Here is a 72089-nt window from a genome sequence, read left to right on the forward strand (position 1 = left end):
TGTGTGTGTGTGTGTGTGTGGAGCGGTGCAGAGCAGAGTTTGACCTTAGCTGACAACTGCAAGCTAGAGGCCCTTGCTCTGTTAAAGGTAGAAACTAGTCTACTCCAAGAGATCTTCCAACATTGATAGATGTTGTAGATAGAAAAAAGACAATTAAAATAATCTAGCACCTTCAGGTTGAAATGCAAGGATAACATGAGACCAGGGTTACTTACTTATACTTATTATTAAATACTTCAAGATAGTACTACTTACTTTTAACGTTGGTGTTTTTACAAAAAAAAAAAAAAAGGACAGGGTGCAAAGTTGAATCTCATCTTACATTTTTATACATATTGTGTAATGCGTCAAGGAGAATACAATATCATTTTAAAAGCCTGCATTAATACAAAATGCTCACAAGCACTTTGTTTTTTAACACTGGTAATGTTTGTAAATAATAAGTAAAAATCCATAGTAGAAGCTCTGAGCTCAGGTTGAAATGCAGATAACATAAGACCAGAGTAAAATGCAAAAGTAGTACTACTTACTTTTTAACGTTGACGTTTTTACAAAGAAAGAATTTTGGGGCAACGTTGAATCTCATCTTACATTTGTTTTTAACACTGATCACATAAGGTTTTAAAATGTTTAATGTTTGTATATTTATTATAATTAGCTAAACTACTACTACTACTACTACTACTCTTTTAAAGCGACATCTTTCCACCACATTAAACACATCCAATCTTTAGCGAAAGTTAGTTATATTAAAATTATACAAAATCATTTTTGTATTCATGAATTCATATTCATGTTGATCATACCATATCTTGTCTGTGAGACTTACATTTTGGCGATGTGTTATTACCTGTATTAGGAAATTACTGACTATCGCTAAAACATAAATGCATCTGGTGAAGTTTTGATTGAATTTTCAGTACATTTAAACAACTGAACAGTCGCCTCAATTTGTAGAGTGATATATGGAAAAACAACACCATAAACATAACATAAAATAAAATAAATCGTAAAAAGGGGAGAAACAAGAGGAAAGCGCGATATAAAAATAGAAATAAAATGTATACATTTCAAGTCACTGCTTTATCCACTAATGAGTCCAAGCTGCAATGTCCTTATGCTTTATTCGTAAAATGTCCACTTCTGCAATCTTTTGGCACCTTTTCTCAGACCTAGTTCAACCTTTCCATTTCCCTTATTTCATGTATGACCTCAAACTATTGTTGCTGTTTAGGACAATCGGGTTTATACCAGTTTCTGTCCCTCTGTACTGTTACAAGTGAAATATGGCCCAATTACAAGACAGTACATAAGAAAGGAATCTTATAGCCAAGTACATTACTCAAAACTAAATGTACATCCTCCCAAAATGACCTTTATTTTCAGAACTCCAAAAAACGTGTGTGTGATGATGTTTTACTGCTAATCTTAGGTGTAATAAAGAAACGCACCAAATTCTTCCAGTTAAACACACTCAATTGTTGTGAACTTGCGGAAGTATGTTGGGTTTAACACATATTGTACCATACATCTGATGGATTTTCCATTATTAGTTCCTTTTATCACGTTGATTTCAAATATAATGTTGAGTTGCTCCTACATTCGATAATTCTTTCATACAACATAGAAATGATTTTAACGCAGTTACTATTTGGTCTATAAGCATTTATCATTTATCTTATAACTGGATTACATTCTTGTGAGTTCTCCATTTTCAATTCTTTGTTGTAGTAATCTCTAAATTGTATATACCTAAATAAATCCGATTGTGAAGGGGAACATTTTTCTTTAATGTTTGGAAAGTCTGTCATTCATTGTTGTCTATTATCGCATTACACACTGCCTTAATACCTTTTACTGACCAATCCTTGAATAACTCCTGGCTTAAACAGGGTGTCAAAGGCTATCATCTAAGCACTCGCTGGTCTTTCCTTAGTTTTAGCTGCCTCGCAAAGTTAAACCAGAACTTCTTTTTCTCCTAACACTGACTGTATTGGATAACCTTCAACGTACGTCTCGATTTCCTTCCATCTAGCAAAATAGTTGTCATTACACCAAAGAAATAGGGGGCGGAACTGAGCTGCTTTAAGATTGGGGAGCGCCATTCCTACTTTATTGTTTGGCCGACTGAAGTGTTGCATATTTTATTCTAGGCTTCTTTCCATCCCAGGCTAAGAACTGATGACCACTACTGGCAAGGCCTGAATAGATATAGCAATCTAGGCAAAATGTTCCTTAATTACGCTAATCTTACTACTAAAATCCAATGGGTGTGTAGACCATCTTTCAATATCTTTTTTAATATTTTGGTTAATTAAATTATAGTTTACCTTATATAATTTTGTTTTAACTATGTGCACATGCGTAAGTACTTTATTGATTCCATATCCCATTTTACATCATATCTACATCTTATTTCCTTTGAAGGAGTATAGTTGAATGACCAAAGTTGTGTCTTTGTAATATTTATTTTATAACCAGCATAATAACTAAACTCCTCTAGGATTTCCATCAGTATAGATAAGGAGGTCCAGGGTTCAATATTAAACGAAATAGTGTGGGACTGAGACAACAACCTTGTCTAGTGCCCTCTCCATCGTGAAAAATGGATACAATGATCCATTGACTTTGTTGTTGATAAAGTGTTCTAATTATAGTTACTCCAATATTCCCTCCTTTGGGAGTACTTGTAATAAGTGCCTCTTTTCCATGATGGAGGGAGTTTACCTTCTCCTTTAATCCCATTAAATGCTTTCAGCAGGACGGGAACTAGCTCTTCTTTAAAGGTTCTATACCACTGGAAAACCATCACTACCTGGAGTTTTACTTGATTTTAAGTTGGCTATTGCATTATTTATCTCTTCCAGTGAAAAAAATCTGCTAATGATACAATCATTTTGTTTTTTGCCAATACGAGGTAGATCCAGATCGTTAAGAAAATGTTCCATTGCTTCTACTTTAGTACTGGAGGTTTTGGTATATGTTTTTTGTAGTAGTATAGGAAAATTGTCTTCTATTTCTACAGCATGATATTTTAGTTGATTTGTTTCTGGGTCCCGCATCTTATGTATGGTACTATCCGCTTCTTGTTTACGTAAGCAAGTAATTTAGCGGCCTGATTTTGTTTGCATGTGTTGTAAAAAAGCTTTCTTTCCTCAACATCTTGTTCTAATAGATCATTAATCTGATTCTTTAATTGTTGTATTTGCACTAAAAGTTGTGGATCACTGTTATTTTTATGTTGCTGCTCCACATTAGATACCTAATACAAGGTTATTATATTCCAAGACCCTCCTTTTTATTTGACGTTGTTAAGGCAATCAATTGTCGCAAGTCACTGCCTTCAGTGAGTCCCAGATGGATCCACCTCTCCGTTTGTCATTAATCTTCAAATATTCTCTTATATCTGATTTAATTTATTATACAGCTGATTTGTTATTTAATAAGCCTATATTTAACCCCGTTATTCCGCATCCTACCTTCTAGTTGAACTGTTAGATATAGTGCACTATGGTCAGAGACATCAGCTACCTCAATTCTATTTTTCTTTAGACTAGTTGTATCCAGGTAGCTATTCAATACTATGTTAAAATCACCTACACATAAACAGACACCCTTCCAGTGCAGTTACATCCATTAGTTATTTGAAAAATAGTTTTTTACTATTAGGAGTTGCACTCAACAAAAAAAAAAATATATATGCACGTTCTCTTTTTTAATTTGGCCTTTACCTTAGACCTTTTAAATTGGGTTTCCAACCCAATCACATTTAAGGACAGTAACTTCACTTCATTAGACTGCATCACAGCAGGGCTGAAAATATCTCACACCATTCTGTTCCCACAGGCTAAACATTGAAACCATAAGTAAAGATAACTGGAGCACAATAATGTGCTTAGAACAAGCATTATAACAAACACAAAATAAAACTATAAAAAGTTTTAAGTAAGGGTAATGATACTTTGACTAACAGTCCCGTAGACAGAGCTGACCTCTCACTGCTCCCGTGAGTCAGCACATAAAATACAATATAGTAGCCTAGATATCTAGACGCACTCTAGCGGCAGCCAGGGTCAGTTTTTCAAAGTCAATTTTTACACTAATCTTGATCGCTATACCAATGTGAGTACTGATGATAGCAAAAAATAAATACGAGCCAATTCAGTGGTAGCAACACGGAGCTGCTGCAGCTAATGCCCAGAGCTTCCACTTAGCTGAAACAGCAGTTTTGGGGGCATAAGATACCTTTGTGCCTCTTAACAGACAAAAATGCAATTAAAATGTCTGTGCAACATGAACAGGGACCTTAAATGACAACAAGATGCGTTTAGCAACTTAGCCAAAAGTTTTTAAATCACCTACCCATTAGCTGCTACCTGTTAACTTGGAGTTAAGCACTGAAGTCATTCTTAAAAAATGAAGATGTGTTCAGAGTTTTGCCGACCACATACGGCAAAAGTTTAATCTATCACCTAAGCGTTGCTCTGCCTGGTTGTAGCGCTATCCTATTGGTGCACAGGAAATTTGAAAGACTTCCGTTTATCCCGCCCATGGGATTGAGCCCTGACCGATGGTGAGTTCCCAGACCCAGGATCTTGATGTGGGTCTGGCTAACAATAGAGTATATTATGGGACAAGTATTTACCGTCTGTATTGAAACACTACTGCTCCTCCCGGTTTCTGGCGCTTGAAATTTCTGGAGGGCGTACTCTAGCTCGCCTGGCACTGTTCTCAAGGTCTCCACCTGTGTACAACCCACGTTCTGCCATGGTGAAGACGGCTCCATCAGATGTTTCCTACCAAGCGCTTTCTCTGGACCCCTCCACATCCTATTGTGATTTTCTGTCGCCATGCTTTCAGGATAATCATCTCCTTAGTACTGTATTGCTGGAAATTAATTTTACAAAAACCCAGGTATCGGTGCCAGGGCTTTGTGCGGGCGCGCGTATCTGCAAATCCACCTCATCACTCAGTTTGGTTCGTAACAGTTTTTAACAAACGCTATCACTGACCCATCTTTGCCCTGCTCTCGACCAAGTCATTCAATTTGTCCTCCAGCTTCTGTTGGTCCTTCATCATTTGTTGGAGAGTGGTGTTAGCTTCAGTACTCCACGTATCCGTGTCATCGATCTGGGTCTCCATCTTGCTGATTTTCTCGTTTTTGCTCCTTTATAGCATGCATGTATGTCGCTAGCTGTTGGTTGACGTCTTGCTTGAACTCGTGGAATTCTTCTCTCGTGTCATGTTCAATTTCTTCTTTAAACATTTTTAGATCTTGCTTTAGTTACGATTTAAAGTCGCCAATCTGCTTACTTATAGCTTCGAAACCCATGCACCCCGTTCCTGTTGTTGAGTCACCGCCATGTTGACCTTCTTCCCGCATGTTGTCCTTAACATGTTCTACCCGTCTTAAATCTTTACCCCGGGGGTTTATCTTACTCCCTCTAACTTTGCCTTTGTATGCCCCTTCATAATCTTAACAGATTCAACTTTTTTTTTTTTTTTTTCTTTGAATTCAGTTTTATGAGGGTCGTAAATACTTAAGGAAGTACTGATCTTTTTTAAATTGACATCTTTCACCACATTAAACACATTTTTTTTTTGTCAAATGTGCTAGTTACATTAAAATTATACAAAATAAGTTTTGTATTCACAAATTCATGTTGAACATACCATATCTTGCCTGTAAGACTTACATTTTGGCGACATTGTTTTAATTCTGAATTACAACGCAACGTCTCTAAAACATAAATGCATCCGGTGAAGTCATATAACTTCAAGTTAGAACTATTTACTTTTAACGCTGGCGTTTTACAAAGAAACATATTTGGTTCAGGTTGCATTTTGTATAAATACAAAAGCATACTTTTTGTTTTTTAATTTTTGTTTGCATCTTTCACCACATTAAACACAAACAATCTTTTAAGTCAATGTGGTTACATTTAAATGATACAAATGTATTCACAAATTAAAATTCATATGCATATGTGTGCGAACATTAGTGGCTCACATGCAGCGGCAACATGACAACATGTACTGACAACATGAACTGTGTCTGTTTGTGTGCGTGTGTTTCATGTGTATAATGGCACACAAGCACAGGAAAGTTGTAGGAGTGTGTGTATGGATGAATATTATACTTTTTTTTTCTATGGCGGTCATTTTGACCGTAAACAAAAAATAAGTGTGACTAAGTTGAATAAATCACTCAAAATTCAAAGAAAGTAGTCACAATGAATGTTATGTGTTCAAATGCCATTTGTGGTTTTGTGTGATCTGTTGAAAATGTTTTTTTTTTTACTACTTCTCACTGGTTCGCTTATTTGAATTGAAAACGCAATTTCTGGTAGAGTGTTGCTGTGGGCATGGGAAAAAAGAGGCGTGGGAAAAAGGGGTATGTTGGGAAAAGGGAGTGAACACCGATCCCCGGGCCAGAACGAAGAAGGCACAGCCAGATGAGTACGGAGCAGCGGAGGACGCAGGACAGCCAGACATATGGACTAGAGCTAAGCATGCACAGACATACGATCAACATGTACTGACAACATGAACTGTGGCTGTTTGTGTGTGTGTGTGTGTGTGTGCGTGAGTGTGTGTGAGTGTGAGTGTGTGTGTGTGTGTGTGTGTGTGCGTGAGTGTGGGTAGAAATGCATTGACCTTTGGGCTTAGGCCCATTCACGCTTATTACAATCACTTACTTGGCCTGTTGTAAGAGGAGCCTTACACATTCCTATTTTACAACCCTGCCTTACACACGTTCTGCTCTCTGCTCCAAAGAGTGTAAAGATACTTGATTTAATTCTTGGTCATTGGCTCATTTCAAACGCATCAGTGTTACTCAAACTTACATTCATGCTGTGTGTAGAATGAAAAACCTATCTTTCTCTGTTTCAAACGGGGAAGAAACCCTTTTTATGCTCAAAATTTAACGCTACACCCCTCTTCTCTCACTGGATCATTTCAAACACATCCGGATATTTCATCTCTAACGCTCATTGGATCATTTAAATGAAACATTTTTCTACTTCCTGTGACGCTCATTGCATCACTTAACACACGTCATTTCGGGGACACGCCTTCCTTCTAGAAGCTTCCAGAACAGACCAGTCACACACACCTGGAAGGCATCAATCACTTTCTGACAGGTCGTGACCTCTTGACCCCCAGGTCAAAAGGTCATCCATCAAAATCCCACATACCAAAGTGACAGAAACCTCCTCCTTATATCTCTTATATATATATATATATATATATATGGATAGGAGCAATTTTGCTGGTGGGAGTAACCCTTTGTTTGTATTTGTTTCCTACTACTACTAAAACAATCAAACTCAGAACTCTTAATTTTAAGGAGCATTGTTAAGAATTATGGGTTACATATCCCTAATTGGCAAGACTACTACTGCACCAGGAGCTCTTTAAAGAATTATGGACCCTTTATCCTCAATTGTGTTTAGTAAACATGTTTATTGACTACTTTGGGAGGGACAGATGTGAGGGCACATGGCCACCCACATTAGAAACAGATATAATACAGAATAATGGGAGCATTAATGGCTTAAAAAAGGAGGGCATCACCTTTTCACTCAGGAGACAGGAACAGGTGAAAGCTGACCCAGCATTAGCGGAAAGGGAAAACAGAAAATGAAAATATTTTTTTATTCATTTTTTTCAAAATGTGTCTAAATTTGATAACTCTTTTTTTAAACCAATTTCCTTGTTTATTTATTAATATTTTTATTATGTAGACATTGACAGATGTATCTGTTTTTTTATTTTCACAGTTGTAGCTGATCATATTTTTATTACTGATTTGTCAGATGATTATTTGTTCAACTTATCATTAAGTGGCACAAATAGCCATTCATGCTACTAAATAAGTGTCTTATGTACATTTCCCCAATTTGCTTACACTCATTTGTCTTGAAGGTGTCACTTTTAAAAGGGGAATCACTTTCAGTAATTTTGGCGCACCTCTTAGCCTACAAATGAAATCAAAACACGTGTATAGTAGGCAGACTTCCCATGATCTAAATCATGTGGAATCAACCACATGGATCAGGTTTGAGCAGCCGCTACCGTTTAAGCGGCCGGGCCTGGTGTTGTATTTTGTTGCTGTTTTTACAGATATTGTCTGGCAGAACCTGACATTAACATGACCCCCGCCCCCCACCCCATTTCGCCTGCATGCCAAATGGTTGAGCCCATATTCTTCAATATGACCTGCGAAAATAAACACTGTACATTCATGCACACACACTGAACACACCCACATACTCTCTCTACTCCTGTGTTTTGAGACCACTCTTAAATCCAAACATTGTAGATGACATGTGATTTCTGGAATGATGTTGTAGACTAAAGTCTACTGGGGCAGTCGGGGTGGATCAGGGTTTCCATAAAAGAGGATGGACACCCTTGATCTTTTCAGATATTCACAAAGGAGAGGAACAGGGCAGAATTGGGGAACTGAGAGGACACAACGAGAGGAAGAATCCAGACACATAAAGATCATCTCATTTGAAAAAGAGAGCACAGATTTATTGGATTATTAGATTGGATTGGAACTGAAATAACTTAATCTGCAATCAAATCTTTCACACTTAAATGCATATTGTCGTCATTGGGCATCTCTGTAGGCCTAATTGCATGAACGACATAATGTCAAGGTGTGTTTTCTTTCTTCAATTTAGGTTTGCGTGAATTTTAAAAATATATTATTGTTGCAATGGTATTCTCCTGAGTGCATCTATTGTTTTCTGTAGTTATCATTTTCAGCGTGACTGTCTCACTGTCTACACTTTCAGCATGGGTTTGTTAGTGGTGAAATGCATGCTGCTGTGTGCATTGATGCATGGAGCGGTGTGTGCCTGTATGCTGAAGAATCACACCATATGGATTGAGAGGCACGACTGTGGCCAGTGTGTGGCCATCAACACTACCATCTGCAGCGGCTACTGTTACACACAGGTAAATACACACTCTCACACTGTTCGTGGTAGCTCGTCATCTGAACATTTTGTTAAAGATGCAAAATAGTGAGGTTGATGTGATGCACATGATACGTACTAAATGATTTTGATATGCTGTAGGCAATATGTGGATCAAAATGAAAATCATTTTGTTGGGTCTAGATACGTTGTGCAAGTAATATGGGTAGAAGTGTGATAATATATTACTTAATTGTAACGCATTTATTGACACACACCCCAACTTGTGTAAACACTCCTTGTTTCCCCTTTTTTAGGACACCAATTTGAGGGGACGGCTTGGGAGGAGTTTCCTGATCCAGCGCAGCTGTGTGCCTCTGTCCTTGGTGTACCGAGCTGCCCATGTGCCAGGCTGCCCTCAGGATGTCAGCCCTCAGCTGTTTTATCCTGCGGCCAACCGCTGCAGCTGCAGGCGCTGCAACACGCGCACACATCACTGGTGCTCGCAACAGCCGGATCCCTAATGACCGGTGCACCGTGACCCTTGGCGCAGACGCCGCCCCTGTGGGAACCTGCTAACCAAATGCACATGCATGGCAATGCGACAGCTGATGGACTCTCTGCTTGTTGATGTCAGTGTTGTGCATCTCAGCTCCTCATATTGTTTTCTCTAGTTTGTTTGGCAATGTAGGCTATTGCTATAAAACACTATGTTGAACATGTATTTAACTTTATTGGGAAAATTGTGTAAATTAATCAATGACAATGAATATACAAGCAACAGATGAGTGCATAATACGTGTATTTCCATATTAAAGAAAGTCTAATATGATGTTCAGTTTGGGAGGAGAATGGTCTTGTTCATTTAAGTAAATTTACCAGGGTTTCACTCTACTGGGAATACTTGTACTTGTTTGCACACAGTTGCCTAACCGCTATAGACCTTTTTTTCACGGCAGACATGTTGACGTGTCATAGTAGGAAAAGCACACGTCTATTAAACACCATTAATGATGGCTGCATTCTACCCCTGAATTGTGCATGCTGACTCACTGAAACAGCTTACTGGGACACGTAATTGAGCCATCGTTAAGGTCAAAAGTCTGCTGTGAAAAAGCCCTATGCAAATTTCTCACAAAAAAGCCACAGGTGTAACTCTACTCTAATTATGACCGTGATGGGTGCCAGATCCCTGGCGTCATTAATTAATGTGGCCTAATCAGTTACACCTGTGTCTGCCAACCCTGTGAGAAACTTTCAGGAGAAGTTGCATCATGATGTGATATGAAGGTTCCTGAGACGAGTTGGCCCATCCCACTTTACAAATACCACACTCTTTTCATTGGCTAAGACGTCAGGTCTGAAACGCCCCTGGCTGCTTCACGTGCTTCCTTGCTTTTTCCATCCATTCATTCAGTCAGCCCTTCAGCGGTGCGGAGGGACATACAAGAACTTCTAAAGCAGCACCTAATTTTCCATTTTAAGGTGGGTCATGCGTGCTCTTACCGAGACATAACGTAGTTATGTTTCATTCGAATACAGTGACATCTTTAAGCTTTCCAGTTATCCTAATCAGTAGGCCTATAGGCTACTGTAGCCCAGAAGTAACGTTGGCCAATTAAAGTAGCAGGGCAGGTGTGCAAAATGCGCAACGTTTGGTTTAGTGTAGACCTATCCGTGTGAAATGTTGGGACATATTCTGTGTCCCGTGGAATCCTGTGTTCTGAATAGAAGTTCCAGCTAGGCTTTGCTACTAGCTGTTACCATATAGGTGTTACCAGAGCCTGTCTATGGAGAGCCTGTTCACTCCCTATCTCACTCCATATTAGCCCCATTGTACCAACCCGGAATTTTCCCGAGAGTGGAAGTTCTCCCCTTATTAGACATTCTCTGGTGTTACCTTGTTATAGGTACATCAATTTTCAATTGGCGAAATTGATTGTAGCACTCAATACCTCCCCCCCCCAAATCACTGATTACAGAATCGCTTTGTTAAACAAAAGGACCACTTGGGGCGCTTTCGAGCTCAACCTGGCACCCATTTAGGCAGTTTCAGTAAGCAAAAAGGTAAAATTTAACTCGCAACATTCTCACTTCAGGTTTGGAGCATTCGAGTTTCTTCTTGAATGACTTTATTTTATTGTACAATTGTCGCATTGATTAAAGCGAAATGTTTACCGTTTTATCTATACTTTTATGTAGGCAATACTTCAGTGCAATAATTACATCCATACCAGTGAAGTGTTTTATTTATTCTGGTGCAACGCAAACTTGTATTCTAGTGCAAACTTAGATTGGATTTTTATGTCATATGTATGTTGTTAGCTGTGGATGTTGGCTTACTTAAGTTGTTTTTGTCTTAGTAATATTTTCCTGTCTTTTATTGCACTGATCAGGAGTAGTGCTCTAAATTTAATTGTATTCCTTCAAAGGACAAATGCTTCCTATTCTACATTTCTATTATTTCTAGTCTAGTTTTTAGTTATGAATCTGTACGAAATTAAGCAGACATTGTATGTTAGAACCTTTTGCACAGCCATTGTCATGTCATCATCTAACATGTCAGACTCTGAACGCAAACCATTTGACTGCTACAAATTCTATTTGATGGTAGATAAATAATGAAAGAATTAGTTTTGCAACTGGAACTTATTCCCTCACACATTAGGCAGGTTTATCCATAAAAGCTACTTGGCTTGTGGTGGTTTGACTTTGGTCTGGTGATGACTACTGATCCTGGCCTATTTCTTGGCTGGCGTGCAGTGGGTGGAGAGTAATGTTGAATTTATCCCTGGATCTGGAGGGCTGGACTTGCGTCTCTATATATATTACCCTGAGTTTCTTTCTACTCCTGCCTTGCTCAGTGTCTCTCGGGGACTCCCAGCCTGCTCTCCCTCTGCGGCCTCCTTTGTGCTGACCAACTTTTGCACTCAAAACAACCAAGAACCATGGCACAGCAACAGCAGATTAGGTATGAACCGGCTCTGTCCAATCAGGATACAGGAACCATCGAACATGATGCAGCATATAGAGCAAGATGCAGCATGTAGAGCAAAATAGGAATAAAGCATGTTTTGGTTATTTTATTTAATATAGTAAACGTTATAGTTTGCCATAATAGAAACCTTAGGATGGGTAAGGTTTCCTGCACACGTGTGTATGTTTGACCTACTCTGTCGACAAGTTATTTTTGGATGAGCAGATTCCCAGAGGCAGTCACTCTATACCCAGTTCTGTTGCAATGCTAATACCTCACATACAGTATACACACACTTAAAACACTTAATGAATGACTTTCCTGTGGAGATAATGTCCTTAAGCTTGTGGTTTAGCCAACCAATCCTTGTACTGCTTTAGTTCAATTTTAGTAGATTATGCAACCTTACTTGACTGTGACACACCTTTTGTGCCACTTGTTGTAATTTTGTGAGGAAAGGGAAGGATTGTTATGCTCATGTCTGTTTCAACTTGTCTTCAACAGCCTCCCAGCCAAACTGATTAATGGAGGGATTGCAGGCATGGTCGGGGTTACCTGTGTGTTCCCAATTGACCTGGCAAAGACCCGCTTGCAGAACCAGCGCAGCGGGCAGCAACTCTACAAGAACATGTAGGAGTCAAACTCACCAAAAAAAAACCATGCCCTTTCTCTTGATTTGAAATTGTAATCTTAATAAAATGCACATGCATACTGTCAATGGCCCTTTCTTCGCACAAGTTTTTTTGCCAGTCTATTCATCATTCCATTTCAGTGATCCCTTTACAGGAAGGTTTTTCTCTGTGTAGATTTCCCGTTAAGCTTGACAAACTGAGCTCAGCAAAGGCTGATGGACCCAAAAGATTCTCATTTATTTAGTAATCCTTTTTGTGAATGCATTCCTAATCAACATCATACAGTAGTGCTCATACATTTATGAACCCATGCTAAAGTTGACTTAAAAGAGGAATAAATCCTAAAATAATCCTTTTGGATATTTATCTTAATGCCTTAATTAAAAAAATTAGGAAAAGCCAACCTTTAAGGACACCAATTTTCTTTGTGAATGGATAATGTATTGTAAATAAGGGTTCTTCCTTAAAATACAGGGGGACATAAGTATACGCGCCTTTGGAATTAAAATAGCCCCACATCATCACATACCCTTCACCATACCTAGAGACTGGCATGGTTTTATTTCAGTTAGCCTAATGGCTGGTTTGATTTGCATTGAGAGATGATTTTATGGAAAGTACCCGCGCCAATCTCTAGGTATGGTGAAGGGTATGTATGATGTGGGGCGATTTTAATTCCAAAGGCCAAGGAACTTTTATCAGGATGCATAGTATCCTGGATCCATGAAATAACTGGCCTTTAAAAAATAAAGATCTGCCTGCCTGTATGGGAATTTAACATATGATTTTTATTTTTTTTAGGCAACTTTAGCATGGGTTCATAAACTTATGAGCACCACTGTATATACCAACCATCTCCTTGTATAAAGGCTCTTCCCATGACACATTTTCATTTCCGCCCTGATTGTGTTGTATTATATTCACTTAATTATATTATGCATAAAAAAATAAGTGTTTCCTATAAATAGTTTGCATAACTAATCCCTTTCTTCTTTTTCTCTCTTTTAGGATGGATTGCTTAATAAAGACAGTTAAATCTGAAGGCTACTTTGGCATGTACAGAGGTAAGACTAGTAGAGGTGTGAATCTTCACTGATCTTTTGATTAAGATTATCATGTCTTCAATTTGATATCACAATCGTCAAATACATTTTTCTATTAAAGCCATGTAGGATATTTAATTCATAGCTTTTCAAGCTTCAAAAACAAAAAATTCTGCAGTGCTCTAATTCTAAATAAATTGGATACATAAAACTACAGCACTGAGCACATGGCACTTCCTGAATGTGCATAACGGAATATGTAAACAAATGTTGTTAGGCCTACATTAAATTGTAAACAGAAATAATCGATTATGAGCCTCGCCAATCGATGCAGCATCGTCCACGATTTGATGCATCGATTATTTGATTAATTTCAACACCTCTAAAGACTAGTCACATTGTCCATACCATACTGACCTTTTTTTTTTTTTTAAAGATGTAAATAGTCTCCATAAAGAGAATATCAAGGATATCCTATCAATGTTTTTGAGATCTGTGATATACTTTGGCCTAAACCAAACTACCAATTTAATCAGACTCCCAAAGGACATTTTTCTTATGTCAAGTTTCTTTAATTTTTATCAGTGGTTCATCTTGTAAAACAGTGACCACATAACAGCAACTGATTTCACTGAAGCAATGGACATTTTATGCCACACATAAACCATTGCTGCTTTATCTGATTGACTTCTGTGATGTGGAATTCATTTCTTTACAGACATCTTGCTGTATTCCCAATGTTTCATTAGAATTAAGTTTGCCAATGCTTGTTATTGCAGGTGCTGCAGTAAATCTCACCCTGTAAACCCCAGAGAAGGCCATCAAACTAGCTGCTAATGATTTCTTCCGCCACCAGTTGAGCAAAGATGGGTGAGTATTGGCACTGAATAAGACAGCCTGCTCTACTGCAATGTAATTCTTTATTTATTTTTAACCACATCCTTGTGTCTTCAGTGGCAGGTTGACAGTGATCAAGGAGATGTTGGCAGGATGCTGTGCAGGAATGTGCCAGGTCATTATCACCACACCCATGGAGATGCTCAAGATCCAGTTGCAGGATGCTGGCAGGCTAGGTAATTATAAGGAACTCAGCAGAATAGATTAACAGCTCACCAATAATGCTTTAGGATGTTCTTGTTAACCGCTTGGTGAAAAACTGTTGGAATATGTTTCCTTTGTCTGCCAGTGGCCCAACAGAGGATGGTGCCCAGTGTAGTAACAACTCTGAAGATGGGGGGTACCAGTGCAGTTCTTAGCCGTTCCTACAACACCAACCCTGCGCCTCAAGTCATGCGAGTGTCAGCCACACAGATCACCAGAGAGCTGCTGAGGACCAAAGGAGTCACAGGACTGTACAGGGGACTCGGAGCCACATTGATGAGGTAAGATGGGATTCCATGCCTACTCTTGCTTAACTGGTTTTCTATCTTTAGTCAACGGTCTCTTAATATGGTTAACATGCTTTGTTTTGTTGCCTTTTTCAGGGACATCCCGTTTTCCGTTGTGTACTTCCCTCTTTTTGCACATCTGCACCAGCTCGGCCAGCGTTCATCTGAAGACCCATCTGTGCCCTTTTATTGGTCCTTTATGTCTGGCTGCCTGGCTGGATCCATTGCTGCTGTGACTGTCAGCCCTTGTGACGGTGAGTGACTCAGTCTATGCAGCTAACTGGTCACTGAATATTTTAAGTTGTTTCACAGTTTCAATAAATTCAACTACGATAAGCTTTGTATGTCTTGTGCAGTGGTGAAGACGAGGCTACAATCACTGAAAAAAGGAGCCAATGAGGAAACCTACAATGGAGTGGTGGACTGTGTCAGGTAAATTAGTCATACAGTCATCAAACATTATGCCTTGCCCTCACCAGAGTTTGCATGCTAACCCTTTGCTCACTCTTCCATTGCAGAAAGATCCTGAGAAAGGAGGGTCCCGCAGCATTCCTGAAGGGGGCCAGTTGCCGGGCCCTTGTTATTGCCCCACTCTTTGGCATTGCACAGGTTGTGTACTTTGTAGGAGTTGGAGAGTTCCTGCTGGGGTACACACCCCACAACATTTACTCTGCATAAACAAGTTGTTTCCTAGTATTTCTGCTGCCTCATTAAATTACAGGCAGCTATGCCCTGGGCATAGCCATTGACCCAGCTCATTATTACTGTGTAACTTCTTTATTTTTGGAGGCTTTCTGAGTAAAAAGCTAAAGTGACCAGAGGGGTGCCATTTTATTTAAAAATGGTTTCAAGTTATGCCTTTACCATGACTCAATCTTAGAGTTAAACTTGCCTGTCGATGAGCTTCAGTGAAGATTATTGCGAGAACAGAATGGCCTTCCTCACTGTGGGACTTGATAGTCCAACATTGACGTCACTGTGGTCAGACTTGGCTACTCCTGTGGTACCAAACCTTTCCCCCCTGCTTTCTTAGGCCTAGTCCACATGTACACGGGTAGCGCAAACGAGTGCGTTGGCCTTTCGTCCACACACAGTCCACAATGGTGTTTTAGGTCACTGTAAACTGAGCTTTTGGGAAACTATGGCCAGGGTGAACTCTTTTAGAAACACTGTGTTGTTGTGTAGGGAAAACTGAGTTTTTGGCTTGTGACGTGAGCGTGTGCGCTGTTATCCTCTTTTGTGAGGTGTCACAAATGAGGCGACATTTCTTGCAATGGCAGACGTGGCCAAAATAGTGCTGGAAACGGGCTGGTTAACTTGGCTTGGGTGAGTTCTAGCATTTATTCACCGACAAACTGTACACACAATGCGCTTCTACGTCTTCTCCACAACTCACTCGCTAACACGTGGGCTGCAGATGCCGTTGTGTGCGCAACGTGCATGGTGTGGTCGTGACACTGTGCCACTGTGTACGCGTACTATCATGTGGCACATGGGTGCAGAAGACAAATGCAAGTGCGCATTAGCTGTTTAATGGCACTTCATCAGATGTCACTGCTACATAATCTAACACTGCACGACACAAACCCTGCCGCCAACATCACTGGTCTTTTCCGGTAACTGCATTTTTTTTTCAGGCTTCTGATTGTCCAACTTTTTTTTTTCTCTTCTTTGCACTACTGGGATTTTCTTTTGCCTGTTGGCTCGGCAGTGCATGGGTATACGGGAGGGTGTATTTTTATTAGAACGAACAAAGGATAAACCCATTTAAAAAAATACCAGTATACGTGTGGATTAGGCCTTAGATTTATCCTTAAATATGCTCCATATCAATTGCCCTTCACTGACTGCCTCTCTTTTAACCTAACATGTATATCCCCTCTAACTGCCTAGTGAGACTACTAAGTGTGGCTGTTACATGTTGCAAAAAAAAACTTACAGTGCAAGGGAGGATCTACTAAGTAATACCAATGGCAGAATATGGAAAGATTACTGGAATAGCTTCAATCCTGTTTTAAAGGGTTACATGTGAAACTGGGTCATGGATGTTGATCCCGGTATATGTATATACTGTTTATTTTTAAGCGGATATAATTTGATGAATAACTTCTCTCACAAAATTGTCAGGTGTTGTCCTTTGAACAACCTGGTTTGGAAAAGGGGTTGTTTAAGGGGTCCTAGCCTATGAACGAACAAACAAAACATCTGGACTTTCTGTCCACTAGTATGCCATACAGTGATCCTGTGTTGTACTCATTTGTTACAAGGAATGATTTCCTGTCTGTTAATCTACACTGCTTTATAATTGGTTACAAGACTGTAGCTGACCATAGGTGCTTTCTGGTGTGTTTTTTCCAGAACAATTGGGGTTGAGGTATTTGGGTTTTCTACTAGGCACTGTGAATCACTGGCAGTATACACAACTATTGTTTATTTAACATGCAAGCTTGAACTCTGACTCAATAAGACCTTCTCCAGTTAACTTTGGAGAGCTGCATTTTTGTGGAGGATATGTTGATGGTGGTAAACTAGTCTAATGATGGGCAGTACTTAATTAATGGGATTCAATGTGCTTTTGGGACCAAGTCTTATGGAAAAGGTGCAACTTAACCTAAACATAGCTACTTTCTCTAAGTAGACTGTGACTGGTCAGGTTTTCTTGTCAGTTAGAGATACAGGAACCCACACCAATGTGTCATGTTAGGCATTTAGAAGCAGAACAGAGTGAAACGGGCTACACTGGTCAAAAGTACTTTCAAGAGTTTTATGTAAATATGTGTATGGTTTCAACCAGTTCAGTAGATTATTTTTCAGATATAGATTTTTAAATGCTGAATAAATATTTGTAAATGCAGTGTTTACTTGTGTTATTTGTGCTGTATATCCTGAGGAATTGCATATTCAGTCACATATTCTCTGGTAGGGCTGGTGGAAATAACAGCATGTTGACTGTAGACGGTGTCAAACCTTTTCTGATGCAAGCTTAAAATGTGTTACCATGCTCCGCTACGCACACTGGCAGGAAAAATGCTCATGCTGCACCAGTGAGGTAACTGTATCCGGGGGAGTCCTGGAGCCTCTGCTGCATCACACGCATAACTAAATATTCAGCTGTCCTTGAAGCTCAAGTGCAGAAAGATGAAACTCATGCGACTAAACCTGGAAGCCTATTTAATCACTGGGGGATATCTAATACAATCAGCTGGGAAGATAGATAGATAGATAGATAGATAGATAGATTTTATTTATTTTTTTACTGTGATGTGTGTTAAAGGGATTCATTTTTACATGTGTTCCTTTAGAAATGAATCAAAGTGTGTTTATGTAGGGGGGAGGTTTCTACTTAAAAAGAAGAAAAAAATAAATCTTCCTTGTATTCCTTTTTTTTTCTTTTCTTTTTTTTTCTAATGCCTACACTACACAGTTTCAAAGCAAGATCTGATAAAATAATATGGTGCATAAATTACATTTGGCGAGGTGTGGAGTTATTTTAAATTTTTTATTTTCTTTCCTTTCATTACTAGAAAGGACTGGAAGTGTGTGGACTTGCTGGTATATTTTCAGGGCCTGAAACCAAGCAGCCAGTGGAGGTTGGGACTAAGGCTGTGTGTGGAATGGTGGTGTCTGAAGCTGCTATCATGATTTAGAGATGTCTTTGGTGACGAGAGATTTAACAAGTTATTGAATATCAAGAATAACTATCAAACAGAAGCAAAAATACTAAAAAAAAAAAGTCAAAAGCCTTAGACAAAGATATGCCTTTTTTGCTTAGCACCCCACCTTTTTTAACCTTTTTTTTTTTTTTTAAATAAAATCATGTTTATGAAGTTATATGGAGCTTTGCTGAGTAAAACACACAACCCCTTCAAATCTGGAACATAAACTGATATTCAAAGACCTGTTTTGTCTTTTCTTTATTAGCAAAGTCATCCAAATGACCCAGTAAACATGCTAATTGGGCCCTAAAAGAGACCATTTGGTGCGCTATCGCATCATTTTAATTACTAATCTGTTCTTGTCAGTTCCTGTAAAGGATTACTAGATTTCAGTATAGCAGTAAATAACTATACACTGATATCAGAAAGTGTGAACCTCTGTGATGAAATAAAACCCAGGAAACAGTGTAAAACTTTAAAAGCTTTAATAAACGTCAAACACCTACTTCCTGAGAAGCCTGGAATGGAATTAAAATAATTTAACACAATCAACTATGAAAAGCTCGACTGGGTACACAGTGTGTCTTTTTTTACGTGCACGGTACGTTTCATCTCCAGATTTGCACAACTATAACTGAGTAACACAACAGCTTTTTGTGGATTGAGGTGCACTAAACTGTTCCTAGTTCATCCTGTTTTAACTCCACAGAATGACAGTGAAGTGACTCTGTTGTGTCTCATCACTCAGAGTAAACACTGTCTGCTGGAGTGGTAAGAAAGCCTTGGTGGTCTCCTCACTTGTCTCACATTACATTGAAATCTGTAAATAAAAAATAAGAGAATGACCAGGGCCCGTGTTCCACAGAGTCTGATTATTCTTTTATGACCAATAGACTTTTAAAATAGTTGGCAGACAAATTGTCGATTTACCACTTCAACTCTCTTGACAATGAAGACACAGTCGAGTTTGACACTGAAACACCAAAATAATAATGGCAAGTCCAATGTGTGTGACAATTAATTGCAGTCCAACTCTACAAACATATGTACATCTTTTGCTACGTTCAAACAGCCCATTGTTCAAAAATAGCTCGTTATCAAAGAAAGGCACATTAAGAAGCTGTTTTAGTTGCGTTGATTTGCTTTGACTATTGCACTGTCATGACTACATGAACACTGTACAACTACTGCAAGCCTCTGTCTACACATTAAATCGTAACTATCACATCAACCACAAATAATGTACAACTACAGAAAACTCACACATATTTACATACCAGAGTCCCGTAATAAACCCAACAGTGGCCTGATTGAACCTGGATCAATGGAAGTGATTCAAGATGGGCATGTCTGTCCAATCCTCTTATCTGCCGAGATTGATGAGATGTGAGGAATACAGGGGTTATTTCTCACTTTTTGTTTTGTTGTGGGTGGTGTACTTTTAAGGCACAGAGGGGAAAAAAGATGGAGATAGGAAAAGATCAAAGGCCTGGCTTGGATAACAAAATTCCACAGCCCCACTGCCTATTCTAGCATATATTTAGCCTGTCCACATGACTTTTTGACATACAGTCAACAAAGACTCGAGGATACTCTCTTAGGTAAGAGAGATTATATATATTAATATATACAAGGAGCTTTTCCTTTGTGACGAAAGGGAATTTGGTTTTCAGTTCAGCTGGATTGTGCTTTGATTCTTGGATTTACTTTTCCTGTAGGCAAGTTTTTTTCTGTTTCATAGAAGACTCTTGAAACTTGCTTGAGTTGTGTAACACACCACATACTGGCATTGCAAGAAAAATATGAAGTCTGCATGATTTGTTGTACAGTAAGTGGACTAAAATGTGGTTATAGTTGCTTAACAATACTACTATCATGTCTGTAAAGTAAATATGAAGCTACAGCCAGCAGCTGTTAGTTTAGCTTAGTATAAAGACAAAGCCAGGATAGCTGTTTCCCCGCTTTTTCCAGTCTTTGTGCTAAGCTAAGCTAACTGTGGGCTGCAGCTTCATATTTACCGACATGATAGTGCTATCAATCTTCTAATCTAACTCTCGGCAATAAAGTTATCCCAAAATATATATTCCAAAATGTTGAACTAATCCTTTAAGATAGCTGCACATTTTTGTCATTGTACACACAGTTTACAGTGTGTGTGTATACGGTATGTGTGTGAGTAAATTCACTGGGGATGCATTCCCGAAACGTTCACTGGCCATTCCCTCTCTCTTGAAACCCCACTCTGATTCCACCAATCAGTATTCCCTACGAGATTCCTGACAACCTTTTTTAAGGCTGTGGTCTCACGTAACACAACATTGCTGTGCTTGTGTGTCTGTGCGCGTTCATGTGTGTCTTAATTTGGGTGCACAGATAAGCAAACTCAGCTGCTTTCCCCTCAGATTGCTCTCTCAGGGCCAAAGTTTCCCACAGCCAAGGGGTCAGTGTCAATGCTGTGTGAAAAAGCATTAACACTACTGCTACAGTATGTCGGTTAAAATTTATAATGGCAGCCAAATGCCATGAGGAAAAAACTATTTGACAGATTGTCAGGTCAACATCAGACATTATACTGTTCCCACTGTGTGGATAGTTATGAAAGTAGAGCATGCTATTTTGCTCGTGACTGCAAATAAATAAATAACATTTCAGAGAAAATAGTGGAAGATCAGGCCAAAAGAGCTGGTTTGAGCACCATAGTGGAAAGGATTTTCTTTTTTAACATGATCTATTTCCCAGGTCCCTGAATGGACAAAGGTTGACTTTGGATCTAAAGGCTGTACAGTCTTTCAGGGCTAGGTACAGGAGGGGCAGAGTTCAAGTATCCAGCTTAGATGACCTCTCTGCTGTTGCGAATGGCACAACAGAGCACCATACTGAAGATCATCCCAATGACCTGTTGAGAGGAAAAAAGATTTTTAATAAAGTAATTCACACTCATAATGAGTGCGTGTGTGTTTCTTCTCAGATCCTGACTCACCATGACTCCAGCAATGCCGATGCCCACGTATCCAATGATGTAGAGTTTATTGTTGAAGAACTCCTTGATGCGTGTCTCACAGTCCTGCAGACCAAACACAAAAGAAGTCAAGCAGGGTCTAGTGAAGCAGGATGGGTTGTATGTCACAATGACTCATTAGACAACAAAGGGGCAGAATTTAATTTCCGCCCTGAGTCTGGAGCTGGTGACAGATCTTACCTTAGTATCTGTTGCAGGTTCAGGACAGGGGCTTTCTATGGTTCCACAACAGTTCAGCTGGAAGAAAAACATGGTAAGATTGCAGTATGTATAAGCAAATAGCTTTTAATATTCATTTTTTCTCGCAGTGTTACCCTAAATATTTTATTTTTTACTTACTACTTTCTGGTATGAGATTATCAATGTGCCGTTATTGTTTTCATTGTAGCTTGTTGCGTAGAAGTTCTGAACGTCTTTGATAATCTGTGTGAGAGGGGACAAGTGAATGACGTGGTTCCATTAGGATTCATCAAAGTCACTGCACTACTTAATCGGTAACATTTTAAATGTACCTTGTCTTTGTTTAAGAATCCAAACACCCCTGCCGCCACCTCCGCACCAAATATGATCAACAGACAGGCAAAGAACTGAAAAAAATCCACCGAAACAATCAAGAGAAATAGGTAAATAGATGTCTGCTTAAAGGTAATTGGAGGTATCCAACTGAAACAAAGGCATTTCAGTTTAGTCTTTGCTCTTGTAGTTTGTATGTATTTGTACTTACTGAACCCAGCAGGCATTGAGATTCCCGAACAGCTCCGCAGCAGCCAAAGAAACCAACCAGCATCACCAGACTGCCAGCCCCTATCAGGATATACACACCTGGAGGAACAGGGAAAAAGACATGGTAAACAAAAATAAGACTAAATAAGGTAAATAAGTAAAGTTTTAATGAGTAAGTTAATCATGAGGCAAACATCCATCAGAATACCTTTTAATTTGATGCATTCTAATCATTAAGATCATTAAAGTGCCTATATTATGCTCATTTTCAGGTTCATAATTGTATTTTGAGGTTGTACCAGAATAGGTTTACATGGTTTAATTTTCAAAAAACACCATATTTTTGTTGTACTGCACATTGCTGCAGATCCTCTTTTCACCCTGTGTGTTCAGGTCTCTGTTTTAGCTGCAGAGTGAAGCATCGCACTTCTATCCCATCTTTGTTGGGAGGCGCACATGCGCAGTAGCTAGGTAAGGATCACATCAGCTAGCTGTTTGTTTCTACAACTTCAATTAGTACAAGGCAGGATTAGCCGGGAGACTTCTTCTAAACGAGGGCGTGCTTCCAACTTTGCGTGGAATATGTGCAGAACAGGGACATGTAAGTAGTTCTTTTGTAGATTATGGTGAACTAGTGTGTGCTGTAGCAGTGTTTTGCCATTGAGAACGAGCTAGCATGCTACAGTTAGCACATCGTTTCGGCTAGTGACGTAGAAAGCCGTGCAGATTTTGAACAGCTCACCCGGAGACTGAAGGCAGGTTATATACAGAAACCCGTATCTCACTCAAAACAGCATGGATGTTTTTTTTTCCCAAGTTTGTATGCGTGTGGAAGCCCCAGAGACACAAAATAACACCCCAAATCCTAGAAAAAGTGATTTGTTTCATAATATGGGCACTTTAAAACACGTATAAAAGTGGTTTGATTCCCCACTTCATCTCTGTTAAAATGCTCAGCTTTTCCAAGCCAGTTCATCTGACATTTGTAATTTACAGAAGCACCAGCAGGGGGCAGCATATAGCTAGAAATGTAAGCACAGAAACACAAGCAGAGGAGCTCCTACAGTGGTATTTACATTTCAGACTGTACTATTTCTATGCTCAGAGCTTAGATTCTCTTTTAGGAGTGAGCCCACTTATTGTGCCTTTTAATTGTGCCCTCATATGAGATGCCTTGCAAATTGCCTTGTTGTCAAGAGCCTGATGTAGGGGGAGCTCTAATAGGCACTTGCTTAGATGCCCTGATCTCCCATTAGGCCTCTCCTTAGGAAAGGTAGATGCAGGCCTACATCATGGGTAGGTCTGCAGGGAGGGATTCAACAACAGATAGGTTTCACCCATGATACAGGTGGGGTCTGTTGCCAGGCGACAGCTCTGCAGAGGATGGGGTGAGAGAGGACGTGTCAGGTAATGCAGGCTCAGGTGGGGACAAGAGAGGAAGGTAGTCCATAGGATCCTGATGTGTCAACAAAAAGACCTGATGTGATACAATAATTTGGTTGGGTGCTTCATTTCTTCTGTTGTTAGGAAGGAGAGATTAGTTCCTGCCTTAAGGTGTCAAAGAATCAGTTAGCATGTTGATCAGCTTTTAACTTCTCACAGCTGGTGACTAGTGATGCTGCTACATTCACATATACTTGGTGACGCATTGGCTCTTTAGCTCTTAGTCTAAATTTGTTTGTTATTTTCTTATAATACGCCATTTCAAAGTACAAAAAAGGGAACTTTTGTGTGGGCTTGACGCCACGGGAACATGGCATAGCAAATGTTGAGCGCTCTCAGCTGTGTCTGTGGGGACAGAGCTCTCACTGTCAAAGCCATGTGTAGCACTATACTCTCAGAGGACCTAACAACAGCCACCCACCGTCAGTCAAACCACATGGACATCTGAGTCGTAGAACGCACGCACGCACGCACGCACACACACACACACAGATGAGGTAATGAAATACCTTTACAGTATTATAGGCCTTTGTATAAAAATGAAAATAAAACTATGCAACTTTTCAGAGAAGAAAACACAGTACCCATCAGGGGGAGAATGGTTTAGTCTTTCAAACTGTTAAAATAACTGACATGAAAATAAGTTTTACACAGATTTCTATGATCAGAGAGAGGGGGTAGATAGCTAAATACCTCTCACTCTTCCTCTTGCCCAGTCATTTCATTTGACGTCCCCTCTTGTTTTCTTTCAAATCTTTGCCATGGATCCCCATCTGTTTCTATGATTGCCCTCTTCCATATGCCTTTTTAACTGTCCCTACACTCAGTGTCTCCTGCTCCTCCTCCTATTTTATCTCTCTTTCCATTTGGCCAGGGTGACTGATTGAAAAGTGGTTAGCAGCCCTGTGGTTTCCCTTGTGCATTTACGCTCTATGTACAACAGTCATTTCCTGTTTCCTGTTCACACTCATCCCCAGCACAAAAGACGCGAGCTCACGCTTAAAAATAAGATGAAAACATGTAACCGTGTATGACAAACTTGGTATTGGGACTTCCATCAAGCTATGACAATCACAAACATACATACTGTAGTCACACACAAAAAGACTCGCGAAGTAGCACTCAATTTTCCATTACACCCAATTTCTGTGTGTGTGTGTGTGTGTGTGTGTGTGTGTGTGTGTGTGATGTGTATGGAAGCCTGTGGTAGGAATATCCCCTTTGACATAGAGACATACAATTATTCATAGGCAAAGGGAGTTGCACTGCATTTGAATAAACAATTTTAAAGCCCTCTCCAGAAATGAGAGAACATGACATTTTGATAGGTATGTGCTACTAATGTGTTAATGTGCATATTTTAAAACTGTATTTTATTATTAGAATATAATTAAATGTCAATCTTCAATAGATGCCACTTTCTCTCCCTGCCCTCGGGATCAGATATGGACTACTATGGAGTGTCACATTTTGCAAAATGTGTGGTTTAATTTAAAAAAGATACAACAGTGTCATGATGTGATACATTTTCAATGTTGCAAAAATAGGGAGATTGCATCATACATTTTCATTTTCCATTTCATATCGCTTTGCTGATACTACTGAACTTTCCTTGACCCATTTAGAGTGATTTCTGAGCAACATAAAAAAGACACAAACGTAAGCTGTGCTTAAAGGAAACAATATATAATTACTTGCAACAACAGGAGCACTTCAACAGACTTTGAATAACGCCTGCTGTGAATTGTTCAACACACTGACTGTAGAGATTACGTGAGGTGTGCTCTGGTACTTACCAATGAAGAAAGTGTCTGGAGCCTTATCACCATTGAGAAGAGACACAGTTTCTGGGTCAAAACGTAGCCACAGTCCTACTGCCAGAACAAAGGATCCCATCAACTACAGAGAGAGAAGAAAGAAAGACTTGTAATAAGCTTTTACTATGTACTTATTTCAGAAGGGAACAAAAATTATATATATATATATATATATTTAAATCATTAACAAATACAGGACCTTTGGAAAAAAAAAACGGGTCCAATGTCATGCGCTGTCGAGACTCATGCCGACTTTAATTGTAACCGAACCCAAATAAATATCAACTTTAGATGTAGTAATATCAACAAAAATGGCACATGGTTGCAGACAACCCTTATTACAGTCAGTAACTATGCAAGTAGAAAATCTATTTTCTGTTGTTTCATGATGAAGCATGTGTGTTTTATCATTTATATCCTGGCTTTTGATCTGACGTCATTGCTGTAAATTGGTTTCAGCTTTCATCACAAACACAAGGCTCTTTTCATCTAAAGCACAACAGTGGAGGTACGATTTTCTGGCCTTCAAGAAGGCTTGTTCTTTTGCTCTCCCTAAATGTGATTTTCCACATAAATACAGAAAATAGTGCTGTGGAATTTCCACTCCGGCCCTCCACCCTTTGCACTTAAGCAACAGAAGTATACTCTCAATAAGAGTTAGGCTAATATGTAATATTTTGTGTCAAAACAATAGGTCTGAATATCTGTCTACATTGTGGGTGGATCATTTAAGTGTTCTAAACGAATCAGTCCAAGCTAACTTATGTAACTTTGAAACACCCTTTCTGGCGTCACAGTAGGAAGAAAATGACCAGCTTGGCTGTGGGCAGCAGTGTGGCACCTTGAGCTTAAACAGGCTCTCCTGTTTGTTTGGAAATGTGGTTACATGTTGCTCATATTTTCCTTCATCTAAACCACCATCAGCATACATCGAACAGAATCACACTCCCTGTAATGCTCTTGCTTTAGCGCAAACTCACTGCAGCAAAAAAAATTTGAATTCTCTAAGTGGTCAGAAGACATTGAAGTAAATGCTTTGTTTTCCTCAGATCTGAGATGCTCTCAGGGGCAGAGACTGTGGTGGGTGCTCCACTGACAGATCAATACAGAGAGGTTTTAATGATGATCACTGAGCCCATGGCCCCTGAGGATTATTGAGTCTAAAATCCTTTTGAGCTGAGCTTCAAAACAAGTGTCTATGTGTGTGTGTGTGTGTGTGTGTGTGTGTGTGTGTGTGTGTGTGTGTGTGTGAGAGAGATTGTGCGTGCGTGTGTGGGTGGGTGGGTGGGTGTGTGTGTGAGAGAGATTGTGCGTGCGTGTGTGGGTGGGTGGGTGGGTGTGTGCAGAGAAATAAAATATTGCCTAAATGGAGAGTATTAAGGAGTGCTTGTCACATGGTCTCTCTGTGTCCTAGATCTCAGTATTTAGGTAGACCGCTGTTTGTTTCTGTGTCCTCAGGCTCTGTTAAGTGATTTTATTTAGAGAAACAAACCCTGTTGCCAAGTTCAGACAAAAACAAACTGTGTCCACGTCGGTATCTTAATTTTACTTTCCGACTCAACTCTGCCTTTTTCTGGTTCTGCAATTTCTCTTTCATTCTTTATCTTTTCGTCCTCACTGTCCACACTCTTCTCCTCCTCTACTCCAGGTCCACACGTTATATTTCATGGTGTTGGTCTGAAGTAAAGCCAGAAGTTCAGTTGTAAAGCATCGGAATAAGACAGGTGTTGGGAAGCCGGCTTCCTCCGAAGCTGAGGATTTAGAGTCATGCGTGGTGATGGATGGGACAGCTGAGCTCTTGGGGTTTCAGGATTAGCAGGTCCAAAGTGATAAAGCACAGTGAAGTGAAGGCTGCAGATATGTAGACTTACTGAACCAGGCTGGATTAGTGCAGAGAGGGTCTCTGGATCTATTTAACCCTGGTATTTGTCGGAGCACCTGATGGTGTGATTGTGCTGTTGGAGGTGTGAGGAGAGGACCGCTGCCCACTGAATCATGTGGATGAGCACACAGACAGCGCTAAGAGCTGCTGTCATCCCAAACTAGATGGTGTTAGTGGTGGAGGAGGAGCAGGTGGTTGTTCCACAGCTGAAAAGAGCTCAGAGCTCAGCCAAACCTCATTACTATTATGGTTACATTTAAAAGCCTTCTCAATACCAGATGCATAGATGGACAATACACTGAAAGGTCTCATTTTAGAACAGGGCGGGCTACATCCAACACTGCAGGCAGTAGTGCTAAGTACATTGTCAACTCTGGCACTCATGACTATCCCAAAGGTCCCATTAACCCCCTCACTGCTTACATACCCCCCCCCCTGCTTTACCCTCCACCACTTTGTCTCCCATCATTACCCAGTCTGACACCAGACAAGCCCCTCCCATCTCTCGGCCTCTCTGTCTCTCAAATCTACCACCCCGGCCCTTGACTTATCTCCATGTATCCCCCATCCTCTACCCCACCTCATCTTGTACCCCCTCCCTCCCAAACCCACCGAAAGGACAAAGACCCACTGTCTCCCTGTGACTATACATTTTGCCGCACAATAGGAGGGAAACAGACAGACACAATGAAAGAAAGAATAAAAAGGAATAGGGAAAGGAAAAGAGAGATGAAGTTGTGAGACGACCCATCATCTTTTTCTTTTTGCCTGCAGACACAGAAGATAGAGATGAAACTCCAACCTGTGTCCTATGTACATATGTCTTGTATAGCCTATATGTCTCTAAAACACAGATGGAAGTGAGAATAGCAGAGTTACCCTAAGTCCTCTTTCTTTCCTAACACCTCTAAGGATAGTTCATATGTCTGGTTATTTGTAGGCAGGGATGGAAATCTCTCTGTCGGAGTTTTATTGAGGCTCTTTTACAGTAACAAGGCCTACTTTTTAACAGTGCAGTAAAAAAGTGTTTTGTGAGGGGAATTTCCATGAAAACAGGGGCTGAGCTGACACAGGGCTGTGGTCTTGGTCAGAGACAGTCTGTGGCAGTATACACTTTCTAGGCTAGACCTTATTTTTTTTTTTAGGAAATACAACAATAAAACATCTGTGAACTACTTCTTCAATCCCAACAGTAATTGGTGAGTGATTTAAGCTCGTCCCAAATAGTCTTCTGTCTGGCATATGTTTGGGAAAACAAATGCACGCACGCATTCAAAATGATGGGCAGAAGGAAAGTGTAAATAGGAGGGAGATAATTATGGGTGGAGTAAATTCTATTGTACTCTGCCACAGGGTGAGGGTGGGGGAGTGCTGTGGCACACATCATCCTCCACAACACAGACAATTATGCCGGTGTTGTTTGGTTCATCTTGTTGGTGGATCTTCTTTATGGTAGTATAGCGAAATCTCTGCCTAAAAGCTAACGACTTATCACTGATATAGCCTACAAAAAAAACAAAAACATGGGACCCAGGACTTAACAGAACTAAATGCACATTTTAGATATTGCATTTGTATGTTGTTTTTGGCCAGAAGACACAATTGAAGAGTTTTGAAGACATTTATTTTCTGTAAGACATGTAACTATTAAACTCATTGTTTTTCATGAACTAACTAAATGAATGATTAAGCCAATATGGAGTCATTACCAAAGTGTGTCATATCAGACGCTTTGTGCTGCAATGTTTACACACTGTTCACCTCATGGGCTTAATGTTTGACTAAATAGGGCAGTCAGTGAACTACACAAACACAAGCCAGCAAGGTATTGATGTTCTGTTGCAAGCTGTTGTATTGCAGCTATCAGAGTAACATATACAAGAGCTTGGCCTGCATTACATTAATGACATTTCAGTATTTGAGCCCTGCAGGAATCTCACTATATCATGACGCTGTGACATGGAGTCAGAGTTTTATAAACACAGACCCACTTTGTACGTAGTATTAATTATGACCATTTTTTAGGTGTGTCAAATATGGATGGTTGTATGACACTCTTCGCCATTCAGGTAAAAACGACTTCATTTTTTTGTGTTTAAAGTGTGTGAGTGTCGTATATATCACGGCTCCCATCTGTTCAACATTCAGTGTCCAATAGAAGAGCCGTCTGCCTGTCTCTGCTCTACTGTTCACTCAGGGCTCATGGGGGGGATTTGAGGGAACCACAAATCTACCCCTCCTCCATACACTCTTCTCATCATCTCTCACTCCACCATCAACAGAGGGGGGCCGCAGCCCAGGGAGAGATTGGGACGCTGGGATTATGAACGGAGGGTGATCACTGTTCTTTCTTAGCTAAAAGAGTGCAGGGAATGTGCAGAACTTGTACATGTGGAGGAGCATCCATATAGGTGTTGTCTGTGGTCCTGTCAAGTGACATGTAACACACACAAACACACAGACAGACGGCACACATCCACAGAATATCCCACTATCCTCATACTGATCTGATTTTCTATCTTTATCTCGGTCAGCTGTCCCTCTTTTGCACATGCACTTGAATATCCCTCTCAATCTCCCAATGACCCTCTTTGTCACATTTGGTATCTTCCTTTATCTCTTGTTCTTGAACATGACTGTCAGGCATTCACACATTGTCTTTCTCTACCTGTCTGGCATCTCTCTCATCTTCACCTCTCTGTCTCTACACACGTGTCCACACTCAGATTTCAGCAACAGCCACACCCATCCTGGATATGGGAATAGTGGTAAGTGGAGATAGAATAACTTAATGGTGGGACCGGTGGGGCCGCAGCGTTAGGGCTCTGCTGCTTAGCCAGGCAGGAGCAGCAGACTGAAGTTATGCTATTGTCCTGCTGTCACAATGGATCCATTCACGCTGCACTCAGCGCCTGATCCACTCCACAGATGCTTGTTGGAAAATGTCTCTCTCTCTTTCGCTCTCTCTTTCTCTCTCACACACACACACACACACACACACACACACACACACACACACACACACACACACACACACACACACACACACACACACACACACAAAGGTTATCCACCATCTTTGTGTAGACTTGAAGTTAGTGTGTTAATTTATAGTATGCACTAGAGTTTAACAAGGATGTCAGGGTTTATGACGGCACATGTGGAAAGCACGTGTGCAGCACACACACACACACACACACACACACACACACACACACACACACACACACACACACACACACACACACACACCTGACAGTTTGTCATGAGTAAAGTGACTCTCTTGTGCCTCCTTCTGAGTGCCCAAGAGCTGATTTTTTAATATTTCAAGAGGAACCAGTTGGGGGATATTGTGCCCCAAGGTGGTTGTAACTTCACTTTATCAATCACTTTATCAGCATCAGTTTGTTAATGGAGCTATGTGGCGCAGGGAGCCAACTGCTGAGTTTGTTTTCCATGCTGTCTCTCAATCTCTCCCTCTCCCTGTCTTTTCATTCAGTCTTCCTTTCAAAAACACACTTCCCGGGAAAAGGGGAGCGGGTTTTTCCTCTGTGGAAAATCTGATTTGAGCCTGGTGAGCCAAAACTAAAAGCCTCTGGCTGTCACCCTTTCCGCGTAAACCCACGCCGGGCGGCAACTAAATAAAGCACACTAGAGGATGAATGCGAAAAGTAGCCTACAACAACCTCGAGCATCGTAACTAGAATAACACGTGGGTGTGAAAGTCAGCTGTGAAGAGTGAGTATATCCACTGCTGCACTTGCTCCGTGTTCATTTACGCACAACTTGCATCCCATCGCCACACACATGCATTAACATGCCGAACATGCACTTACCCAGAATATAAAGTTGAAGATGAACAAAAGGTATTTCACACATTTCATTCCTCCTTCCACCTTCGACATTTCGCTGGATGTGTTTTGCCTTTATCCCTGAAAAATGCTCTGACGGTCGTATTGGCTCCGCGTACTGTGACAATAACGGTCCAACCAGGTCACAACACTTGCACCAAGAAGCGCCGTCACAGAGCCTCTCTCTCTCTCTCTCTCTCTCTCGCTCTCGCTTACGCACGCACGCCTGCGTACACACACACACACACACACACACACACACACACACACACACACACACACACACACACACACACACACACACACACACACCCGCAGATCCGCTTAGACTCTTTCCAGACCGCCCCTTTTAACAATGCAAAGGGGGGCTAAAGGGAGGACCGAGACTACACGATGGATAGGCTACTTGACAAAATCCTTGTTTGCCAAATCATTCTGAAAGACATATCACAAAGAAATAGAAAAGCAGAACAGATCTTAACAATATAACTATAAAAAAAATATATATATATATATATATATAAATAATAATAATAATAATAATAATAATAATAATAATAATAATAATAATAATAATAATAATAATAATAATAAGCAAAGTCACTGGCATGTTGGCACTCACTGGAATCACACTTGATTTGGTGCTCTTTCCCCCAGGTTCTCTTTTGGACATGAAGAGGTACAAAAGGTCCAAGAAACGACTTTTTCACAGCATATATACCATTCTTCTCATCAATGCATACAGCATCTAGATGGGAATTTGCAGTGATATCTCTGACAGCTTTATCTGTGTGTTGTCTGTAAATGTGCTTCTTGATATTTTTTCTTTGGAACTGCACATTACAGTGAGGACAAAGTACATTTGGCAACTTTGCACGGCGCACTCTGCAGGGAGGGTTGTCCAGGTTAGCAAGAAGGAACGGCAAGAAGGATTCTGGCGGTGGGTCTTGGGGTCTCTCTGCTGGGTCTCTTTGTCCTTGTATTTCACTATACTGTACCTGACACAGACACACACAGGTTTGAAAAACACACTAAACATTCACACACAGATAGTTTTCTTTACAAACAGACACACATATACTCACTGATACAGGCAGTTTGTCAGTGCTGAGATGAGGTACGTTCACAGATCCTGCTGCAGAGAATTGACAATCAAACTGACAATCAACTAAAAGCATTAAGTGAACACAGCTCCACAGAAAATGGAGAGTGATTTCAGACCTTTGCACTCCTCTGTCTGGGAATTGATGACCATCTCTCTGCAGTCTGCATCAGCATCCAACTGGGCATCATGGAGAGGTGGCCTACAGATCGGCAAATGCCTCTGTATAGCCTGCCTTTTTATTGTTGTCTTGAGGCAGAAAGGGAAGTGGAAGTGACCACTGCTTCCACTCCTGCAGGCCTGGTGGCATTTTGTTATGAAGAAATCTATGAAGGGACAAAAGCATTACGTGCTTACCCTATAAAATAAAGCAACTAGTATGTAAAGTTACTATTAGTAAGCTTACTAAGTAGCAGTAGTTACAAACAAACAAACAAATTATAATGGCATAGCACAAAGCTGATGGAGGGAACTAACCTTCATGTTGAATGGCATTCTTTACATGCACCTCCATGTGCTGCAAAACCTTTGCCCTACACCGGGGCTTGTATATTGAAGTGGGGCAAAGGGGACAATGATGGTCGGTACAGCACACCGTGCATCGTGTCACCTGTGGTGTGTTATTTTTTTTAAAGACACTGATGTGTACCTTAAGGACAATCACAGAAAGAAACCATCAGAGTCTGCAACCATAAATTGCTCTAGGTAACGTTAGCTAACATTCGCTAACAAATGTCAACCAATGCTGATGCAGGTTTCATCAAATGTACGTTAACATCTGGGACACAACAATAACATCCAGAAATCAACAAACTATATGTATGGCTAAAATTGCTACTTTAACAGTTTAAACGTTTTTCAATTGCTTGCAACAAACGTGGTCACGAACTTACCCGTGACTCTGGTGACTCCATCTGGAAATCTGGAAAATAATTCACGATTTCGTATTTCGTATATATATATATATATATATATATATATATATAGTTGTATTGTTAGGCTATATAGCCTAATATAGGTTATAACTGTTGTGGTTAAACTATTCTTTGCTATAGAGTATGTTCATCACTTTGGCTGACACAATGGTATCCATAACATGTGTACAGGCTTATTAGTTTGTAGTTCTTTTACAGTATATTCACTTCAGATTTTATTTCAGAAGCACAGCCACCCACTATCCTTCCACACCTTCAAAATAGATATGGCAACGACAAAGATCTAGTTCAAGTGGAAGTGACGAAGCCTAGCTCTTTCACACCGATGAGTGTTCAACTCTTCTTTTGTCTTTTGTAAGAAACAGTTTAGCTAGGATATAAGTCAGTTATAACATCTCACATTTTTACTGCAATATATAGTGAGCTATTTTTAGCATGTCTATGATGAGATTACGACAAAATTTCGTCAAGTATGGAAACCAGGTTATTTGATGACAGAATTACTGCAAAGCCAAACCTCATGCAAAAAAGCAAATAGCTTACTATTAAGACAGCAAATAAACAAGGGGAAAGCCCAGCCTCTAGGAAGAAATTAGTTGTTTTGTTTTGTAATCACATTATTATGTAACAGGATTTACTCAGTTTTCTTTCACAAGATAAATCATGTCAGTGAGGTGTTTTGGCATTTCCTAACTGAAACAGCACATCAACCCTCCAAAGCCTTTCCTGTTCTTTCAAACCATGATGTTGTCGGTGCAGCAATATAAGCCTCTTGTGGAAAAAAAATAAGTGTCAACATTTTTGGAAAAAGGAACTTGTCTAATCACATATCATTAAGTAGTTGACTATTTCTCAAAGGATGGACTAGGAGCTCAAATAGTTTCTGCTTCTTTCTATTTCTCTCCCCATGGCACTAATTTAGTCCTGGAGTGATGATTTGAAGATGGGTTTATCATCTGATGTCCTCATTCAACTTAATCCTCAGAGATGTGATGAAAAATGTGTTTGAATAAGTATGTGCACTGGAAAAGGTAAGGCTTTTTATTACAACAAAGTCATATTTTCTTTGATAGAAAAAAGACGTTCTTATGGTAATGTCACACTAAAAATCACTTGACCCACTGATTAGTATTCACTGAATTTAAAGCACAGTTGACTTCTTAACAGTTGACTTCTTAACCTTGTGCAAACAAGATACAAACCTACCATTAATGAAATGGAAAGAATAGACCCTCTCCTGGTTTTCTTCCCTCAGTGTCATAAGTGACTGGGAGCATGTAACTCAGCAGCAATACCATGTTCAGGATAAATATTTTCCCCACAACCATGGAGAGCAGGGGGAACGTCCAAAGAGCAGTTCATTTTATCACAGGGAAATTAGGCTTGGTTAGAAAATGTCCTTATAGAGGAACAAAATGGTCTGCCAAGCTGAACGCTAGAGGGAAGGAGTCAGACAGGAATGACAGGATGGGAGAGAGGGAGCGAAGGGCTAGACTGCATGCTTAGATGATGTATTTATGGGAATAATCACCAGCTCTTTTCAGCCATTCACACGTGTCTGTCTCAAAAGCAAACCATCTGAAACTCTCAGAGCAGCAAAGTTTGTGCTGCAACACTCATTAAGGGAAGTGTAGAGGACGGGAAGAAAACAAAGAGATTTAGTTTGGACGATAACCAGAGCAATGCCATAAGAGGAAAAGGCTGATAAGACTGGGACAGGAGCACTCTGTCCCTGCTTGTTGATTATTGTTGTCTGTCGGTGGCTCAGTTGCTATCCAAACACATAAACAAGAAAAATGCGCGCAGCTCATAACCCCCATGAAAATAGACAACAAATGGCTGACACTTGACAGGCCCATGGTGGGGTTGGCGTCGTCAGTAGCTCTGTTCTTTAAGCGTTCCAATAACATAACTGTGAGCCAGCCAAATTTAAACAAATTTAAACAGTTGCGTTGGCTATTGTAAGCATCTTAAAATTTCTGAATTTACTTTTCTCCTTCTCTTTTGAATGGGTTGGACCAATAATAGCTGTTGTTATTTGCCTGTTACACCCATGTTTGGGTCAGGGGCTGGACCTTTTCCCAGGCTCTCAGGTCATTATTGATGACAGACTGAGGGTCAGTGATTGTCTATCTTGAGGTGAATTAAGCTGTAACTATACTGAAGCTTAGTAGAACTGTTGAAAGTAATTTTTATTAAGCAGTACAATTTATTAGTTGCTACAACAACAAAGTGGCAGGAGCATTTAGCAGTGAAAGAGACATCTATCTGTGGCAGCATACCACCATCTAGTGGTCACCCTGCAAACATTTATTTTTAGGGAAAGTCATCTGAGCAGCTGTGCTCTAACAGTAATCATGTACTGGGAGATGAGTAGTACAAATGCAGGGTTTTACAGATGGTCACAGAGAAGCTGGTGACTTGTTTAAAGGCTCTTTGACAAGGAGTGCTATTTATTTACTGTATTCAGCAACATCTGTGTTTGCCAACTTGACCTGGAAACAATTTTTAAAGTTCAAAAGATGGGATACATTATTTAAAAAAGCCTCTCTGAGTCCTTGTCTCTACTCTGAAATGTGTAGGTGCTAGCCTGACAAGCCAGACCCACATCAAGATGAATTGCTGCCACTAGGGTGCGTCTAGATTTCTAGGCTATGTAGGTGCAGATTTTGCAGCCAGAATTGATCTTTCTCTCTTTGCATGCAGGTTACCGCCTTTTATAACTTCACAGCTACTGCAGCAAAACTGAGAAAATGGGAAAATGTTAACATACCACACAGCCTGTTTCCAGCTCCTGCCAAAGTGAGATGTTATCTGAGGTCACCATCTGAAAAAAAACTTTCATCAAACAGCCTTGCTGTGATGAGGTTTCCTGGCAACACACCCAGATCTGAATAACATTGTGTATGATCTGTGAAGCAGCAGCATTGGTGAAGGTGAGAGCACATAGGCACCTGGGGAGGGTGATGATGTGAGGAGAGGTGTGAGAAGAGAGCAAAGAAGAGAAAGAGAGAGAGAGAGAGAGAGAGAGAGAGAGAGAGCTCTGTAACAGTCATTTTCCTTTCCTGTTCATTTGGCACCAATATTTATCAGGTATAGTTTTCAGCTTCACCACAAGAGAGAAGCATATTCTTGCAAAACCTGTCCCAGACATCCACTGTGAGACTGAAAGAATTGGCGTGCCGGCAAACATGAAATGCTCTCCTTCTCGTCTTTTGCGGATATCTGTGATTGGCACAGATTCCCAGACTAACGGAGAAATAATCTGCAGTATACAGGGCAGAATTACAAACCACACAAAGACCCTGAGGGTCCCATATATATAGTGTGTTTGTTTTTGGTAATTTGATTAATTACACATTTTCCTGGGAATATGTACCATCAAAGAACAAAATCAACCCAAATCATGAGGAGAGGTGAGTGCATTATTACATTATATTACGATAAATGATATAATTACTTGTCTACTTGTCTTGAAGAGGAGCCCTGAGTCAGAATTTGCACATTTGTGTATGTTCCTAAATATATTTTTGTTTACCAAATTACCACAAAATGGGAGTCAGTAAAGGCCCACAGCAAATTTTTTGTCAATGGGGTGCTCTATATACTATACACATTGGAAATTGGCCATGTATTACAAAATACTTTTTTCTTTTTTTTGCCTTATAGTTTTATATTGTGCCAGATGAAATCTGAGCTATAGACATTCCTCTTGGTTACTCTGCACTGATCTTTATGTACAAAGTGGTAATAAATTACAGAAATAACCTGAATGAGTAAGTGGAGAAACATAGCAAATGTAGATGCTTCCATACAGGGAAAGAGGGGTTACCGAATGGTTTGATGAGCATGGAAATTATGTGAATCATATGCTCACAGCTCTTACCAATTAAGCACCTATGGGAGATTTGACAACCTTTTTTGCTTGTAAAATATTATGAGGCAAACAACTAGCAATCCTCTTTTGAGCATGTTGGGTTGTGAACAGATCTACTGAATTGTTTTCAGACTGGGTTTTACGGGCTGAAGAGGTAACTAACTAACAAGGTAACTATTTCACAAAAAGAGAAGGATTAAAGAAGAGTTAAAAAGAAAACGTTAATCCTTATTTCCTATCCTATTTCACGACCACTTAGATTTACCTTGTGACCCTTTATGGGGTCCATGTGGGTTTAGAGCGCAAATTGCAGTGCCATCTTTTAAAATTCTGCATTAATTGATTCTGGCCACTTGGGGGCGGTAAACACTATCACATATTTTAACCTCATAAAATTGATGGAGAGCTTGTTAACAAGCATGTTGAGCAGACGCTGACACAGAGCAGCATTACAATTCATTTAGAGTTGTGCAATGACAGTCCAATACTCACAATATGTGGCTCTTTAGCTGCTAAATGCTCCACAGTGTTCACCAGCTATTACCTAACTTTGTCTCTCTTCTGTTTGTACTGTACAGGTACCGCACGGTGGGTTTATTCAGAGCTTTTCACTGAAAACAGCTGCCTGTTGCATTTGGAGACAACAGTGATGAGAGTGGTGAGACTGAACCAAAACAGAAAAATTGCGGACCAAAAACAAAATAATGAGCTGAAAGATACTTAAAAAGCCACCTTGTGTTGGATGTTTATTCTCTCACTACGACCAACCTCTTTCATATTTCAACGTCAATTATTAACATGAAAATATTGATAAGAGCAGGTTTAAAGCCAAATTGTTAACATCAACACTATCTTAAACTGACACAAGAAATCAGGCAAGTACTGAGGTGTTTAATAAATAACAGCATGAACAACACAACAACAACAACAACAACAACGACAACATTAAAAGCTTAAATTCATTTTGCATATATACACATACTGTATATATTTTCATATTTGACTGTATAAACCATAAATATGACATGCAGTCCTTATAAGTTAAAACAACCAGGACTTCTCAGACTGAGGTAGGGTCAGGGGCCAAGAGGTTGGATAGATGAAGCTGTTTGTGTTTGTGTTTGTGTGTGTGTGTGTGTGTGTGTGTGTGTGTGTGTGTGTGTGTGTGTGTGTTTGGAGGTGGGGAAGAGGATTACAGTATTGGCAATAAAGCTGCAGTGGCTGTTTAGTAGAAATGTGTGTGCTTGGTTCTTCGTTAAAGGACAATTCCGGCGCAAAATGAACCTAGGGGTTAATAACATATATGTTCCGAGTCGATCTTTCTCTGGGATATGTTTTCATGCTAATCAAATGTGTCTCTAGCTTGAAACAAGCTATCGCAAACCGGTGATTAGCTGCTAACGCTAGTCGAACCACGAATGCTGTATTTGAGCTATGTTACTGGTTACTGGTTGCACTGTTCGTCGTTCGACTGGTCATGACTGTTTCCAAGATGGCGCCCGCATGTAAACATGAACGGTACTGTCTTTATAATCTATCTTTTTAATAAACTGTCTGTACACTTACAAAGTTCTCAATGCTTCGGTTTAAATGTAGGGACCCTCATTATGCTACCATTGAAGTGTGGTGATATTTTTAGCCTTGTTAGTGGTATAAAATAGCGATTCACCCTCTGCCCCGAAAGCTAGCTTTAGCAGCTTGTTTCAACCTAGAGACACATTTGATTAGCATGAAAACATATCCCAGTGAATGATCGACTCGGTACACATTTGTTATTAACCCCTAGGTTCATTTTGCGCCAGAATTGTCCTTTAAGTGGTCAGGAGTCGTCCTCCCCGGTCAGTGCCCCAGACGTCCCGCCCAAGACTTCCGGCTGAGAACACACACACATGCAGCGTTGATGCGGATGTAACGCCAGGCTGTCCGTTCCTTGAAGATGGTCAGGGCGCTTACGAATATGTGTGTGTTGGTGCAGTAGGAGTTCCAATGGCGACTGTCAATGCCGAGACAGCCCGAGTTGCCAGATCTTGGACCCTGTTTTCCACCCCGTCCCCCTGTCCGTCCCCCATTTGCAGTCCCGGAGCCTCTGTGCGTAGGGGAACGGCAGGTGGTCTCATAGAAGAACTGTCTCTTCACCACGTTGTTGATTGTAACGTTGGGCAGCACTGTCACCTCATTCTCACCCATGTCTATTGCTCGTGTCAAGTTGCCCACCCAGGTATTTATGCTTTCACATACCGAGTACTCTCCTCGGTGCATGATGCGCGATCCTGCTCTGCGCCTTACCCTCACCCCCCTTACCCCTTCAATGTCATAGCCCTCACCTTCCAGGGCATCATGTGATGGGGCCACCTCGCTGAAGACAACACGGGGCGAGGAGCGGTAACGTCTCTTGGTGAAGAGCTTGGGATCCACCACTGGGATGGAGGGATCAGGGGGGGAATCCGACATAGAGTGCCCAACGACAGGGCTCTTATCCTGGGTGTGTGAAGCTGCCCGATGGGGCCTCTTGGTCCTGTCATGGCTGGTCCTGTGATACTCCTGTGGACAATGGTGGTCCCCCGCAGCTGTCTGTTGCTGTCCTGCTCTGTGATTGGCTGCCGTCTGCTGTTTTTTTTTTTTTTTTTTCCTCCCCCCCACTTTTTTTTTTTTCTCTCTCCCCTCTTCCCTTCCCCCCTTTTTTTTTTTTTTTTTTTTTTTTTTTTAGTAGCAGAATAGGACGAACTATGGTGAATATGCCCCGCCGGATCCGAGCACAAAAGAAAGTTCAGATATTGTGCTTAATATTTAATGCTTATATTGAAAGAAATAAGAGTAAGAACACCAAACATTTTATAGAAACACAATCCAGATGCTCAAATGTGAGTTTTTATTTTATTTTTTATTTTTTACTTTTTGACCCTTTACAAAATAAGCAATTTGATGCCATTTGTTAGGGATCTGAAAACCCGAGATAGCCAGTTATCATTACTTAATGTAGAGCTGCAGAGATAGTTGTCAACTATTAAATTACTCGCCAACCATTTTGATAAAGGATAAATCGGTTTGAGTAATTTTTAATAAAAACAAGTTATAAATGATCTGATTCCAGCTTCTTAAATGCGAATATTTTCTTGTTTCTTTACTCCTCTTTGACAGTAAACTGAATATTTTGTTTTGAAAACGTCATCTTGGGTTTTGGAAAAAACTGATTGACATTTTTCACAATTTTCTGGCATTTTATAGACCAAAAAAAATTATCGATTAATTGAAAAACTAATCGACAGATTAATCGACTGTGAAAATAATTAATGAAGCAGGCAGAGCACCGAAGTCGCGGTTGTATTAGCTGATTGGCATCATTTGTTTGCAGTATGCTTCACAATAATTGGTTCATTCACACATAGTATACTAATAAGGTCCAATCATATTCATGCAGGTGTAAAGCGCGGGCATTATAGCCTGTCTGCTGGTTACATTTATGGCCGGACACAGTCCTGCTTCTCGTTTTGGATTACTTAATTAAAGAGTAAACTATCGCCAAACTCCTTGTGTCAACGGGGGTCAGCCGCTTGTCAATCAGCCGTCAGATGCCTTTTAGATCCAAGGACAGAGGTTTTCCTGTGTTTGCTGTCGGACCGACACCACTCTGTCAGGGGACTCATCGGATTTCGACTCGCCATTATGCCGGGGTCTAAGCTAAGTAGGCCTACCTGCTGCTGTACTGCTTGCGCATCCATTAATTGACAGTGACATTGCATGGGTTGGCTCAGTAGGCCTATAGGCTATGTTTGGTTGACTTTGGCTGCATTGTTGTTGTTGGCTATTTCTTCATTGTTGTTGGCTGTTGTTGAGCCTGGCTGCTGTGCTGTTGCTGTTTTAAGAGTCAATTTCTGATTTAATGAATGAATTGTTGGCCATAAATGCCAATAATGCATGCTTGCAAGTCATGTTGTGCTGCTGGTCACTCAGTTTGTTATGCTGCTGAATCTGTATTATTTGATTGCAATGTTCAGTATTCATTTGCACTTCATGTGTATTTATTTGCATTGGTATTGTGAGTGTTTTGCCTCATTAATAATGTCCAAATTTTAATACTCCTGTATGGGTTAAAATGGTTTTGGGCACATTTTCCCCTGGCGGTTTGGAGTTGTTTATTACTGTTGTATATTATTTAATGCATGCTATTTTGCTGATCACTGGAGATCCTGTCACTGCGCAGATTCTTTGAATGCTCCATCAAAGAGCAGATCCTTTTCTGCCAATTCAGTTATTCGAGTTAAGTAGGCCTACTTTGGTTGAGAAACAAATGTTTTGTCCATTTTCACCATCACAGGAACATCTCTGGTCCTTGAACATGTCTTGCTTTGCGTGTCGCTGTGGTCAATGTTTATGGTACCTGTGGAATGTATCCAGTTGAAGTGGGAGCCCCTGTGGACTCTAGAGCCAGACTCCAGTGCAGGCCGGGCCCCTCATGCCTGCCAGCTGGACCCCCTGAACAGCAGCTCTGTAACACACATGCATACGGACCAAATGCTTAATTTAATGGATTCACAATTCAGCATTTCACATGAAGTGTATTCTGTTGCGTCAATATTTTACTAAACAACATTACTGACAAGAGAAAACAAAATGGAACAAATTTTCTATCCTTGAGATTGCACATTGTACTTGTATAGCTTTCTTCTTCCACACTGACATACCATTCAGCTTTGACAAGAAGTGGTAAAATAGTGCAAGTAAAACTCTCATCTCTTCCCTGACAATTACCGCTCTCCCAGACATACACAATTTACCATTATCTGACCTTATCTCGTGCGAAGTACACACACACACTCACCATGTTTAACTCAGAGCTTAGACTTTCCATACATTGGAATGTTTGGCATTTCACACCTCATTAAATGTTTTATATACACATATATAACATAAAGCACTCCAACATGTATCATTAATGGTGGATATGAACATGAGTGCCACATGAAAATAGTGTCTTTCTTTGACTTCCATGTGCATGTAGGAATGCATTTAATGTTGTTTTTATGAATGGGTTGCATGATTAGATGCTGTGATGTGTACACTCAGACGCTGAGTTAAAACTGGGATGTCAGTATTTGTGACTTCTCTTTCACCTGCTGGTACATTGTTGGAATAGGACAAAGTTAGTAAATTAGTGTTGTAAATGTTTAGCTCAACCTGTTTAATTGTACAACCTTGTTGTGAGTGCAGAGCATCCTGGCTGGATATAGTCATGTTTGCAAAAACATTTATTTTTTATTTTTTATCTTTTGTGGGACACCGGTCTTCTAGATAAATGACTTGCATTGGAATCCTCACAGTGTAGCACATAACCAGAAGAGGTCAGTGTTGCCTGCATAGACCAGAATTCAAATACAACGGTCAGGCAACTGAGAAATGTAACTGGCCCTGTTCCCATTGGAAATGGCAACTTGGATGCATGAGAGCATTTCAGCATCTTAAATCACTTTTCAGGTATTTTCCCACAAGCTAAGCATGCTCAAGTTCTTGAGATTTCTTTTCTTTGAACCATGTTTTCTTTACTTTGTCTGTATGGCAGTGGTAAATATTGTAATGTGCACATGTATTCAAGTTCTGTATTTTAAGGAACTTGAGCATTTCTATTTAATGCCAGTTTATACTTCTTTTCAACTACCTTACTTTTACTCCACCACATTTTAAAGACAGCATTCAGCTTTTCAAATTTTTTTCATCATATGGTGAGCTTTGAAATATGATGCATTAGTCACCCAAAAGCATATAAAGCATTAGCCTCAAACAGACACAACTGCTGCTTACATGTGTATTAATCTGTCATAATAATCTAATCATACTGTATAATGCTATAAGTGACTCTAAAAGTGGCCATTCTACATAATGAGTACTTTTACCTATTGCAGATCAACTTTATGCACTTTTATTTGTGTAAAATATTGGGATCTGGTCCAAACAGGGAGTGAGTTGATTGATCCTGGCTGACGGGCCGCTTACTATTTACATGGCCCAGGGTGAGCCTGGAGGATCCTAATGTTAAAAATATGTGGCTTGTGTTTAATGCCCGTGGAGCCAGCGTAAACACTGCAGCGTAGGAGCATAGGGTCAAAGTGGTTTGGAGAGCACCTCTGACTGGGATTACTTCAGCACTGGATCAGAATCTGTCTGGCTATCCCTTCAACCCCCCTACACAAAAACTGTATTTAAAATAACAACGCATACATGCACCGCCATACAAGCTCGTGAGATGCTCCTGCAGTTTTTCTGTTTGTTTGCGCTATGGTTTTACGGTGTCTGCTCCAGTAATTGTGTACTAGTATCACGGGAAAGCTATATATTTCAGCCACATTTACAGAGTGTTGACTGGGCCTGGAATAGAAGATGTTAGATCAAATGGTGCAATGGATTTGACATGCAAGCGCACATCCTATATCAAACTGTGGGGGGAAGGCGATCCATATGGTACTGATAAAACAGGAAGTCTCTGTGAGTTCTGTGCGAGGTCCCCTGCACTTTGACATGCACAGGACAGTAAGCTGTTTTCCTCTTTAGTATCCAGGCAGAAAAATCACACACACATGGGAGATACCCTGAAGAATAAGGGAGCTTGTAGGAGACAGTCCTTCTCGCATGTTCCAACCAAATCATGACCAAGGTATTCCATCCGTTAATGATAGACAAAATATGGTTCATATTTCCAGACACTCAACATACTGTATTAATACACACTGGTATAAACAAAGCAGTTGTTGGATTTCCTTTTATGATTCATGTCTAGTACAGTTTGCACCAAGGACGATGTTTATGAGAACAGACCTTGTAAAATGGCTCTAATGAGGTTCCCTTTCTCACAAAAGGCTAATTCCCCAGCTTTGCCAAACTGTAAATCAAGACCATCTCTGTTGAGTCATCCATCACCTTCAAATGCTACAATGGCATGAGCGTTCGAGGCATCACATGGCACTACCTGGTAAACAAGATTGCCAAAGTATGTGGGAAGAAAAGATAAGTCATGCAGCTGCTGGTTTGCGACCTGGAAAACCAATTTTAGTCGGCATGAGAGGAAAACACTTCAGACGGAGACTAATTACTTAGCCCCAGGTAGTGGAGCCCAGCCACACATTTTCATGTACTGATTATGCAGTGTGAGCCAGTAACACATTTTCATTTAGTGTGCCGGTCAACAAGATGCTCCATTGCTTAGACTCTGGTATGTACAAGCTGCCAAGTTGTGGTTACAGTACAGTGTGTTGACTGTGATACAATGAGAACAAGGCATGTGGGCCAAAACATAAGCACTTTAGGAGAGCAATGCCCACCATTAATCCGAGGTTAGTTTACATTTAGCAGGGGTTTCTTCCTATCCGTGTGATGCATTAGTCATTAGGTAAAAGACCTTGTTAAAAGATGTGCAGGAGCGGCATGTCAACAGATCTCTCAAACAACCACACACCTCTCTCTCGGAGCGATGACAACCGCGTCAGATTATGAGGGGGTGAGAAAAAGAGTGACAGCTGCAGAGAGGGAGAGAAAGGAGAGGGAGAGTGGGTGATGCAGAGGAAAACCGAGAAAGGTAAACTGTGTTTCTGTGTCTCTCATCAAGTCAGTGTTAGAGCAGTTCCTCCTGCTGTCATCCACTGGAAATAATGATCGAGAGGGACGACTGCCAGGTCAACTTGCTCTTTTTTAACTTTTACTCACATCCAAATGTTTGAAGACATATTTATTTCCTCTAAAGAAATGTTTTCTAATGCTCATTAAACAATGCTTGAGAAACGCTGCGACTTATAAGGATCAGTCAAGTAAGTTTTACATTTGGACATTTCTGAATTGAAATTAAACTCTGGAGTTAAAATGGAGGGTTGCATTAGACTCCTTTATTCATTTTACAGAGACCCACTCAGAATTGAAATGACTCCATTTCCCGTCTAGCCACTGTTTCATTCACCGCTGTAATCAAAGCTTGTCATCCACGAAGACAATCCGCTCGTCACAGTTTAGACAAACCGCCTCGTGAAACTAATCCAACAGCCAAAATGCTGCCATAAATATAGTTTTTGTCACGCAAAATGATGTCATGCAGCGTCTGTTAAAAGCACAATGAAGTTACACTCTCCAAACGTTCTTGAGAGGCTGTCAGTGAGGCCAAATACTCTTGGAAACACTTAGAAAGTCTCGTATGTGGGATATACGGCACATGTCGGACAGTCATAAAATTGTAACTATAGAATAAACTTTGGAAAATACGTGCATCCAGAAAATCTGTAAAAAATGTAAAAATGCAATTCCTATAATTCTGCTTACTTTGATGTTACACAGCACCCTGGTCTATTTACATCATCGATAAAGTCAGTGGTGATGTCATTAAGATAATATATAAACTAAACCATTTGAAGATCCAGTTTTAAAAACCGTTTCTGTGCGGCCATGAACAGTGAAGCATTTTAATACAATTGCACTTTTTAAATTGAAGACAATTTGAAAACTCAAATGCAAATACACGGTTGTAAAATTGTGAAAGTCGAACCAATTTTAATGTCCATCTTGACTCACAGTACTTTCTTGTTTGGCATGGGGCATCTGAGTGTGGCTTTAAGTGAGGATGGTAAGACGAATTGTTCTATATCACATCAAAACATGGTAGATAATTAATTATTAAGCAATAACAACAACCCCTTTGGTGGTACTGTTCGGCATGTTTCTCAATCAGCCTGTAGCTTTAATGTGACAGTTGTAATGTGAGTAGTACAGCTGAGGGAGATCAGCCTCTGGCCTGTCCTTTCCCCTCGTCTTTTTGTTTAAAAGACATTTGCTGTGAGAACCAAGGCACCTGTTGTGCATCAGGGATACTTCAAACAGTAAACTCTGCTGCTCTGGCCTCAGGAAACAGGAAGCGAGTGACTGGCACACACAACCTGTTAAAGCACTTGACTCCTCAGTCTGATGACAAATGATATAAGATCTGCCGACCAAAAGAACATTTACAAATGTACATGTACAAACTGGTATAGTATGAACTGTATGAAAAAATAGAACATATGTTCAGTTTTTGACATCAGCTTGTATTAGCTTGATGGGTTTACTGGGTGCAGCAATAAAATATGCCTGGCGTGCATAACACAGGTAAATTGGTTTCCAACTTTCTCTAAAAACAAGTAGCTTTCAAAAGACTGACCTTTTTTTCAACTTAGCTGGATGATACTGGCAGCCACAGAGACGCAGCAACTTTACTTCTCTCATCCACAAAATGTTTTCCTGCTCAGTAACACGCTGCCAACAAGAACATTGAAATATATCTGTGGCATCAGGTTTTATGAGCAAGCATTTACCACAAATTTACCTGTAATAAAACAGTGTGTGTGTGTGTGTGTGTGTGTGTGTGTGTGTGTGTGGAGGGGTGTGTTTTATTGCAGGTGTATATGACCTGTGTAAAATCTGGTAAAACAAAAGCTTGTGTGTCTGTTCAGGGCATCTTGAGAATATCAGAGAAGCAGGGTGCCAAGGCGTGGAAACTTAAGGAACAGACTTTGGCAATGAGCCAGCGTCTTCATCCTGCTGTTTCGTGACTTTCTCTGGTTCTTTTTCTGTATGTCTGTCATTTATCCAGGTCCTCCCTTTCTGCTCCTGGAATCTGACCTAATGTCTGACCTAACGTCTTTTCTCTCACAAGTAAAAAGCCAGAGGTAACTTCCTGGACACATGGCTGTTTAACAGGGATAAAATAAACAACTGTGTGTGTGTGTGTGTGTGTGTGTGTGAGCACTGCTCTTGTGGATCCTCTTTTATTTCTGCGTGTTTTGGGAAAATGACACATTTTCTGATCATATCCATGGACCCTCTCGCTGGAGCTCTAATCCCATTCATTTTCCTACTTTTGCATGCGTTTTTGTTTTTTGTGTTGTGGGCTACAAATAATTGGCTACTGCTTCAGAAGCTGTAAATAATTTTTTTTTCTAAAGACATGCCAAAAACCCACACAATAGTATTTCAATTAGCATTTCAAGTGAAAGGAATTTGTCTTGGAACTTGGATAATTATGTAGTAATAGTTGGACTGGTGTCTGCATATGGCTCCACTTTAACTCTTTTTCACTAATGCACACTGTCCAAGAAAAGTATATGTCAAAATATTGAATCAAAGTGAACAAGTGTGCCATGCAGTTTAGCTGAATGTTAATGCCTTCTAAATTTGTCCCACATACCTCTCAGACAATGGGTGCTGTAACATGAATAATTAAGTAATTATACTCTCTTAATGTCTTCACATGTAGCAAGGCTTAAATACACTTAAACAGTGCCAAGGCTCCCATTCCCATCAAAGATACTGAAACAGTTCCAGGAACCACAGGCTTTAACTTTGGCGTATACTGTATCTCTTTAGCCTTTTTATCTGCTTTTCAGCTGATACTTTGCATGTCTACGGCTTTGCATAATGCTACATGTAGTTAAACTTTTAAGTTGGCTCTTGGCACAATATTTGTACCAAAGTTGTTTTTTATTTGCTAGGGCAAACATGAGACAAAGCAGAGACAAAAATGTAACCTCAGCCTTGTCCCTGTTGTCACACATTGTCCTATAGTAAGTCAAACAGTGATTCATCATAATAGAAAGATTGAATCCTTGTGGTGTTTGTGAAAGGAATTAAAGATAATCAACATTTTAGCTGAGAGCGAAATTTGGCAGTAATTGCATTTGGAAGAAAGGGATGAGTAACAAATAATATCCATTAAATTAAACTGTTTGTTTAAACTGAAACAATGCAGCTCTTTGTACACCAAGGAAAATCTTTTTTGTTTTTTTTGTTTAATGTGGTTGCTAGCACGTTCCCAGAAAAAAAACCTATTATTTAAAAGAAATGTTTCTGAAGTAAGGATGTTCATGATAACCGTTGACCGTTTAATCGCAATATTATCCTGTTTTTTGCATTGCATAAGAAAGTAGGCTATACAATCTATTTCTTAACTGCTACTTAGCTTTCAAGAGCAAACTTTGCACTAGCAAGTTGCATTTTACGCTCCTTTGTTCGTGGCTGTCTGCTGGACGGACCTCACAGCGGAGAGCTACATGATAATGCCACTATATCGATGAGTTTAATTATATATCGATATATCGATTAATTTGGCCGCACAGAGCATTCCCAGCAGATACACAGCTGACAACCTTGTATGTGGATGTGGTGGAGACAGGCTCGAACAGCTATGGACTTGTGCTGGTCGCACGGACTTGCAAGCTGTTCAAGGGAAGTGGCTACATGTGTGCCCGTCAATGCACGGAACATTGAGGCTGCAGGACCGGTACAAGTCTGCAGCTGTCCGCTGAGACGGAGCGCGGAAAGCATACCTGAGTGTCCAGGGGCCTCATGTATAAAAGATTGCGCAGCTTTCATACCAGAAAATGGCGTACGGCCAAAACTTGAAAGTACCTACGCACAGAAATATTCACATGTACAAAACCGGGCGTACGCCAGGTCCTGCGCACCTACATCTTTTTGTTGCCAGTAAGATATTTCATCTATATGGAGCCCCCCTGGTCTCACTTTGTCAAAAAAATTAATTAGTGGGTACTATCTCTAAGATACTATCTTGTGGCCTCAAGATAGTATCCTGTGGCCTCAAGATAGTAACTTGTGGCCTCAAGATACTATCTTGTGGCCTCAAGATACTATCTCGTGGCCTCAAGATAGTAACTCGTGGCCTCAAGATACTATCTCGTGGCCTCAAGATACTATCTCGCAGATTTATCATTTATTTCCCGTCCTCATGTTTAACAGAGGTTAAGTAGCCTGCGAATTAAACAGTTGATAGTGTGAAAGATGTGAAACATTTTCCACATAATATGATCAAACTTTTATGGAGTATCAGCAGATATAATTTTGTTTTTTCATAGACAACGTCACAGACGTATGCCAGTAACTTTAGTGGAACTTTATTTTGTAATGTTTGGTGATTTTTTGCACTTTTCAGTTAGTATATTCACCACGTTACAGAGCCAGAAAAGACTTTGCGGATGGCCCGCACATTCTCATGACTGCTCAACATTTTGCTTAACGGCCTGCACATTCTCACATCAAGTTAATTTTTTATACATCACAAAGTGTCTGTGAAAACCAGCATACGCAAGCTTTTCGTGCGGACGCAACGTTTATACATGAGGCCCCTTTACTGGTGAACTGGGACTCCATTGCCTGCTTGTCAGTTAACAGTAAATGATTGCTTAACAAGGGTCAGCTATCGGTCAGAAAAAAAAAATCTAAATTAGCATCCCTATTCTGAAGATGAATAGGTGGGCTATATTTTATGCTTGCATTTAGATAATCTGTGTATTTAATAAAAGGCACTATGGAAATATGAGTAAGCACATTTGTCTAGCAATGCAATTGGCTTGAAGTAATGTGGATTTATATCACAAGGCATATTCACATTATAGTGGAAAATCACTACACAATACACAGATGGACAAAAAATAATATCTCGATATTTTTGGCGATTTTGACGATAATGATAATTAGACGATATCCTTTTAAAAATTTGTTTTTAAAAGTCAGAGTTACTTAATCACTGATGATGATAATGGGCACAATGTTGAATGAAAACTGTTCTTATTTATTTTCTTTAAAATGTAAGTATTCAAGTAAAAACAATTCAAAGACATACAAAATACTAATACTATACTAATACTAATTGAACTAGTGTAGGAATATTGAACTCTGAGTACACATTCAGTTGTACACCTCAGCTGTAATGCAAATTGTGCAGCATACAAGCAAGATTAAATCATAATAATAAACAAAGGGCTCTGTTCTGTAACATATTGCACACAACCATGTCCTTTTGGAAGCAGTCCTGGAGATGAGACAGGGCAGTGTCAGGTCAGGTTTTGATAGTCCTTCTACTTGGCTGTATAGTCCTTCTGACCGGGATGTATGCTGGGATCAGGAGTAGTTGGATGTGATCTGACTGGCTCAGGTGAGGGAGAGGAGCAGTTCTGTATGCTTTCTTGATGTTAGAGTATACATGGTCTAGTGTGTTCTTCCCTCTAGTAGCACAATCTACATGCTGGAAAAAAGCTGGGGAGTACAGACTTTAAGGATGCCTTGTTTAAGTCCCCTGCTACAGTATTTACACCCCCCCCCCCACCCCGCGCTGCAGTTTTTTCACTATGGTTAGCAGTGAGCCATACTTGTACTAACGTAGCATCAGGGGCTATGTGGACGGCAGTGTGCTGTTTTCGTGGTAAATAAAATGGCATGTATATTACCGACAGGGCTTCCAGGTCAGGTGAGCAGTGCTGGGCAACGATCCTGCTGTAGGTACGCCATTCATTATGCACAAAAATGCAGTCCTCCACCTCTGGACTTGCCGGAGTTCTTGTCTCGATCCTTCCGGTAGCTAGCTCAGTGTGCTAGCTGCCAACAACAATCCACGGAGCGCCGGGTCTGGCCATCTCCTCCGGGATGTTATGAGCCACCTGGAAGGCTCTTGTAACGGCTGTGTTGTATCGTAGTCCTATATTAATTAGTTCAGTGTGGCTGTACTTGTTTAAATATACACCGACAGGAGAGCTAGTAGCCGCTGCACAATAGCGCGCCGCCATCTTTGTTGACATTAGTGAATGTTTAGCGTTCCAATGCTTGTTTTGAAGTGTTTTTTTCTAAGTAATTTAAATACTCAATGTCAATTTGGACATTGTTAACACAACAATGATGATATTATCGTAGACGATATATATCGCCCACCCCTAGTCTCGACTCGGACTCTAACCTCTTTGGACTCGTTCTCGACTAGTTCTGGTCTTGGACTTGTCTTGGACTCGACAAAGGTGGACTTGACTACAGCCCTGGATGCGATGCTGTTTAATGTTCTTGTGCGAACTCCCGGCTGCTGTCTTGGACCCCAGCAGAACTCCAGGCATGAGGTTCTTTTGGCACCGTGGCTGTGCTAGTGAAAGGTCTTCTCTCCCTCTTTGTTTCCCCTCTCTATAACCGGGCCCATCCCCAGTCAACCCACCCTCTCCCTGCACTGGACCAGCAGACGTGGGAGGCCAGTCCTCCAGGCCTTGAAGGCAGGATGAACACAATGATTAACATGTTTTCCAGACCCCTAGTTTTAATGACCTTGACATTCAAAAATCTTCTCATGACAAGTGGTTAATCTTTTGGCATGGCCGCGGTAATAACTCCCCATTTCCTGGTGAGAATCTAACATCCCACAGCGGAGGACTGAGAGGAGGAGGGCCAGAGGCAGGAATGCCTGTCTGACCACGGGGAGAGATGTAGGCCGAGGGATGGAGAAGAAGGAATCAGAAACATCAAGGGATGGGGAGAGGCAACAAGTAATGGAGGGCGGGTTACAGATGGGCAATGAGATGTCTTGGGAATTTATCAAATAAAGGAGCATGTGTTACAAAGAAGCAGAGCAAGGAAGTACAAGGTTGAAGGGGAGCAGAAATGGAGACAAAGAGGAGTTCAAGGACTGGGAAGAATGGTGGAATTCAGGCTACAGGGAGTTAAAAAGAGTTGAGGAGTAAAAAAACACATTTTTCATGTTTCATTGTTGTCTTTCCTCCAAATAGCTTTAACAGAAAATAACATGTCTCCCCTTTTTGCTCCAGCAGACAGAAAACCAACTGTCATAGTGTTGTAGCTCATATTTCGTATTTACTCCTAGGGAAGCAGAACTTCAAAAGCATCTGTTTTCCAAGCTGAGGTTCACTCATATTGATGCTCATCCTCCCGGAGAATACAACTATATTAGCATGTATGTGATTGAAATCGCTAACACTGATGAGGTGAAATGAATCTCAGTCGTGTTTCTGATAAAGATTTCTTACTGTTTGAATGAGTCATTCAGTTCATCTAGAGTTTGATTTGACTCCACTTACAATCTGATATCTGTGCTTTTGAATGCATCTGTTGGGACCAAACCGTATGATTAGACACTATCTTGCGGATAAACGCCTCAGAGCAACTAATCTCTGAGAGACAAAGGAACATGTGGTCTTCCTGAACAAAGGATGTGTGGCCTACAGGTAATTCTGAAAGCCTGTTCACCAAACTACTACAGAGAAGGAGTCCTCAAAATGGCCGAAAGTCTAAAAACCAAGGGGGTAAGCTTCTCCTCGGAACGCGTAGCTCCTATGGTACCATTTTGATAACAAGCCATCACCTCCCGTTAGCATTTCATTGACTGCCATTCATTTTGGCGCCACTTTGACAGCGAATACCTTCACATCTGAAGCGTTTAAAGACTCTATTTGTCCATTGTTTATTTCTAAAGAAACACAACAATGTATAAAAGGCTCCATTACCTTGTACCTCACGTTATGGCTCCGTAGCAGACATTTTTGTATAAATAGGCTAGTGTTAAATATGTTCTTCAACGACCTTTTTTTCCATGACTAAGATGAGACGATGACGAGACTGCGCCAATGTCCAAAAACGCTGACTAAGACTTAATTAACATGCATTATTGTTGACGAAAAAAGACGAGACTAAAATGTTTGGCATAAAATAAAAACTAAGATAAAATCTCTCTTCATTTTCGTCTACAATCGTCTACTTTTTCATCATGAGATAGAATATTCAGCTGTTACTGAGACCCGGTGCTACGGCACCGACAGGTGCCCTAACGACCGTTATCTACCGGACCGAATAGCCTGCGCTTCTCTCTGATGCTCCTAATCGGACGTTAGAGTCAATCGAAACATCGCTGCACGGGGCGCTAGTTAACACTACACTTGGCAGCAGGTAATGTTAGCCTACCATTAGCTAGCAGTTGGATTTAACACAGTTAAAATGCTGACAGCTAAACGGTGTAAAGGTTTGTCTCTATTTCCAACACGAGACGTACGACAGTCTGAAGCTGCCGTTGTCTGAAAAACAACACATGTTGCGTTCACTTGAAATACGCCTCGCCAGTTTCGTGCTGCATTTATTTTATTGTAAAATATCCTTTCCTCATGCAGTGGTTGTTTTTGTCGTTTACTGGTGAAATAAGGAAGAGGCTCAATATTTATATAACTTTATAGCATTTATTTATTTTTATAACTATTTGTCTGAAATGGTTATCAGAAATAATTTATTTAAAAAAAGACTAAAATGTTTTGACTAAAACTTGACTAAAATGGCGAGACTTTTAGTCGACTAAAACTTGACTAAGATACCTTGAGTTCTCTTTTGACTAAAACTAGACTAAAATGATGAGACTTTTAGTCGACTAAAACTTGACTAACAAAAATTTTTGGCACAAGACTAAGACTAAATTAAAAATAGGTGACAAAATTAACACTAAAATAGGCTAACGATTGTGTCATAACCACGCAACCACCACCTTACTGTCGCACAGTAGAGAAATTACCGTATAGTACAGGAGAAGCTCGCAGACAGTTTCGACTCACATTAGCTGTTTAAGTTTAATTACTAATGTTAACTAGCATTTTAGTTAGCAATAATTAGCCTGTGCCTCTGTTGGTCCATTTTATATATGTCAATGTTAAAAACTACAGATGTGTGGTTCACACCTTCAAAAACTCTGATTCTTCCCATTGGCTGGAGGAACCTGAACGCACCTGGGGGGTCTGTACCAGGTGATGTGAACTACAAAGCTCCCTGTCACACATCCCTCCTCTCCTTTTGCTTGCCACCCATTGCTGAATGAGAGCACCCCCATCGACCTTGTACGAGAATAACTAGTATAATTTGCTGGGCGAGTGAGCTGTCTGTATCTTCCGTGATACAAGGGTAATCAACCCTGTTTTTCGAGGAAAAAGGAGGACACCGCGCTTAGCTTTTTCTTCAAAGTCGACTGGACTGTTTCCGTTCCACTGCCCCTGGACGGAGCACGTTAATCTCTGGCGAGAGGTTAACCCGCTTCTGTTCATCGTGGAGAACCCTCCGGACAATCTAACGGACTACAACAATAAGAGGCTTTATATAGTTCTGGGCAGATATACAACCATGTGTTTGTTTTTTGTTTTTTTAAATGAGTAAATGCTATTGCTGCTATTGTTTTGCCATTAATGTGATCGCTGTGAAGAATATCACTGATCAAGATGTTGTTGAAAGTTTTGTTGAAATGGTAACTGCTACCAGTAATCACTGTACAAGCGAGACCATAATTCGTCACTCAGACTACGGTGCTGCGATATAACGAGACGTTATACTGTAGACCTGTGTAAAGACGAACTGTGTGATTATTGGTACCGCGGAACAGCAGCAGCTGTTAGTTCACAAAAGAGCCAGAAAATAACACTCCCTTCGTTAAACAAACTCAGATTCTGCTGTAACTTCACATTAGGCCAGAGTACTGAGTAAACGAGGAGAGTGATTATTATCACTGCAACTATGATCAAGATTTTCAAGTGTTCTTCTTTTCAATCGTGTTTCCCTCCTTTCCTGTCTCTCCCTTTTCTAACCTCCACACACACACATTTACACACGCGCACCATTTTCAAACAGCTGGCCTTGCCTGCTACAATAGTCACGCGAGATGTAACGGAGCTTCGACCGCCATTTCGGCACCATAATTGCGCTCCGGGGTGTGTTCCCTCTTTGTTTGTAACACGTATTGAAGTGTTGCGGTGTTCCCCGCCATTTCAACGCTAGGAGTAGCCATTTTGGCTAGCCCGACCATGTGGCCCCCACTACTCCTTCCCCCTTCCCTCCTCCTATCCTACACACACACACAAACACACACACACACACACACACACCAGCTTGCTTGCTGCTTTGTTTGCTAGAACTGTAACTGTCGATAGAGTTTTGATGAGTGAATAATTATTGATTGACCATCAGTATTTTTGAAGTTAAATAAATCATATTAGACTTTAACAAGAAGTTGTTGCGTGTGTATTGTATTGTAATAACAGCTGGTTATACAGGTCGGTGCTCGATTTTTCACCCTTCTTTTGTTCCTGCTAAAGATACAAGATAGATTAATCAAATTAATTAAGATCTGTATTTTAAAGAGAACACCACCTTTGAGACTGTTTTCACAGTTCAGTTATTGGCCCCTGAGTTCAGGGTGGTGCCCCGTTTTGATTGTTGTCAATTTGGTAAAGTTATGAATACACATATTCATAACTTTATTAAGATCGATAAAACATCTTTGATAAATAGCTAATAATGGAATCTGTACCTCCTCAATTCCCAACACGTCTTTCACAGCTTATACCCTTGATGGAATCGAGCATATAGATTTGCACGTGACACTTTGACTGCATGCTGTCAAAACAGCAAAACAAAGTGATCGGGAATGAGTCACCCAGGTAAATTTGCTACAGAACATAAAGTGAAACGTGGGCGTAAATGGACAGATGCGCTCACTCAGACACCCAAGTTTTTCCATTATGCCCTACTCGTGCTGCACATCTGATTCCATGAGCATGGGTGTTGGCCCAAAGACACAAATTGGGTAAATGTTGCGTCAGACATTCAAATATGCATGTACAGTATTCTTTTAATGAAAGTTTGGCTACACAATAAGCATATAAATATTCTTCACATCTTAAGGGTAGCTTGGGAGGAGAGCTAATCAATGAAGGAAAAATAAGTGTAGACCGTATTTGAGAGGCACAGTGAAAGTGCTCTGGCTGCAGGCTAACGTTGAGCTTTGCATTTCTGTTTTGAATTGGTGTAACATGGAGTTGATTTGTTAAACTAAATTAAATTTTCTTTTGGCTTGGTTGTTTGGGGCGAGTGTCAACCAGCCAGCGCGGCACATCTGAAGCATGTAGAGGGTAGGTATTTCACTCCAGGATACTGATGTAAAGTAGGTAAAGAAGTCACTCGCATGACGGCATCCTGCTGCAATGTGGCCTTAAAGAGCCATCATGCATAACTGACATACTCTTTGCAGTAACCTCAAATCCTAATTTAGGTATTTGTATTTTAGCCCTTCTAGTGGCATAGCTCAATACATAGCAATGTTTCTCTATTGGTCAGTTGACACTGAAATATCTCAACACATATTGGTCGGATTGCCATAAACGTTTGTGTAGATATTTATGGAACATCTACCAATACTTTAATTTACGACCAAATACCTGCAAAAGCTCATGACATTCCCATTGGCCTCTGGTCTACTCTGTTTAGTTTCTCATTAGTGAATATAGGGCTGAACGATTAATTGTTTTCAAATCGAAGTCGCAATTTTAAAGAATGCGATTAGCTAGTCGTGAAGACCGCGATTGATCGAATGTGAATATTTAGTTGAATGTTTGGTGTAACATTTGGTTTAACAAGGGCTGGGTGATATGGAGAAAATCCAATATCATGATATTTTTGACCAAATACCTCGATATCGATACCTCAACGATATTGTAGTGTTGACTAATGGTGCTTTCACAAAATAGTTACACAATGAGATTTTTGATAAATAATCATCAGTAATGTGGATATAATGAATAAGTTGGTAAAAGCAAATAATAGAACAGCTAGAACAGTCTGGTAAGTTCATAAAATGACATAACTTTACTGTGATGCAGCCTTTAAAACCAGGAAAAGACAACACTTATGCCATATTACAGTATCCAAAATCTAAGACGGTATCTAGTCTCATATCACGATATCGATATAATATCGATATATTGCTTAGCTCTAGGTTTAACATTTCTTTATTCCTCTTTTTATTATTATATTTACTGTTTTTTCACAAGATAAATGCTGGAATAATGTTACATATCACAGGTTGTTTACAAAAATATCCTATTTTTAGTGGATTTTTCATTTACTTTTTATTACTTTATTTAACATGATCGTAGAAAGTGCCATATCTAGATTCTGCCATTGAACTGAGGCATATTAGAAATTTCGGTTTACAGGAAAGTACTATTTTATTTATTAGTAGAGCAGGATACCCAGGGCTTGGTTTACACCTATCGCCATTTCTAGCCACTGGGGGACCATAGGCAGGCTGGGGGAACTCATATTAATGTTAAAAAAACTCATAAAGTGACATTTTCATGCCATGGGACCTTTTAAAAGAAACACACTTATTGCTGCCAGTTCATATCAATGTTCTCATCCTTGCATACGAATATAGAGCAGTTTTGATGGTGTTTAATGTTATAAGGCTGCATGACATTATGACTTTTTTTTTTTAAATCGCAAATCGAATCGCAATATCGCAATATCTGGTAGAAAAATCTTAATTAGATTTTCTTCCCCAAATCGTTAAGTGAATATTAGCATGCTAACACCTTCTGCTCAACATCAGCATTCTAGCATGGTCATTATGAGCATGTTAGCACTTTACAGTATACAACATCAAAAACAAAGGGTAAAGGATTAACTTCACATCTCTTGTCTCAAGTCAGGTGCTCTCAATCAACATTTCAGATGTAAACTAAAGCATGCACCTTACTAAAAAACACAAAGTATTCATTGTGTTCTATTTAATCATACAAAACAGACACAACCCTCTTTGTTGTACTGTCATAGATGGCCTCGTCAGGACTACTAAATCCTCTGAAGAGTGTAAAAATGTGATCTTGTCGTCACTCCCAGTGTTTGTTTGATAACCGTCTTTCACTAAAGACTTGACCCGGCCATTCTCGATTCTGTGTGGTCTGCACATCCTTCTGTCATCTCTCACTCTCTCTGCTTCAGTGTCTCTCTGCCTTCCTATCTCCCACAGTCCAAATCTCCCTCTCCTCCCTCCCCCTCTTTCCCTCTCTAGCTGATGTCAACCACCTGTCTGCGTGGGACCTCCCAGGCCCATCCTCTGTCTGTTAGCAGCATGCCATGTTCAGCGTGCGAGCAGAGTTATGGTGAAAGAGAGAGAGTGGCTACTTTCCAGCGTGTCTGCATGTGTGTTTGTGCGTGTGTATGTGACCTGCAGCAGACTTTTGTATGAATTCATATTTACTGTGGAGCTTGATGCATGGGCTTAAAGGCGAATCCAGCAGAGAGAAATGGCTTCCTACAGCACCATCCTCCCAAAAACTCCTCATGATACACCAATAATCCTAGAGTTTTAAGTGAAACAAAACTTGATGACAGATAAAACAAAGTTGTTTGAAGACAGAGGTGGAGAAATCCGCTTGTAAAGAGGCTTTGCGCCTCTGCCGTTTTTGGGATCCTGTCTGACTAAAATGACTAATCAAAAGAATTACGCCTTATTAATTTCTACTCATTGTGTAGGAGACCAATCTGTTATGACTAGCCAGTGGCTCATCCTCCTGCATTCTGCGCATTCCCAAATCGGCATAATCCGAATAAGTGCATAATAAGTTGCTTCACTTGTATCCTTGGGGCTAAGGTGTGTGTGTGTGTGTCTGTGTGTTTGATGAGTATCCAATACAAACAAACATATACATATACACGTACACACATGCACATTGCTGATACACATGTACAAACCACATTCCTCCAATGCTGGTGCGGTTTACAGTATTTATCTATTTCTTCTGTACTTTCTTTGTTGGAGTAAACTTGATCTCTCTAAATATCTGAATTTGTAACAACAGATTAGTAGCAAAACATATTTGTAACAAAACATCTGATAGCAAATGATAATTCTATCTTATTTGAGGTTCTGGGGTGAATTTGAATATTTAAAAAGATGAAGTATTCTTGTTCTGTTGTTGGCAACAGGGGAGTGATTCATGTCTGGACAAGCTATAGTCAACCGACCAATCGGGATAAAGGGGAAGGAAAGCGAGAGTAAGACGGTGTCATCACTTCAATCCAAATGTACACACACACATAAAAAGGGGTTGTGGTGAAACAGTTCAAAACACCAGACGTGCACTGAGTCAACAGATTAAGACCATAACACTGTTATTCTAGCTGTAAGAACAGCCCTGGTAATTTGGTGATTTATCAGCTACTGTGTGTTCGGGCTGTGTGCACATGCATGAGAGGAGAGCAAGCAATAACTGAAAGTCATAGAGGCATTTAATGTGAAATGAGCAGACATGTCCGCACGTTGAAAGCGTATAAAGTGCACACACGCACGTGCGCAGACATAGACATAGAAACAGGCAAACATAACCCTTTGATGGAGCACCTGTGGAAATCAACACAAAGACTGACTTGCATTAACAGTCCTGGATTCAATTTTCAATGTATACACAAGTCGAAACACTGGAGTGTATTATTCTTGATTTTGTACAGTGCTAAAAAAAAACAGGTCCATATGGGGGGAAAAGGTGCTTGGACAAAACAATCTGCTCATGTCTGACAACAATTCTGTCCAAATCCAGTTAAGTTACAAATGTCAAACAACGTTAACTGTGATTTCTGTTGAATACATTTTCTCCCAAACATTGTGAGAAGTTGTTTGTAAAGCAAACGTCAACAAGAATTACTGCAGAATGTAACTGGAGGTGATGTCATGTTTCTGTATTTTCTACTCTCCTCCCTGTGCCACATGGATCAGGATACTGACCTGCCGCGACCTCCAGATCCCCGTTTTCCTCCACAAACATAGACGTAACCCCCGCGGCCGACCTCTGACCTCTCCCAATGATTTCAGATGGATCCCTTCAGCTGGTTCACTTTACACCAGATGTTCTTACCCTAGTCTGTGCACTGACCTGTGCCAGACTGCAGCTGCAGTGACCAAAAAGATGACCAAAGCAGGGCCTGCGTTTATTTTTTTTTGACCCATGAATTATCACCATCTCATTTTGACCCCAAACAGTAACGCTTTGTACTGGATGTTCAAACATCACCTATTTCTCACAGAGACAAAAAGAGATTTGAGAGTTTTGTTGTCATTGTAAATGCATCCGTTTAAAGTGTAAAATAGCACAAGATGATAGAAAACCAAAAAATTGGCTGTCAAGTTTGAAAAGATGCTTTATGTCAAGCAAGCTAATTTCAGATTGTTGTATTTTGACTAATTTGAAACTTAAAATGCTTATATAATGAATAATATAAATAAATAAGTCTGTTTAGTAAGTACATTTTGTTGGACCTGGGATCAAAAACAATATTTGTTTTGGTAGCTGCTACCTGGGGAAGAATTAGTGCTGCTAAAACTGATGTCAGGGAGGTAGATAGAGGCAGGGAAGGAAAGGTACCGTCAAACTCGTTACTTTTGGACAAAAGTGGATTAGGAGCAAGTAACACTCAATTCTAAATTAAATTGTCAAGAATTTTAACGGAGAACAAGTGTTCATATAAACGGTAATCTTCACTAATGGGGCTAGAGGCTACTAACCACTGTTTCTAACTGGGAGAAGACTGAAAGAAGATTGGGATTAGTCTGCCTCAAGCTTCTGCGACCTGATAAGACATCAGACATAATTTTTCTGTTTAAACAAACCCTTAATCAGTTTTTTTGTTGCCAGCTGGCGCTGTCCCAGATATTTTAGTAACACTAGTAGTACTTGTGTCAAACTAAGTCTGGTGGCGTGTTGGTAACGAGAAGCGTTCTTTTGGCCTGGAACAATTGTTTGGCACAGTGTAGTACTAAAGAACACTTTCTCCATGACATTAATATTTCAATTTAACATGACTATTAAAACACAAATACCAAAACAGTCTGGAACAATCTTGTTGCTTTACACTGCGTTAATGGTTAAACTGTAGTTAAAACCAACCAGGGTCCAAAATGAACTTTTTGGTCTATCTACCAATGGCTGGAAAACTGAAACAAATGTACTGGCCAAAATATTTTCAACGCCTATTTTTTTGAGCTAAGTCTAAGGCTACGTTCAGACTGCAGGCAAAAGTTTTTTTTGGGGTCAAGTGACCAGGTCAGACTTCTTCAGAAGTAGTGTGAACACTCAAATCTTGCCCAGATCTGATTTTCTTTTCAAATCAGATTTAGACCACTTCCATATGTGATCCTGAATCAGACCCAGGTCTGATTTGTTTTATTTATTTTATTTTTTTCAATGCGGCCGCAGTGTGAACAACCAAGGCGGATTTGATGCGACTTTTTCGTCAATCTACATCATTTGTCACAATTATGCGCCGGCGGGGGTTAACTGCTTCTCTGTGAAGCTATTCACAACGCAGTCCCACCACTCCTGGCTTTGTCTCTGCATCCACACAGACCTCTGTAGTGAATTTGCAGCCATAACCCCGCAAAAGGCCAAAATTGCCAATTTGGCTCTCTTTCTCTTCCTTCTTTTCCTCCTCAGCCCCTGCTCATTAAATATTTCGGCTGCCATTAAAAGCGAAAATGCTTACTTCCTCCATAACCTCCCTAACTTTAGTGCAACAGCGTGCTGCGTCTGATGTCATTGTTATTGTTCTTTTGCGCATGCAGGTCAGTTCGAAAACGCAAACCGTTCACACTGGAATCTGATATAGGCCACATTTTAAAAGGTAATGTGAACAGCCAAACAAAAAAACGGATCTGTGGAAAAAAAATCAGAATTAAGCATTAAGACTTGCGAGTATGAACAATTCAGGTAAGAAAATATTGATGAATCCTGGATTTTTATGTTAATGTTTGTACGCACGGTTTAAGCACAGATTTGTGAATGAGACTCATTGTTGCACTTTAGCACACAAAATCCAGTACAGTGCATTAGGGCTTCACAATAGTGGTTACAAGAACGACAATGTTTGTGATATATCTTGGGTTCTGTTTAGTTTAAAGGAAATACATAGCATTCAAATTAGAGTAGTCTGACTTTAATGGTTAATGTGGTTAAATAGCCACAGCCATAAATTGACAGTCCAGGTGTGCTGTCACAGCCTCTCTCCTGCCCAGGTGTCCTATACAACACTCTGCAGTCTACAGCCCAAACCATCCCATCCTTTATGTGTTTAGGGGGTGGATCTTCTTCTTTGTGTCGTAAACTGAGTGAGTAAAATTTCTTATGTCTGTTGAGATGATGGCATTATTTCACGTCTCCACACTGGAGAGCACCGAACAAAACATTTAAATCCAAGTTCATCTTGAAATTTGTACAACTTCTACATTTGTATTTATTAAATGTTTGGAACTGAATGAGAAAGGGGTGGGATTACAGTATAATTGATCAATGCATTAATGCCCATACACCTATGAAATCATCAGAAAACTCCACCAGGCCAGAATCTTTTTTTTTTAATGCCAAAAATAACGCCAAATTTTCATTGTGTTTCCCCTATGTTCATTCTGCAGCTGCGCATTGCCATGAACTGCAGCGATGCAGTGCCACGAGTCACTGAATGAGGCAACTGTCTGTGGTTAGTTCACGTCTGTAACAGCAGGACAGTTGAGTGTGTTATTTAAACAGTCAGTTGAACAGGTGAAGTGAAGTTAGCCTACCGGTAGTCTCGCATTGCCAGACCTATCTTCACAGCGCTGATGGATTCTGTGTTTTTAGCTGAGCTAGACCAGAGAGTATGCAGTTAAAACAGATCGGTGATGCTGTTTTGCCCTCGTTGTTCTCCGTGAAGTTTGCTGGAAGTGATGTTGTGTAGCGTTATGTGGAGTGAGCATTGCGCCCTACTCCATTTATAAAAAATAAAATAAAACACAACAAAAAACAGCCTTTTAAATTAGGGCTGCACCACTTGGAGAACAAGTCATATTGAGTTTTACAATACTGTGATTTTGATATAATGGTATCATGAGTCTACTTGCTTGATTATCAAGGAGGAAAATGCACAAAATACAAACATTTTGAAATGTGTATTTCTCAACTTGAACATCTTAAAGGAGCATAAGAAGAAATGAACAAAATGTGCAACACTTTTTTTTAAATAACTTAATATTTTACAAAATTGGATAATAGCTATTTTTGCATTGTTCAACAGTACAAATGATATAAATAGAACAATACTGTAAATAAGAAAAATACAAATTCTTATTAAAATAATACATTTTTCATATGTGCTTATAAACAATGACATTCAAGATGGGTGTAATAGAATAACTAGTGATTAAGTTACAAAATATTCTTTGTACAACCTCTTCTTAAAGTCTGCATGCTCTGAACCCCTCTACACTTCTGATACTCCATACACAACCATACACGACACGCGCGCTACTGCCTGAACAGACTGAACAGTCACTGGTCATCTTTTGTAGACATTACGAGAGTAGCGCTTAATACATCCATGGGGTACCGCAATTCAGAGGGCAGATTAAACGCAGAACCATAAATCAGGCATTAGTCAGAGCGAAAATGGCAAGCAATTGAATGTGTTTGAGGGGTGAAGCAAGGAGAGCGACCGTGAGCGGTGTCGGAGTGGCTGTGCGCAGGAAAAGTGAGAGGAAATAACGAGAGGAAAAGAGATAGCAAAGACCATGTAAAGTCAGTTAACAGTGGACAATAAAACTACAAGCTTCTTAAGACACGGTGGCTTCATCTGTTGTTAATACTGTCGGTGAAGTGTGTTGCAACGTGGAGACTGCAGTGCACACAGAGACTAGAGTGCCACGCACACAGCACACTTTTTTGTTTACTTAAATCGCACAATTTTTGCGGTTATGTAATCGCACAGAATGACATCGCGATTACGGTAAAATGAATCGTGCAGCCCTATTTTAAATGCTACATTGCTTGTAAGGATATAATGGGAGTAACAGGTGAAACAGTTTTAAAAGTGACATTTATGCTGATGTGGTTCATGTGGATTTCGAAAAAAAGTTTTACGTTTCGAACGGAATTTGGTGCGGTGGTATCAGACCCCCCCCCCCCAAAGGATAAAGCAGTCAACCTAGGGAAAACACTGCAGGCCATCCAATAAGATGTATTGATAAGAATATGAATGTAAATATCCTCTAAACGTGATATCTCTTTTTAAAATCTATGCCGTCAAAGCATAAGAACAAACATATGCATACAGTATAAACAGCAACAATGAGTAAATACACACACACACACACACACACACACTCACACACATATACACAGAGGTGCTAACATAGGGAAAGCTGTAATTCAGCTTCAAAGGGAAACCTGATAGGGTCATGAATAATCACAGAAATATTTTTTTTCTTTGTCTGTAGGGGAAAACAGCACTATCATCTGCCCTTCATACACACACACCAGTTTATATGGCTTAAGCTGTTTTTAGCAATGTCATTGGGTGTTTTTCTGCATTTGCTGAATACATAAAGGACGACCATTTCCATTTTTAACTACAACCAAAGTTACAGATAAGCCTTTTTTGTGATAAAAATCATGAAAAGTTAAATGTATTGTTAACATAAATATGGAATTAAGGGGGGGACAAACTGCAACTGAAGCTGTATCACAAATGCCCATTTAGTCTGCAATCTTTTGGATCATTCTGCATGATAGACAGACAAGCCAGCAATGGAGCCAAGACACATTGTAACCGGCAGACCTCAACTCTAGAATACAAGCTAACAGACGGTTAAAAACGGAGCAGAATTTTTTTTAACCTGTTTAAAGCTGACAAGCTGACTACTTATCTAGCCTGAAAAATTATGTTTGAAAGTGCAATTTCTCTTGGTTGTTGACGTTGCTATGTTTGAGACAAGGTATCTGTGGTAGATCTACCCTATCAGCTTGTAGACATACTTTATGTGTGGTTTGTTGTCAGTGTTTCAGGCTGCTATCTGACTGTCAGTCAGTGTCACTGCCACAACAATAACATAACCGTGGCAATTAGGGTTGGGCAATGTCTGCCAAATTGGCATATGACCATGTCCTCAGTGAAACATTAAGATGGACAGTAGCTCTATATCTCTCTCTCTCTCACCTCACTCACTCACTCACTCACTCACTCACTCACTCACTCACTCACTCACTCACTCACTCACTCACTCACTCACTCACTCACTCACTCACTCACTAATACACAAATCGGAGTGTAAAACATTGATCAGCTGCACACCCATACACTCTCTCCCTCTCTCTGTCTTTTTCTCTCTTGGGAGCGTGCTGTCCAGAGGCAGTACGCAATTACAACTATTGTTGGAGGGTGGCTGTTGTCCAAGTGACTATTGACAATAAAACATTTTGATTGGCTTTATGCGAGAACATTTGTATATACAAAGCCAGTGGGAGACCAACAAATATAAAATGTAATTTTATGCCTTTTGGTTAATCTTTTTTTTTCTTAAAATAGGGCAAGACATAATTTATAAAGCTGATTTATAAGAGGCCACAAAAATATATGCATTTTAATTTCAGTTGAACACAACACAGAAAATGTGCTCTGAATTATCCCGTGTTAACCACACGGACAAAGTACAGTATCTGTTGAGATGTCATGTAAGATATATAGCCAGACTGCTGCAGCTTTCTCTTTTCATTTCCTCTGTGGACCAACAGAGAGGTGATGAAAACAGTCAGCCCCCCTCTGCTCGTAAACAATTTAGAACATTTATTTTTGTACAGGACGGGGCATCTTTCTCTTGAGAGTGCTTTACTCGCTAGCCTACACTAAAAGTTTTGTTACGTTTTCTTATCCAACACCGACGAACACACGCACAATGCTGTATAAGCAAAGTGTGTGTGTGTGTGTGTGTGTGTGTGTGTGTGTGTGTGTGTGTGAAAAATATGAGTTGACCTTTTTGTATTTGGGAATAACACCTACATTCTTTTTACATCTTCAGATTCAAATTACACGAAAATAACTAAACCGGTCTAACGTGGCGGACCAAATGACTGCAACTATGGGATACTGTTGTAGCCTATAGTGTATGATGTTTGTTTGTGTACGTAAATGTTGGTCCGTGGTGACATTCCTCCCCTGTCAAAGCCCGAAAGGAATTCCCTGGTAGGAGTGGCAGACGTGAGGTCTGTGTTTAGCGCACGCGCGCACACAAACACACACACACACACACACACACACACACACATACACACATACATACATACATACATACATACATACATACATACATACATACATACATACATACATACATACATACATATACAAATCAGAGTGTAAAACATTGATCAGCTACATACCCATACAAGCACAAGGCCCCACCCAGACATAAAGATAACCTCAACAACATACTTCATGTCGGACATTGGAGCTCATCAGAATCTACAAGTCCTTTAAGGGTTGTGTAACATGAGCAGAGAGAGAGACAGATACAAAAAGTGGAGAGAGGGAAAGAAAGAATGAAGGTAACCTGATGTCCCAGGAGTTTTCCGAACAGTGAACTGGTTCCCATTGAAGTTTTGAGAACCCCTTTTTTTCTAATCCTCACCTCTATTCTCTCCTTCTCTCTACACCCTCTCCTCTTCCATTCCCTCTCTCCATCTGTATATACCTGGTTGTGTTGAAACTGTTGAAACTTAATATTTATCACCCAACTAAACTTTACCTCCTGTGTGTGTGTTTGTGTGGTAGTCAGCCGGAATTTTCTCCCCCCAACAGAGGACTTAACTGGCTGCTGCTGAGCTCAATCTCCACTTTCACTTAATGACAGGTATGAAGACAACTTCTGTGAGAGACTCTTCTCTCTTCAGCCTCTCTATTTCTATGTCCTATATGCACACACACCCAACACATTAACACCATGTTTAATTAGAGTTAAAAAAAAACAAGGTAGGACTCACCACCCAGTTCTCTGCTCTTCCCAGTGAGTGAAACTTCCAGATGAACTCTGCTATATTCCACCTCACTCTCTCCAGGCCAAGGGCAGAATTATCCCAATCACCAAATCCCGCTCCTGCTTTTAAAGCTGTGAATTGAGGTCTCGGGCCATCCAATTCTGTCTGTCTCCCTCCCACACTCTTTGGGAAATGGATTGTTCTAAAAGTTTAGTAAGAGGAGTCCCAAAGCTGCTCCCTCCCTCCTATGTGACCTACTGCAGGTCCTAGTGCCTACCCTTTCCACGTGCTCTGTGACCAAAAAGAAAAAAATGTACAGCTGCTCATAATTTGCACCTAGCTGCTGTTATTCATCCTCTTCTTCCATTCATTCATTTCATCCATTTGTCTCTTTTGCGCAAATCGGTGGAAATAAACTTTCACCCGGGGATGATTCAACTACTTTTCATACTTTTGACGTCCCCTAATAGTGAGGTCATGGTATTTCCTGTCCAGTGAAAGCTTTCCAAGATTGTCATTGTTGTTTCACACCTGAGTCATTTCTAGCTTGGCATACGTATATACCATTGGACATGGACTTGTTGGTGCAACGTGCCTTGGCCATGCGTGTGGTAAAACAAAAAAGAAATGTGGTACACTGCCATTTTCTAAAAGCTGATATCGTAAATATGCTATTCAAACATTGACAATGTGTACAGTCCAGTGAAATTCATAGTTACATGAAGAGATCTTTGATGGTCTGTTGCAATCAGGAATTCATCCCTGCTACTTGTCAAATGGAGAGAAAAAGGGAAATAGAGCAACAAGCTGAGTCAAACCATGCAACTGTGATATCCCCTCACACTGGGCAGAGATCAGCCACACCCTGCATTCAGCAGAGCCCCAAGGCTCCAGTATCACAACAGTCCCCCTCTGACATGTCTCTCTTGTTTTTGCATCTTTATTGCCCTGTCTCTCCATCTTGCCTTCTAAACCTTGTTCTGGTTCTATGAGTTTCTCTCTTTCACAGCTTCTCTCTGACCTGAACCGTATCGTTGTCAGAGCCCCTGGCGCTGAGCAGACAGACATCCCACCCTTCTGCTCCGACAGACAGACAGAGAGAGGAGGGGAAAAAAAGAGAGAGAAAAATGAGAGAAAGAAAGGATTGTGTGTCAGTGTCATCCCTTTGTCCTCTTGGGAAAATAGAAAATCTTTTACTTTTGAGTTGAGTTGCTGTTTCGGTGTTAATGAAAAAACTTTATTGGGTGCAAATTGTCCATGGAAGAAATAACACAGGTGACAACTTGAGAGGGGTCTCTGCTCAAGAATTTTGACCCCTACTGATGAGTTCAAACCCAAATGGGCATTTCCCTAAAGCTGGCGAGGCTCTCTGTGCGACATTTTGTGTGTGTGTGTGTGTGTGTGTGTGTGTGAGCTTCTGTCACTGTCAAAACGGCCTTGGCTCTTGTTAGCGAGTCTGAGCATGAAAGGGGAAACTCCCAAGACAGTGACCTTTGACCATGCACCCCATGGATGGTTGGGTTGGTTAAGGGTGAGAAATACTGAGGAGGGGTGAGCATTTAGGGCTGGGAGGGTGGAGAGGAGGTCAGAAGTGCACCAATATCCTCATATTTCAAGCATTTTGACGTCAGGGCTTCTTTGGAGGATCCCTGTGCATGAGTTTGATCTTGTTTCAGGCTGAGACATGATTTTAAAAACTGCATTGTTGATCAGGTTTCTTAACCTTAGGCTAGATTTTTGTCTCAGTAGGTTTATGATAAGGGTCTGAAAAATTCTGAACCTTTTAATATCTAAGCTGTGTTCAAAACTGTTCCCTCATTCACTCACTCACTATTCCCTATATAGTGTTTATTAAATAGTGAACTATATAGGCAATGACCAAACGAGATTTCGGACACTCGCTGAAAATATCGTTGCGTCAGTAGATGCGCCGGTTATTTGTGTGACGGAGGCGGGCGCGGCCAGAATGATGTAAACAAACTGAAACAAAAATACTTTTAATGCATCCCTGAAACAAACAGAGCCCTCTGGAGAATAGTAAAAGGTTGTTTATATATTTTGCATGTTACGTTTCCACTGTTTAGAAACAAAAGCCCACTCCATTTTTACTTGTCAGTTTTCGCGGGTGCTTCTGCTTCTCCTCGGGGAAAACACGCCCGCGTTGCGTAGTGGTATACGGGAGTAAAATGTAGGATACATCGTATATACAATCAAATGAGCTGTGCATTGTGGGTATTTTATAGTGGACTATATAGTGAATGAAATTAACCGCAGAGGATTATAACACCACTACAAAATGGCGAACACACACTATTTCCGTGATAGGGAACGGTTTTGAACATAGCTATAGTTTAACTTTTTGGTCACTTACTTTTTGTAATTTATAACTAAGATACAACCCTGATTGATGAATTTGTTGTGGGTTTTATTTTGAAAAATGTATACATTTAAAACTCCCGTGGACATTAAAACAAGGCTGTTTGTGGTTGTGTCAGGGTTGGTGCTGTTAAACTTTATCACAGTGGATGTGTATGCGTGTGCGTGTGTAGGATGAGTCACAATCCAGCCCTAATGTGTGGTCTTTAATTTACAGCTCTATAAATTCCAGTTAATGCCTGCAAATACTTGACGTCTTGTTCTTATACTACCACACAGTGCATAATTATCGAGATGCATTCTACACGCTACTACATCATCTTCATAATTTGCATGGGTCGAAACAATATGCAAGTTAATTCCTTTTTGTTATGCAGCCGTAGGATGCCATTGCAGCGCACCAGCATTAAATCCACATGCAAATCCAAATACTGTTTTCTTCCAAGCACTTAACAACAGACTAATCCTTAGCCACGCTTGATATGTATCAATGATCTAAGGGAAGCAGTTGGACAGGTTTCTCCCTGGCACAAAGTTGCTGTACAGAGACGCACATGCCTGCTGAAACAGACACATGCTCACGTTGAAGCACACATCCCCATTTATCTCAATCATTCAAAGAATGGCGTAATATTTCTGAATTTGAGCATCATGTCTCTGTGTTTGTTAAGATGCCCCTGATAGGATATCAAGTAAAATGGGACTTAAAGGGTCTGTTCACCCAAACTACAAAAAAGCCTAGCACTATCTATGCAGATAGTTTTTGTTTTTATGTGTCAAGGTACTCCACAGTATCTGCCCCTGACATTTAGGGTTAGGGGGAAAAGTCGTTTCTATATGAAACCTGTTAAAGGGGTGATAGAATGCAAAACCGATTTTACCCTGTCATAGTTGAATAACGACAGTTCGGTGGGTAAATAGGACATACATAGAAGCTCAAAATCCCACTGACACCCCTTTACTATGAAAATCTCATATTTTGAAACTGCCTCTGAAAACGGGCGAATCCCAACAAAGCTGAGTTGCTTACACAAGCGTCTCAAAATCCGGAACCTTAAGAGAACAGTCACGCCCCAACATTTACATAGGCTACACAACTGACCTGAGATCAGGTAGTTTTCTGAATCTAGCTAGGTCACGCAGATCTCTGCTATTCCATTACAAAATTCCCTTCTGAAACTTTTTTATGCGAGAAATCAACCATATAAAGCTCAAATATGGGCCGCTTTACGAAAAAGGATGGCTAATTGCAAATTTTCTCCGACTGTGTGTCAGAGTTTAGTGCCGGTGTTGGTGCTGCCTGGGTTTACACGTCACCCCTGACCCGCAGTGTCAGCGAGCTTGTTACCCGCCAATCTTTTACCGCAGCCCGCAGGTTCCAGTTAATCTTATAATGGGTATGTGTGTTGAGTTATTTAAACAAACAATCGGGAAATAAACGCCTCTTGTCCGCGAATCTCATTGATAGAGCCGCGGTGAGATGGAGTCCATCAATGAGAGCTAGCTAGCCTCCTCCTAACTCTGACATTCACAAAAATACATTAAATTGAATCGAAATCGGACAAGTGTTAGCTAAGCTTTGTAAGACCGTGAGGAACCTGTAATATTCATGCCGTGACGAAATTCAAACTGTAAATATACTTTAGTTATGCGAAAGTGAGCAAGCTGCGGTATTTCCCCATTGTAATGAATGGGACATATAGCAAGCAGCTGCTGGTCCTACAAAGACGCCTTGCGTTCATAAAAAGCTACCTTAAAATCAAATTGGACACAACGGTTAGCTTTATAAGACATTGGGGAATGATGTTGTATAAGTGGCGTGACGAAATTCAAACTGTAAATATAATTTAGTTATGGCGACAATGTAGCTAGCTAGCTGCGGTATTTCCCCATTGTAATGAATGGGACATATAGCAAGCAGCTGTTCGTCCTACAAAGACGCCTTGCGTTCATAAAAATGCCTTAAAATCAAATCGGACACAATGGTTAGCTTTATAAGACATTGGGGGAATGTGTTGTATAAGTGGCGTGTGACAAATTCAAACTGTAAATATAATTTAGTTATGGCGAAAGTGTAGCTAGTTAGCTGCGGTATTTCCCCATTGTAATGAATGGGACATATAGCAAGCAGCTGCTTGTCCTACAAAAGGCCACCAGCGTTCATAAAAATGCCTTAAAATCAAATCGGACACATCGGTTAGCTTTATAAGACATTGGGACATTCAAAACCGTAAAATGTATTATTTATAGATATAGTTATGCGGGCAGCTGGCCGCTGAGCCCGGTAATGCAGTATCCACAAAGGGTGACTTTGCCCTGGGTATGGAGCCCACGACAGGCTTTCTCGTCAGACTGTGTGGAGCTCCTAAAGTCCGACACGTCTTACCAAATTTGCAATTAGCCATCAATTTTTGTAAAACGGCCCATATTTGAGCTTTATATAGTTGATTTCTCGCTTAAAAAAGTCTCAGAAGTGAATTTGGTAATGAAACATTGCAGTGTCTGGAATATGAGATTCTGTCGCTTCTCTAATGTATGTGTATTGGGGATTCGCTCAACCAATCAGCGCGCGTCTCTAATGTCTGCGTATGGCAAGTCGCTCAACCAGTCACCGCGCAGCTCATCTAAATATTCATGACCATACCATATTTGGAAGAAAAGCTCTTGTTACAAATAGGGCCAAAACACAGGGATGCATAAGGGCCAATAAAATATCAACCAGGCCATTTTCAGCCCAACCAATGTTACATACCCCATTAGGAGACCATAAGGAACAGTGTGAAATACCCTATATAATCATTCTATCACCCCTTTAATGGTTTGTTTTGTGACTTGTTCAGGGACAGAGTTGGGTAGGATTAATTTGAAATGCAGTCAGTTGCTGAAATCAAATTACATGGCATTTTTTGAATTAGTAATGTAATCCATTTGGTTCCAATTTTCTGTTTTCCAGTTTTTGGATTACAAAGTCAAACATTGAAAATATTGCACTTATAGTAAATAAATGAACTT

At 40.3% G+C, this 72089-nt stretch overlaps 3 protein-coding genes and 1 pseudogene across 4 annotated transcripts; 2 read left to right on the forward strand and 2 right to left on the reverse strand.

Annotated features, from left to right (window-relative positions):
- The first annotated feature begins 8408 nt into the window (after nt 1–8408).
- LOC120558919 (thyrotropin subunit beta-like) lies at nt 8409–9454 on the forward strand. The gene is made up of 3 exons (XM_039800273.1): nt 8409–8669; nt 8808–8970; nt 9248–9454. The coding sequence occupies exons 1-3, from the start codon at nt 8608–8610 to the stop codon at nt 9452–9454; spliced, it is 432 nt and encodes a 143-aa protein (XP_039656207.1). The 5' UTR covers nt 8409–8607.
- An 812-nt stretch (nt 9455–10266) lies between these two features.
- On the forward strand, nt 10267–17824 carry LOC120558902 (annotated as a pseudogene).
- Nucleotides 17825–19094: 1270 nt separating this feature from the next.
- On the reverse strand, nt 19095–31547 carry LOC120558911 (CD9 antigen-like). Of its 2 annotated transcripts, XM_039800263.1 has the most exons (8): nt 31347–31545; nt 25608–25710; nt 22370–22467; nt 22158–22232; nt 21985–22068; nt 21826–21882; nt 21607–21690; nt 19095–21522 (listed from the first exon to the last, which is right to left on the reverse strand). In XM_039800263.1, exons 1-8 carry the CDS (start codon nt 31413–31415, stop codon nt 21457–21459), a joined length of 636 nt encoding a protein of 211 aa, XP_039656197.1. In that variant the 5' UTR covers nt 31416–31545; the 3' UTR covers nt 19095–21456. The 2 variants fall into 2 exon arrangements, with proteins under 2 accessions (XP_039656197.1, XP_039656198.1); XM_039800264.1 differs by lacking the exon at nt 22158–22232 and having other exon boundaries at nt 31347–31547.
- A 7324-nt stretch (nt 31548–38871) lies between these two features.
- Nucleotides 38872–39882, reverse strand: ngfa (nerve growth factor a (beta polypeptide); the record flags this gene model as incomplete). The annotated part of the gene is made up of 1 exon (XM_039800277.1): nt 38872–39882. A coding segment is annotated over one exon (768 nt), but the record flags the coding sequence as incomplete, so codon positions are not given.
- Nucleotides 39883–72089: the final 32207 nt, after the last annotated feature.

The sequence above is a fragment of the Perca fluviatilis genome, chromosome 5, assembly GCF_010015445.1.
Source record: "Perca fluviatilis chromosome 5, GENO_Pfluv_1.0, whole genome shotgun sequence".
NCBI classification, from domain to species: Eukaryota; Metazoa; Chordata; class Actinopteri; order Perciformes; family Percidae; genus Perca; species Perca fluviatilis.

Bases quoted from the DNA above. Each gene is read 5' to 3' on its own strand.
- LOC120558919 (XM_039800273.1), top strand. From the start codon at position 8,608: ATGCATATTGTCGTCATTGGGCATCTCTGTAGGCCTAATTGCATGAAC. The intron at 8,670-8,807 runs GTGTGTTTTCTT...CTACACTTTCAG, and splicing joins ATGAACGACATAATGTCAAG to CATGGGTTTGTTAGTGGTGA. The intron at 8,971-9,247 runs GTAAATACACAC...CCCCTTTTTTAG, and splicing joins GCGGCTACTGTTACACACAG to GACACCAATTTGAGGGGACG.
- LOC120558911 (XM_039800263.1), bottom strand. From the start codon at position 31,415: ATGTCGAAGGTGGAAGGAGGAATGAAATGTGTGAAATACCTTTTGTTC. The intron at 22,233-22,369 runs GTAAGTACAAAT...GATTTTTTTCAG, and splicing joins CTCAATGCCTGCTGGGTTCA to TTCTTTGCCTGTCTGTTGAT. The intron at 21,691-21,825 runs GTAAGATCTGTC...TTTGGTCTGCAG, and splicing joins AACCTGCAACAGATACTAAG to GACTGTGAGACACGCATCAA.